Genomic DNA, 72,089 nt, shown 5'->3' on the forward strand with positions numbered 1-72,089 from the left:
ATTTTTTGGCTAAAAAAGTTGGCAAATTCATTGCATTTCTCAGTGGAGAGGAGGTCTGGGTTTGTCTGTTTAGGAGGATTTGTGAGTTTTTCAACCATAGCAAACAGAGTTCGAGACTTGTTGACATTCTTATTAATCATTTCAGATAAATGCAGCTGTCTGGCCTTGCACAGCTCATTGTTATAACTACGCAGGCTTTCTTTGTATAGCTCATAGTGAATCTGAAGCTTTGTTTTCCTCCATTTACGTTCAGCTTTCCTGCATTCTCTTTTCAGGTTTTTGACCGTAGTGGTGTTTCTCCATGGGGTTTTCTGTTTGATCAAGGTGCTCTTGATTCTTATCGGTGCAACAGCTTCCATTACATTAAAAATTTTCAAGTTAAAATGATCCAGCATTCCTTCAACCGACTCTGCGCTCATTGTTGGTAACATAACTATGGCCTCCCTAAACTGAGCACTTGTTTTCTCATTGATGTACCTCTTCTTAACTGAGAAGCTGGTTGTTTGAACATTCTGAGTAATATGTAAATCAAATAAAATACAAAAATGGTCAGACAAGGCCAAATCAGTAACAACAACAGAAGAAATATCAACACCTTTAGAAATGACCAGGTCCAGAATGTGACCTCGAAGGTGGGTTGGTTCTGTTACATGCTGCCACAAACCAAACATGTCCAGCACAGAAGAAAATTCTTTGGCTCATTGATGTGAATGAGAATGAGAATAATGATCTGCAACAGTTTTCACAGTCAGCAGCCCAGTATGGAAGATTTTGGAGCAAAGTTTTTGACACCACCATCATTTCAGACACCAAACGAGGGAATATGTTTCGGAGGAATGGTGTTCCTCCCCTCAGTAAAGTTCAGGATTAATCATTGCAGATGTGCATTAACAGTTGAGGTGACGGATTATGAGCATTAATGCTGTTTTTTCTCTCACTTTTACCCATCTGTATAAGATGTCTAAGTAAAAGTTAAAAAAGGCGTAGTCATTATGTTTGACAAGACTGAAAAAATGGAGGAAAAAAGTTATTTTAACAGGGAAAAAAGTATGTGTGACATTTACACCCATGACAGACTAGAGTAGGAAGCTTTAAATGGCTCGAGAAAAGCTTCACTTTAATGTAAACTCTAATGATTTTCTGTACGTTGTATTGTTTTTGTTGTGCGTACTCAATAAGGACACCGTTGCTTGAAGAGAGAATGTACTTTATCGAACTGGTCTTCATGTATACAGGAACAACAACCAAGTCTGACCCTCGTGGTTCATGTGCTCACAGACCCCGCACACCCCCTGCTGTCTGGTAATATAAGCTAAGCAAATAAGCATTTGCTGTTATGATTACATACATCAGTATAGACACAAAACTGTAAAAAAATCTATCCATCCATCCATTTTCTATACCGCTGAATCCGTCGGTCGGGTCGCAGGGGGGCTGGAGCCTATCCCAGCGGTCAATGGGCGAGAGGCAGGGTACACCCTGGACAGGCCGGCAGTCCATCACAGGGCCACACAGAGACAAACGAGACAAACAACCATACAAGCTCACACTCACTCCTAAGGACAATTTTAGAGACACCAATTAACCTAACATGCATGTTTTTGGACAGTGGGAGGAAGCCGGAGTACCCGGAGAGAAAAAATTATCTAATAGAATTAAAATAAAGCTTATCTGAGTTTAAATTACTTGACTGTTAGGACGGTAAACGACCACATTCAGGTTAACTATTAAATCCTAACAGCTACAGTAGTGATGAAAGCATTCTTCAGTTATATCACCATTACTGTAAACAGATTCAGGCTCTTTAGTGCCGGTACAGCAAAGTCTAAAAAAAGGAGCTATTCACTTTCACTTTGGCAGACTAATATATTACATACAGTACAAACATGGTGGGATGAGATTAACATGATATGTTGTGTAAATGTGATATATCGGTTCGATAACAATAAAAAACATAATCTCATCTGGATATTTTTGGACCACCTCAAATTCGAACACTACAAATCCTGCACTTTACACTAAAACAGAAAGAGAATGTAACATTGTGCGTATTCTACAACATGGTGTTTTGATTGTGTAAGATTTTATTGCTGCTAGATGAGGTTTTGATTATTGCTGACATGCAGGACTTTCCCTTTTATAACACCCGGAGCAGTTACTCAAAAGTTCATCTTTCATTCTGGATAGAAATATAAACTTTGAATAATGTAGAATAAAAACAAACTGCACTGCTCCTTTTGCTTGATTTATTATTCATGCCACGTTTTAAGGATGAAATGAAAATGTTGCCAAGAAATCTTTGACAATGTAACTAAGAATTACACATTTTGTCAAACGTAGCCTGAACTAATTACAGCGTTTTTGAGTGTCTTCTGTGTTTTTCGTTACGATGTAACTTTATTTTTTTTATTTTTTTATTTGATTTGTCATTGTTGTTTTTAGCAACACTTTGTGTTGCTTTTTAGGCTTGAAAAGTGCCATATAACATATAAGTATATAACATATATACTTTTAGGGTAATTTTCATGTAATAGAGCTGTTTAATGTTTAAAGTGACCACAGCTATCGTGGTTTATCTTTGTTGGCTCATCTTACATCGTCATGTTCCACAGGAAAATTAAATCAAATTAATAAATAAAACATTTAAATTTCCCTTCCCAAATTAAATATTTTTTTCTTTCCCATTTTTATTTTCTCTCTGGATGCTCAAAGAAAGGCAGTGGGCATATTTATCAACAGGCTAAGATTTATATAAGAGAGTTATTTTGTCAAAGGTCGCTTTTCTTCGGATGTGAAGAAAACCCGAGCATCTTTATTTATCAAGTCCCACCCTTTTTGCCCAGCATGTACAAAGTCCTTGTGCTTTGATTGGACAATCACGCGTCAATCAAGATTTGCAGCAAGGTTGGTTGCGGGAGCGGCTGTTGATGTAGCTGTCAGAAGTCAGCGCAGAGAGCAGCTAACAGGTAATCTGACTGGGTTTGTAGCACTAATGTGATTAACTCCGGTTGGCAGATACCCGACTGTAATATCTTTTCTTCCAAAAACATATTACAGTCAGAAGGTCATAAATTCAATGTTTGAGAGGTGTTTGAGTCTACGCGCTATAAACTGCTTTTAGCGTCGGTGTCATTCTGGGTGATTTGAAACTCGTGAGTAACATGAATGCTGCTCCTTGTTCATCATTTAGACGGGAACAGGCCTCCTTAATGGTCAGTTTTCATAGCAAGAAGAAGGTCATGGACTAAGAGGGGACGTGGTTGATAGCTAACCTTAGTCCAGCTAATTAAAACACATAACGTTGATAATTATGGTTTGCAAATTGGAGGTCGCAACTCAATTAGCCTTGTATTAAACACTGTGTGCAGCCATAAAATGTAATATCCGAGATATTTCACTTGTTGCTTTTCTAGAGGGATGACATCCTGTCCTGGGATAAAATAAATAATTCATTAATGTTGGCAACAATCCCCTAGGCTGTGGTAATGCAAAGTGAGCTACCAGAAATGGGCAGAGCTTAATGTTACTCCATGTTACTCCATGTACTGCCACGCGAAGTTCAGACTCTGAGTGTAGATTGTTTCAGTTATCTCTCATCTCTGTTTTCTCAGGTGACAATGCAGTTTCTGGGTCGGCTGCTGGACACAGTTTCCTCTGTGTCAACCCTCTTCACAAACCCTTACCGGGTCAGAGATGTGCCGCTGTCCGACTATGGAGGAGGAGGCAAGGAGCTGTTGAAAGAAGATGGACGCATGCTCCTGTACAAGAATACCCAGTGCCAGTCATGGGACTGTCTGCTTATGTGCCCTGAGACACCAACTGTGGTGCTGAGGTCAGTATGGATCCCATCAAGTGATGGTCGTGTTGTACGAACATTGATCTGAGGTTAAAGGTGCAGATCTGATTCTCTGAAGAATTGTTTTAAGATTCTTTCAAAATGTCCGATTGAAATATCTGACGTGTGGCTCTTTAACCACTTTCACCACGTCCATATGTCTATTTTCTTTATGACACTAGATAAAAATGAGTCGTTACTCTTATTTGACCTAAATATGAAATCGACCATTTCAACAAGTATTATCAAATACCCATAGGCCAGGATTCAAATTCTCCTCATATAGTTCATCTGCAGTTTGACTCCAGTTTGTAACAACTGAACCGTCTGCAGGTTGTTCCAGGTGGTGTCAGAGGAGGATGCAATGAACTGGTTCCCTCAGTACGCCCTCAAACTTCGACCCTTCTATGAGATACTTCCTCTAAAGGCTGAGACCGCGCAGACAATCGTGGACTGCATCCGCAGCCACCCGGACTGGAGCTCGGCCCACATCGCCGTGGAAACGGGCCTGAGAGAGTGTCTCAAACACAACTACGTTCAGAGGTAAGATGGGAGGTGTTGATTTTCTTCTTCTGCACTGCTCCAGTGTATTTGAATCTGCAAGTTATTTGTTTTGATTGGTGTATTAGTCAGATACGTTTCAAACAATACCACTTCTCACTTTTCCAAAATGACGTATTCGAATGTGTGATAATATAGGAATAAACGTTGACTTTTAGTGCTATGTCGGATGTTCTGGTAGAGAGCAGGTTGACATCTTGATTATTTCATTATCACACAGCCAAATGAAGAAAAAGTTATGATGCACAAATGTCTTCAACAGAGACACGATTTGTAAACAGTCAGTATGGGAGTGCCAGCTAAATGCATTCAGTGCTGTTAATAATTTAGAGCTGACTTGTATCAGCAGGGCTTCAAAACACTCAACAGTTATTTTGAAGCTTTTAGATCATTAGCTACAATTTAGCTGTTAGCCATTCCTCAGATTCCCTAATTTAATTTCAATGTAATTTTTCACGAATCTGATGGTTTTCAGTGGAATTAGTTTAGCACCATGTGTGATGTAAAATGTCTTGAGCCTTTTATCGCCATAACATCGTCAAGTTGTTTCAGGAGCTCCCTTATTTAGTCAATTAAGAATGTTGTGTCTAAGGGAACTGTTATGTGAGCAGCCATCTTGAAAAGATGAAAGTAATTTAATTGTATCCTCATTTAAAAAGCTTGCAGTTTTCCCGTGAAGTGTCAGGTCGGAATGGCTGGAATGTTCTGATGGGACGCGCCCAAATTAGATTTTAAAGCTTGCTACTTTTTGAAAAGCCAACCCAACAGCAAGAGCTCGATGAAGCCAGCTTTCACAATCTCCTGACAGGATTAGAACTTTAGGACTGCTGAGAAAGTGGAAAAGGACTTCAGGACTAGTTCTATGCTTAAGAAAAAATGTCTAAAGCGTGCAATACCACCTGTACAGTCTGCTGAGATCCTTACAGATTTATTAGTAAGAAAACATCTTTCCGCCTCCAGTCAGATAAATGCTCGCGATGCATCAGGTCAGACGCCACTGCACCTGGCGTGTGAGCGCGGCGACTTGGCATGTGTCAAGGAGCTGTTGGAGGAAAGCCAGGCCCGCACCGACATCAAAAATCATAATGGAGAAACGCCCATGCACTGTGCCTCCAAGCAGGATACCCCTGTCATCGTTCAGGTAAGACTCTGCGGCCTTTACTTGTTCAGCCAGTTTAATGTGTCACTGAACGACGGACAGCAGGTCACTGCCCATCAGAACTTTATGATAACACCATACTCGCTCTCTGCTTTCTGCCGTTGTTCGGCACGCTGCCCGCTCCACATTCAGGTCCTGTGCTCCCGGCTGTGCTCGGGGGTCAATGAGCTGAACAAGAACGGGGAGACGCCGCTCCATGTGGCCTGCCGTTTGGGACGTGTGGAGTCTGTTAAAGCCCTGCTGGGGGGCGGGGCCAAGTGTGATGTCATTGGTAGCACAGGCTACCCTATCCACACCGCCATGAAATATAGTGAGAAAGGGTGAGTTGGTGAAAGACAAAGACTTAGAGAATGGGTTGTTTTCGTTGCTGCCAAACAGAATTGATTCAGCTGAAACTGTATTTCCCCCAATGATAGAAGAGATGGGTTTCCCTGGTTCCCCCTCTGACCTCCTGTTATATCTCCACCTGTAGATGAATGCCTTATATCCTGAGTTTTGCAATGTGTTGGTATATACTGTAAGATTGGAAATGATAAATCATGTGCTTTGGTGAATATGTGGTGAACATAGAATGATTCTTATTGTTTTATGTCTTTGTCTGTCAGCTGTGTGGAGGAGATCCTCAAAGCAGACCCAGGCCAGCTCCAAGCTGAAGACTGTGTGTATGGAGGGACGCCTCTGCACTGGACCAAAACCGCTGAGGTTACAAATACCCTATCATGTGTTTTCAAATAACACATTTCTATTGCGGCTGTACACATCTGGAAAAATGCACGTGTTCAAACATGAATAGATGTTTCTTTGTCAGTTCAAGCAGTGCAGAAAAAGCTCTCATCCTGGATAGATATGTGACACAGTTCCCTGTCAGGTGGTGATTGCCTGTTACTGGTGCAGCTGTGGGTGTTCAGTTCAGTTGAAGGGTCAGATACTAACTTAATGTCTGCTGTTTTGGTCTCTCTCTGTCAGATGTGTCGTATGCTGCTGGAGTGCGGCTGTCAAGTTAACTACCTCAGTAAGACAGGAGAGAGCGCCCTGCACATTCTGACCAAGAAGGGACGCTTTGAGGCTGCCATGGTGTTGCTCACCCACGGAGGGAATGCCAACCTCAAGGGTCAGGATGGAAACACAGCTCTGCACCTAGCCATGAAGGTTTGTGCTAGACAATGAGTTTTTCTGATCTTTTGGGTAAAAACGGAAACGTCTCACTGAAAATCCTGACATTATGAATATGAAATAAGATAGAAATGTGTGAAGAATTCCACTTCCACAACTGATGGGCTGCAATCATCAATTTATTTATTTTGCAAGACAGTATCAGCAAGAAGGGGAAAACCCTAAGAAAATACTGAAGGTTTTAATTCTCAGCGTTAGGAGAGTTAGGAGAAAGGAGGATCTGTGCAGATCTGCCTGTGTGGAATCTGGCAGATTGTCATACTTGACGGTTTTTAAATGTTTTGACGCAAGTTGTTTTTTCCCTGGAAAAAAAACAACAAAATTACTGAACGTTTTGAATAGATTAACGTGACTGAAGGTGTTTGAGAAAATATTTTTGGAGCTGTACTAAATAAAAAGCACAATTTTTGTGACTTCGCTCATTAGATGGACCACTTGGATTTGATCAAAGCTCTGATTGTGTTTGGGGCTGATGTGGAGATCCACAATGACCTGGGAGAAACTCCAGGACTCATCGCTGCACGCACCAGCAAAGGTAAGCAAGAGCCCACAACCCTTAAACTGGTAGGCGATGACAATGTCTAACGCAAGGAAGTATGCAAGGACTGAATTGGCCATAAAATGAATGTTAACCTCTTAAAGTCTGGATTTGAACTGTGATTACTAATAATGAAATAAGAACGCAATGTGCCTGACTTAACAAAAAAAACGTGTGATCTTGTGGAGTAATGTTCAAAAGCATGTGCTGCACAGTAGAGGGCGGAGATCTGCATGGAAGTAGGTGTGTAAAAAGTTCTTTTTGACAAGAATGAAAATAATAAATCACTTTAAGCCATGCTCACGGCAGGTTCTCACTCTATGAAATTTTGTTTTACAGCAACTGAGAGCAACGTTTGAGATGTCTTTTGGAGGCAACATGATTGTAAAGTTTTCATCACGCCCTTTAAAAGGTGTTGGATTGTGTTGGACATGACTGGCCCTCAGAGGCTCTTTCATCCCTCCTCAGCATTCAGCATACAGTAACTGCTTCTCAACTGTAGAGGGCAGTGCTAAAAAACAAATGGGATTCAAAATGTTTTTGAAGCCATGAGTCGGCGTGGTGTTTTCATTACACCATCACTTCAGAAATCAGTGATTAAACCTGAGTTTACATAACGAAACATATATTTATTAAGCAGCTGGAGATTGAATTCACTTGTATTCAAATTTCCCTGCGACTGTGTTATAGATGGTTGTTATTTACAGTTAAGTAAGCTGATAAATATGTGATGAGCCTTAAAGGTCAAGTGTGTAGATTGCAGTGGCATGAGCTGCTCATTGAACTGCAGGTTGAAACCAGCTGAATACCTCCCACCTCATTCTTCCTTTCCAAACATAAAGGAAAAATCCCCATGGCCATGAAACTCGTGAAAGGCCCTCTGTAGAGCGGGTTTCCTTCTCTGGGCTGCCCTAAAACAAGGCAGTCGAATGTGGAGACGGAGGGTCCTTTGTGCATTTGGACGTACAGTAAATCACACGTTCTAAAGGACATAGTTGTGAATATCGTATAACATTGCGGCCTAAGATCACCCTGAGAATTACAGGCTGCAGCCTGTATTATCAAATCAAATCGAATCAAATTTATTTATATAGCACATTTCATGTACAAACAATTCAAAGTGCTTTACATAAAATAAAAGAATTGCAGCAGGGAGTGTAAGAAGCATTAAAAATACATAAAAGAAAATAAAGAGAAACAAATAAAATAATTTAAATGAATTTAAAAACAAGCAACAGTCTAGATAAGTTAAAAGATATTTCATGCATAGACACATGAGAACAGAAATGTATTTAACCTGGATTTAAAAATGTCTACATTTGGTGAAAGTTTAATCTCCACTGGCAGTTTGTTCCACTTGTTTGCAGCATAACAGCTAAATGCTGCTTCTCCGTGTTTAGTCTGGACTCTGGACTGGACCAGCTGACCTGATTCCTTGGATCTAAGAGCTCTGCTGGGTTTTAAATTCTCTGAACATATCACAGATGTATTTTGGGCCTAAACCGTATTCAGCTATTAGCGGGTATCACTTAGATTTCTTATAGAAGATCCAGGCATACTCCTGAATTTGAGTGATTGTTGATTTATAAACGTTTTTGAGTAACACATCAATCGTTTTTCCCTGTCTATAAAAACTCACACTTGGTGCAGAAATGCTGGTAAATTGAGTTTGTTGTTGTTCACTTTTGAATAGCATGATAACTGCTAACAACTTGCTTGTCTTCTTGCTTTCTCTCTGTCCTTCTCTGTCTTCTGTGTATCTCTCCATTTTAATTTGTCTCCTCTCTGTGCTGCTCGTGCCACTTGTGCATGCCTAACATGTTTGCTTGTGTGTGTTTGTGTTAACACAAAAGGTCCTAATAGAAAGATACTGCTGGACATGCTGTGTAGTGTAGGAGTCCAGCGTTGCCTTCCTCCCTCCCCTGGCAGTCCTCCTCCCATCTCCTACAAGACCAAGCCTCAAGGCATAGGTAACGCCATCGTCCCGCAGCTCCGCCTCCCCCTCACTGTCTTCCGCTTTGGTCTTTACTGAGAATTTCTAACTTCACGACATTGTCCTTTTTTTATATGGTTATTATGTATTTACTGAACATCTTAGACTCCAGAACAACGTTTTTTTTTTCACTTTCCACTGATGTAGAATTGTCATAAATCAATTTAAACAATACGTTTTTGTAGTGTTGTGTTGATGTCATTATTTCAAACACGAGTGTTTTTTCAGATAAAATGCAGCATGAAAAAATGTTCCTCTGTTTTAATTATGGGTGCATCTTGTAGTGTAGAGCAGGGGTCTTCAACGTTTTTCAGGCCAGGGACCCCCAAACTGACCTGGGGGTCCCTGAGAGTTGGAGCAGGGACCCCCCTACTATTTATATGGCATACAATTGTGTTTTATATTTAACGGGGCCTAGTGCCGTGTATAAACATAGCTACTCTGTTATTGTACATTCAATACTAAGCTATTCAAATAATACACAGGTTAATATATTCATGTTTTTATTTTAAACATGTGCAAGGTACAGGGTGGCCGTGCCACTGCCATTTATAAACAAACATCTTGCATAAAACACTGAGCTATTCAAATAATCCACAGATTTTAACTTTAAACATGCATGTAGATCTGACAATGAATCCTCAAACCATCTGCGGATGGCACACGTTTGCACACAATTTGTGAGAAAAAACTGTTTAAAAATCGTTAAAAATTGTCTAATCAACCAAAGATTTCGTGACCCCCCCCTGCAGTACCTCCGCGGACCCCCTGTTGAAGACCTCTGGTGTAGAGTGTTATTTTGATTTTGACATCTTAGCACTGGCTAAAACAAAAAGTGAGGCAGAGTTGCTGTGCTCCCAGACATTTCTCATAAACAGATACTGAGACAGACATCATTTTTATGCACATTCCGTTTCCAAACAGTGCAACCAAGCTTGGAGACCTATTGTCAAGCGTCCTCTTCCCCTCTCTATCCTTTATGCATGGATTTTATGCGACGTGTTTGTTTTGGATTCATGGCTTTTGTGTTTGGCTTGCAGGGTTTGAGGACATCATGTACATTGGGGCTGCCATGGGTGCAATTAACAGAGGAATAACTGAAGCCGATGGCCCAAAAATGGAGAAAAGGGAGTGAGTATGGGACCATTATTGGGAGGGATTGAGTTCATAAAAAGAATGTTTTTGCCGATGAGTGGACTGTTTAAATTTGTAGACAAATGTGGTTCAGTGTTCAGAATTCACTTGCAATGTGATTTAAAGTGTTTTATAAAGCATGTCATTTTTCAGATGTTAAGCTCTGGTATGAATTCTCTTCCTCTCCTGTCCTGCAGGATGGACAGACTGTTGTCTCTGGACGGTGGCGGTATTAAAGGCCTGGTGCTGATCCAGATGTTGATTGCTCTGGAGAGAGAAGCAGGCCGACCCACTAGAGAGCTCTTTGACTGGATAGCTGGCACGAGCACGGGGGGCATCCTTGCTCTCGCCATAATCCACGGTCTGTGTTTGTTTGCTTATACACTTCACAGAGTTTATACCGCTTAATGTGCCATTGGAACAATAATGGTGTTTCGTCTTTGTGCAGGTAAGTCCATGGAGTACTTACGCTGCTTATACTTTAGGATGAAGGAGCAAGTTTTCAAAGGCTCAAGACCCTACGAATCAGCGCCACTGGAGGACTTCCTGAAGAAAGAATTTGGAGAAAACACCAAGATGACAGACGTCCGATTCCCCAGGTAACAGTTCATATTAGAATGTGACATACAGTGTGGCAGAAAAGCAATTCAGTGCCTCTAACACTTCAGACACAAAGGCCCTCATTTATCAAACTTGCGTAAGACGAAAAACGTGCGTAGGTCGTGTGTACGTTCTTTTCTGCGCAAAGGTTGGCATTTATCAAATCCATCGTGAGCGCAGGAAAGATGAAATCGCCACGACAGGTCTGAGGGCGTGTACGCACTTTTCCATTTTGACTTGCGGTGACTGCAATAGCATACATAAACAGCAGCGTCACTAGTGCGTGCCTCATGAGTCGCAACAAATCTCTAGGTTAAAATTACAGACTTATCACTTCAAAGAAGGCCCATGTTTTATTTGACTTCAACATAAATATAAACATAAACGCAAATTAAATAAATTAAACAAGTACAACTCCGTAATTGGAAGAGTGATGGCTCATTATTCAACCGCGCACCCTCACACCGAACAGGAGAGGCGCTTTAACACTGCGCACTGTGGAGAGGTTAGGGCACCTAAAGGGCAGGTGGATCTGTCTCTCGGCTGCGGGGGAACCCTTCTATATACGCCCGAAAAGGTATGCAATATTATTATTGCATGCGGGGTTCTCCATACATTGCCCAAAAAAATGGAGTGCCATTTCCAGATGTACATCCAGAGGACCCCGTACCCAGAGATCCCACCAGCCTGCACATTCTGTTATTCAAGGAAAAAAGACGTAGCTCCGATCAGGCCAGCCACCCTCTCCTCCAAGGCACTCAAATCCAAACCTGGATCAGAGCCCCCCCCCCTGTTTGTGACATGCTGCGTCCGAGAGCTGCGACCTTTTTTGTGGCCAATTTCATATCGGACCACTTATTCCTGATCTTATTGGAGAAAAAGTAAAACATCGTTCAATTTTAGATTTCATTTAATCTGGAGTTTATCACATTTTATTGACCATCACAGTAGGGGAAAATACATAACTCGTCCGGTCTGCGATTTACATCGCCAACGCTGTTGACAGCCGTCCCAGCTGTCAACAGCGTTGACAGCGTTTCTTTGCCGTCTTTTGTCTATCCATGTCGCAAATCTAGAGGTGCGGCCCTTTTATAGAAGGCGTGGTTAGGATCATTACGATGGATTTCACCCGCCAGATTTATCAACAGCCGCTCTGTTTTACGATGGGATTGGTGTGGTACGCATGTTTTGTAAATCTCACTTGAGCTTCTGCGTACGACGAGTTCTCCGCTCATATCTACGATGCTTTCTACGACGGCTTGATAAATGAGGGCCAAAGGGTTTAGTTTTCTCTTTGCACTCATTTACTTCTCTCTGCACAGAGTGATGGTGACCAGTGTTCTAGCTGACAGACATCCAGGCGAGCTACATATCTTCAGGAACTACGACCCTCCATCTGCACACAGAGAGCCCCCGTATGCCACCACTGCTACCTTCAAGCCTCTTACTGTCCCACAAGGTGTTTTATTATAAACTATCGAGTCTGTTGGCCATCTTCACTTGTCTTAAAATATAATTTTTTTTGTATCAGAGGGAATGTGGAGAGCATTCATAATGCCACTGGATTGCACTAACGTAAGCAGTTCATCCACACATTTTGAGCTCTACGATGAGGCAACTCCAACATGAAACCAATTTTGTTTTAATTCAGGCAAACAAGCCAGATAAGGAGCGTTCTGATTGAACAGGAAAAAAACAAACTACAACTGAGTTTGTATTTCATCACATTCATGAAGAAGTCTCGTTGTGCTGTGTTGTTTGAGCGCCAGCCATGTTGTTGTTGCAGGATGGGAGGATGAGGATGTGTTGATAGTAGGATACACAGAGGAGCCACCCAGAAAGCGTAGGAAGGTGACAGATGAAGGTGTGTGGACATACGTGCGTGCAGGGGAAAGACTTAAAGTCATTGAAAATGAATGTTCTCCAAAGAAAGAGCGAAGGGCAGTGTTCCCCATCTCTGGTCCTCAGGGGGCCACTGCCCTCCAGGTTTCCACATTTTAGATATTTCTCTGCTTCAGCGCACCTATCTTAAAATGAATGGCTCATTTAACAGGCTTGTGCAGAACTTGAGGCCAAACCTTTGAGGAGAGACATTTAATTTGCTTTGGAGCACGGAAACATAAAAACCTGCAGGGAAGTGGCCGCCAAGGACCAGAGATGAGGAACATGGCCCTGGAGGATGTAAAAATTTCATAAAGATGGGTTTTCTGATGCATGCTACAGGCACAGAGTCAGTTTTGGCAGATGATTGTTAGTTGTTGCTTTTACATCCGCATCTGAACCTAAAAGTGAGATTATTGAAATGGCAGAATATCTTTTTTTTTTTTGTTTTTAAAGAATGATGCGATTTATACTGGTGAAAGAAGAAACATACTTATGGATATTGTTTAGCATTTTTGGCAATAGATTAATCGAAGTGTTGAGCACTTAACTTTAACCAAAGAGTCCTGCAGCACGGAGACTTAGAATCTGCACACAGGCTGATAGTCGCAGATTTTTTGTCTTACTCAGATCTTTTCTTTATACCAGAGCAACTTGTGTGGAGAGCTGCCCGCTCTAGCGGTGCTGCTCCTACCTACTTTCGACCAATGGGCCGCTTTCTGGATGGAGGGCTGCTGGCCAATAACCCAACACTAGACGCCATGTCAGAAATCCATCAGTACAACAAGGCCTTAAAAGCTGAGGTAAACGATTCCACTGCTGCGTCCCCTTTTTTTCTTACAGAAATTGTGCATTCACTTATAACCCATTCGATTTGCAAGACTTTCATTTATCTTTTTTTTTCTGTCTCTTTCAGGGCCAAAACGGGGACATCAAGAAGTTGGGCATAGTTGTCTCTCTTGGTACAGGTAGGTCACTTAATTAAGAGATCAGTTTGCAATACCGAAGGTGTTGTATATCCATCTTCAGCTGGTATATAAATTTTCATTATTTATATGCGCATAAGGTATTTGTTATTTGTATTGATTTGAAGTGTTTTGCAATTTGCCAGACAAGTACAACCATCACTTTGAAATAACATTATGCTCCAGTTAGTGTGACAAGTTTGTTGTCCTTGCAACAGCTGTTTGATACAGTATTCCATGACACTGATGAATTGTAGTTATCGTTTTTCTAAATAATAGCTAAAGCTATGAGTTAGTTTTGATTGGGGAAAGGTGCATCTCATCTGGTTTCCTTGCAAACCAAAAGCTAGAGGTCAGTGTGTTGGAGTATAATCCCACCAGTTGTAAACGTGCTTTCTGCACGTGCTCCTGTGTCTTTCCAGGTAAACCTCCACAGGAGGTGGTGAGCTCTGTGGACGTCTTCAGGCCATCCAACCCTTTAGAGCTGGCCAAGAGTTTTGTTGGAGCAAAGGAGCTGGGCAAAATGCTGGTGGACTGCGTGAGTGTGTCTGTCTGTTGTGTTATTGGATTCTAACCATCAGTTTTGCTACTCGGTCCCTTATATTGCACCCTTTTGAATGTCTTTGATGACTGTTGATATTGTTTTCACGATAACATATAAACAAAACATTATTTTCGATATATTCATATTCAAAGTATTTCTTTGTCTTTCTGACTGTGATCTCTCTCTTCTCTGACTTCACAGTGTACAGACTCTGATGGCTGTGCTGTGGACAGAGCCGGAGCCTGGTGTGAAATGATCGACACCATCTACCGCAGGTCAGCTGATTATGAACATGCCGGGTCTTTGGCTCGTCTTTCCTGTTGTCTCTGCTCTTTGTCTGATACAGCTTCCCCTAACCCTTTCGTTTAGCTCAGGGCCCATTCTGTTTTTCTCTTTAATTCTCATCTTGTTTGAACTCATCAGCTTGTCTAGACAAAACGTTTAGTTGCTCTCGCCCACGTCGATTATAGTGATAAATGACAGAAAACGTGTTTGATTGTTGCCGGTTTGGTGGATTAGGGAGAACTGAACATTAGTAAATTATCCTGCATGTGTGTTCTTCACAGAAGCTGAAGAGCAGAAGTAGCAAAGTTACCCGAGTCATGGAGATCATTTATGTGACTGTCAAGCACAAAAGAAATTTGGCAAAACAAAATTGTTTATAAAATGCCTCCTTTTTTCAAATTTAACCATCGCAGGATTTTTGAAAAAAACCGAGGTCCCATTCATGTCAATGGGAGCTTCCTGGTGCAAATTCGACCCTGACAGAAATCGCACTAAATGGGCGTAGCAACACCAGGCGCAACCTTAATCTGATTGGACAATGACATATACAACCAGTTTGCCTACAGCAGATCAGTCCCACCTTAGCAACTAGATTAAAAAAAAAAAAAAAAAAACTCCGTGTTTGGTAGTGCGTCGCACAAATCGCCCCTATGAAGGAGCCGCCACTGGCAAAGGATATGATGAAAATATGATGATACAGTTTGATATTGTTTGTGGTTTAACAAAATATTTAGAGTGGTTGCATGGGAATTATAAAGTACATATAGAGGTGATGTAAAAGCTTTTTAATCAAACAACCATCTAATCATTCAATCATTAATTATTTCTGCTTTATTTAGTTGTTTTTTAAGGACTCTGAAACTTAAGTATACACTGTGTTACTTGTGTTTTGCACAGACTGAGTCCTCAGCTGTCTCAGGAGGTGATGCTGGATGAGGTGAGCGATGCCGTTCTGGTGGACATGCTGTGGGAAACCCAGATGTACCTGTATGAGAAGAGGGAGATCCTGCAGTCTCTAGCAAAACTATTACTACGCAACTGAAAGCACAAGACATTTAAAAGTGAGGCTGCAGGAAATAAGAGAGGGAGGAGGAGGAGACGCAACTGAGCTACGACGCTGCCTCCAAACTGCGATGTCATTGTTGGTTTGCTGTTTCTTACAGAAGACTACAGTGAGCAGCATATTAAAACGCACAGCAGCATTGGAAACTAACACAGAACATGACTGAATTCTGACTTCCCTTTGGAAAGGCAGGTGATGTAGCATCATGTGACCTCATCACTGCTCTTTTCACTGCTGTGTTTATCAGGTGTACAGTTTGTGTTTGAACCACTGAAGCACAGTTTGTAGACTCTGAGGTCTGTGCACAAAGGAGGGGCTTCAGAGGAAGTAGTAGCAAACAGAACTATGACATTGGCTAACTTTCATCCTCCCCACTCTCCCACTGTGTTGAGTTACAAAGAAAGTTGCCAGTTTATTTGAATGAAACTGTAACCCTTTTCTTCATTCCCTCTTCACATGTCCAAAACAGCCACAAAGCCACTCAAGACGCAGACATTTTCCCTAGGGCTATATGATCAAAGCAACCCTGCATTACCACCAGAAAATGTGTGTTCTACTACTCTGTAGTGCAGCTTGGATGATGACGATGTTGAACCTGTTCTGCCTTATTTATCTGTACCAACTCCTCTCATCTTCCCGCAGCACATTTTCATTCCTTTGTACCTCATTTATACTGACTTTAAACACAATATGTAGCCTAACACCTGACAAATAACGCACACGCTTCTAAACATCTTAGTGCACAGTAACTGTTTCCTGTCTTGAGCCTGTATTTACCATGTGCTGTTGCAGCTGCAGCGAAAACTGACTGAATGACAAAGGGGTATAAGACCTGCTGCTAGCTGCACAACACATTTTCAATTATTTTTTTTTGTATTTGAATTAATAACTGATGTGTATACTAGTATGGTAATAAATTATATTACTATTTACAGCAGATGTTTGACTGTTTCTTTGTAGTTTAATAAATCTGAATTGAATTCCTTCTGTAGATTTAGCAAAGAATGCTGATTGTTAAACTGTGGGCTAATTGAGTCTAATGAAGATTTAGTAGATAAAACTGTAAAGAACAAGCAAATAAACAAATCAACATGATAAAGTAAACAGGCCCGTATAGTTATTGGTAGACTTAGAAAGCAAAAGTATATTCTAATTACTGTAATATCTGTCAGATATCTTAATAAATGTGACGCATAGAGGTCAGACGTCTTCACATGTTGGCACCAAGAGCAGAAAAAGCATCGTATAAAGCGACAGGTGCTATTTAAAGGGACCAATATGAATTAAAGCTGCAAGCAGCCTTGAGCGGACCGAGTCTGTGCGCACGTCGGGGAAGGCGCTGAAGAGTAACCTGGCCAAGTTTGAAGCCGTAAAGATTAAATCTGTAGGAGGAGTTTGATCATATGTGAGGTGTAGAAACGGGCAAAAACACACCTTCCAAAATGCACCTTCCACTCAAAATGGCCGACTTTCTGTGGACCTGGCACCATGGTGTCAGGAGGCTTTTTTGTGCGTCTGGGCATGACGAATGAGTGTAACGAATTTCGTCGTCCCACGCAAAACTTACCCCAATGTGTTGGCCATTTTGAAATATCGTAGGGGGCACTCCTTGCAGTTTCACAGCTCGGTCCCTAATAATAACGGTTTGCTGCTTATAAACAATACTGGACGCATACATGAACATACACACCTGTTCATGTGGTAAAACCACAAAATTGGAGCAAACTTGATATGTTTGCATTGTTGCTGATCTCTTACTGCATTACTGGTAAAATAACTTCATCAACCCAACACTTGTTGTTGCGACCACGCATGGATTTTAGATTATTTTCAAGTGGACAACAATAGCATGGCGAGCTTATTCAGTGACACAACAGAAAATATGCATGCATGCTCTCATGTGGTCCTAGATTTTTGAAATTAAACAAAAATGATGTGTCAGCATGAATTATTCTTCATTTCATACTTCATTTAGAAATCAGAGCATTTACAATAATCACTCAAAGACAGAAGAGGCCAGAGGAGAGTAAAGATCTCTGCACATGGATGTTCTGTTTGCTGTCCGGGTAGAAATTAGTGCTGCCACCTGGATTCCTTTGTTACATGTAAATCACTCAGTCTAAAATATTGGTAATAGCTAGTCGAACACAGCGGCGTGCATAATGAGAGGTGGAAATCCTTTCAGGGAGGCTCGTGCCTCACTGAGGGGTGCTTATCCTCCTTCATACTGCTTGGTGGAGTCAAAGCAGGAGGCTGCCCTGCCCACGCTGACCTCCATTCAGGCCTACTCTTTTTTCTTTCCCATTATTGCAGTTTAAATGTGGGCTTTAGAGGGCGGCGCTGTCCCAGTAGCAGTTAGTGCTTTCAGTATTACAGTTTTAGAGTGTTATGCTGCTGTAGCAATTAATCACTCCTTCTCCAAACTTGCCGATTATGCATCCAGTAGTTTTCCCTGCTGTACCCCGGTTACTGGCTGTGATTTCTTTCATGCAATTGGGCTTCATGACCACAAATCATTTCCTTTTAGCACTGTTTTAAATTAAAATCAAAATCTAAAAGATTCAACAAAAAATATGAGCAACTGCTTGGTACCCACAGCAGCTGCAGCCTGACTGCCTGTGTGTGTGTGTTTGTGTGAAAAACTTATCAAGGTTGCAGCCTTGTCGCGCTCACTGTCCAGCCACAACATTTTTTAAGAAAGAAAGCACCTAACAGCGAGACAAGGCCAAAGCATCTGTGTGAGCGTCAGGTGAAAACCCAAACAGTCATGTATTGACCCATTACACACTTTCTACAGTTTTGACATGACGCAAGTTAAAAAAATACAATCTGTAGGAACACTGATGACAAAGAGTAACTAATTGCCCTCAAGCTGGTCTCCATAAAGAGCAGAGTGGATCTGAGCCTAAGACTAAGAGCTAGACTCTGTGTCACATTTCATTTTGAAAGTTTGCGGTAACAGACAGCTCCTGAGTAACTTGAATGTATCACTTAGTAATCTTTTAAAGACGATCTTTTAAATCTTTTAAACAATAAATAAAAAAAATAAGCTGTTTATATTATATATAGTTCTGTAACTGTTCTTTGGTTTGCAAAGGAACAATAATGTTCATGAACACCTTAATGACAATTAACTATTCCCAATAATGAATTAATACCTTGAAGGTTATTGTTTGGAACTATTAATTATATTATTTTGTGTCACAACGTACCGATAAGTTTGATGAAAACTTTAGAAAATGCGTGGATTCTCACCTCTGTCATGTAGTGGTTTTGATATGGGACAATATTTCTGTTTTCACAATTTATATTTCATAAATCAGTTGATTAATCAGTTAATTTGAGAAATAATAGAAAGTGCAATTTGTTCTTTTTTTTCCTTTTTTTTTACAAAACACAAAACAACACAAGGTTTCCTTGTGGTCACCATTAAGAAGACTATTATCCTCCATCCATCCATCCATCCATCCATTATCTTCCGCTGGTCCGGGGATCGGGTCGCGGGGGCAGCAGCTTGAGCAGAGAGACCCAGACGTCCCTGTCCCCGGCCACTTCCTCCAGCTCTTCTGGGGGGACCCCGAGGCGTTCCCAGGCCAGCCGAGAAACATAGTCTCTCCAACGTGTCCTGGGTCTTCCCCGGGGCCTCCTCCCAGTGGGACGGGCCTGGAACACCTCACCAGGGAGGCGTCCAGGAGGCATCCTAACCAGATGCCCGAGCCACCTCATCTGACTCCTCTCGATGCGGAGGAGCAGCGGTTCTACTCCGAGCCCCTCCCGGATGACCGAGCTTCTCACCCTATCTCTAAGGGAGAGCCCAGACACCCTGCGGAGGAAACTCATTTCGGCCGCTTGAATTCTCGATCTCGTTCTTTCGGTCACTACCCACAGCTCGTGACCATAGGTGAGGGTAGGAACATAGATTGACCGGTAAATCGAGAGCTTCGCCTTCTGGCTCAGCTCCTTCTTCACCACGACGGGCCGGTGCAGAGCCCGCATCACTGCAGACGCCGCACCGATCCGTCTGTCAATCTCCTGTTCCATTCGTCCCTCACTCGTGAACAAGACCCCCAGATACTTGAACTCCTCCACTTGGGGAAGGATCTCATTCCCGACCCGGAGAGAGCATTCCACCCTTTTCCAGCTGAGGACCATGGTCTCAGATTTGGAGGTGCTGATTCTCATCCCAGCCGCTTCACACTCGGCTGCGAACCGCTCCAGTGAGAGCTGAAGGTCACGGCCCGACGACGCCAACAGAACCACATCGTCTCAAAGAGCAGAGACCCAAATCTGAGGTCGCCAAAACGGACCCCCTCAACGCCCTGGCTGCGCCTAGAAATTCTGTCCATAAAAATTATGAACAGAATCGGTGACAAAGGGCAGCCCTGACGGAGTCCAACCCTCACAGGAAACGTGTCCGACTTACTGCCAGCAATGCGGACGGTGGACCACACTCTGACACCGGTCATACAGAGACCGAACAGCCCATATCAAGGAGTCCGGCACTCCATACTCCTGGAGCACCCCCCACAAGAGTCGCCGAGGGACACGGTCGAACGCCTTCTCCAAGTCGACAAAACACATGTAGACCGGTTGGGCGAACTCCCATGCTCCCTCCAGGATCCTGCCGAGGGTATAGAGCTGGTCCACTGTTCCACGGCCAGGACGAAAACCACACTGCACCTCCTGAATCCGAGATTCGACTATCCGGCGGATCCTCCTCTCCAGTACCCCCGAATAGACCTTACCAGGGAGGCTGAGGAGTGTGATCCCCTATAGTTGGAACACACCCTATTATCCTGCAATAATAAATTGTTTTGGCCTCTATGGGGCAGCAGAAACAAGTTGTGTGTAAAACCTGAAACTCATCAGCAAACAGTTGCTTGTTTATTCACTCAATACAGGCCAACATTGTCATTCCATTTTCAGCTTCTAGCCACTTGATGGATCTAAGTCTAATTCTACAGACTTGTGAGGGAAACATCTGCTAAATGTTGCGTCAGTATTAACATCTAGCTCTCAACTTAATCCGTCTTTCATGTGGTGTGGCGCACACTGAAAGGTTGCACTGAGGATTTACAACAGCATCTTATAGTGTTTCAGAATCATTTGAAGTTACAGACAACTTTACATTCCTGGCCTGTAAAATTCAAGGATATATGAAGCGGTTAACAAATAACAGATGTCTGCAACTTAACAGCATAAAACAGCACTTTCTGACAAACAGACCCCATCCACTCTCATTCACTGAGTGTGGGGAGTTGTTGGTACTAATCTGCCACTCAAATTTTTAAGTTTAAAGGTAGTCCATTTTCAAGGAAGTTTGGAAATGAAATGCAGAAGTTATGACCACCACACTGGCTTAGGCTATGGAGTGATAAGATAATGTTAATGCATGATGCTCAGAAACAACAGCAATATTGAATTGGAAATTTTGATATCACTCATTATTACACTATATAGTGATATTATACTGACTTGTCTTTGATTTTTGACTACTTGCTTTACTTGATGGTTTGTGATCCGCCATTTTGAAGCCTCAAGTGTGACATTTGGCTGTCACCATGTTCTTTAAAAAAAGTTTCTCAGGAAATGATAAACTGTGAAAAATATCATTAAGAATAAAAGCAGCTTCTGGTGCATAGGTGATGTACAGTGTAAGACAGATTTCATACAAATATTTGAGCAGGAAATTTGAGCTTTGACTTAAAATTAGTTCTGTTCACCAGCTACTTGCTAACAGTGTCTGCTGTTTAGTAATAGGAAGGAGCTTTTTTGCATTAATCCAGCAGGAAACTGGGTTTTTACAACCGTGATTGATCTACTGAGCAGGAATCAGGTTAGTAAATTATCAGGCTCTGAAAACAATAAACTACAAGAGCCTACAATGCGCAATAAATGGGGAACTACAGATCTAGGTGACAATTCTCTGTCTTTATTGTGAAAGTCTTAAATCTCAGGTGCATTTAATCATAAATGATTAGGCAAAAAAGAAATAGTGGCATATTCTGTCATAATTATTCAAGTGTGTCATCAAGTGTTAATAGTAGACTTTCATTGTAGCCAAACACAACTTGACAGATTAATTAAACAAATCATAAGGGAGTGTCTCCTAACACCTGACTGAAGCCTCAGTAGCTTTTATAGCCTCTGCAGTTTGGCTTCAACCCACTCACGTTGAGCCCCTCAAGCTCAGACCCGTTTAGTGCTTGTGTAGGACTTTTAATGACTTCTCCACAGATATATAGTGGATAATAATGAGATGGGTCTGATGAAAAGAGGAGCAGAGCCAGGCCACTTCATGTCTCAACACAAGTGAGAATCCCCCAACATCACCTGCTGGCAAGTTGGCAAGCAGGTAATAGCAACACTGTATAATTAACTGAGTTAATTATACAGCTTCAGCTGTATAGTTAGCTTCAGTTTTGCTCCCTGTGCCAAAGATGAACTGACATTAGTTTGGGATTTTTTATTTATCTATTTTTTTTACTTGAACTAACAATGAGCTCTGATACTTGTTAAAAAGCCATCAGTGGAATGTTTGGATCATAGATGTTATGATAACTGCATTCACATTGTGTAAAAAAACAGCTGGTTCCAACTCCTGCACGTCGTCTTTATTCTTCTTGCTGACATGAATATGACCCTTTCTCTCAGTGTTTGAATCCTTTAGAAAAGGATGCACTTGCTATCATCAAGGATAACATGTTCTTGGGCCCACTTTGTCGAAATTTTAAAAATACCTTACAGATGACACTGTTTAAGTAAATTCAGCAGCATATTTGGATTTTCACACCTCTGCTTGCCAAAATGTCTAATCTAATTAATTCTGCCTTCTTATTGTGTTTGTAGGTAATAGGTTAGGTTAGGTTATTATGATGTATTTCGATTGAAACACTTGGATCTGCTATGATATGTAATTGTTTGTGCTGTTTAACATTCTGCATTATCCAGAAAGGTGTTTCTGGTGCTTTGTCCACCTGTGTCATTTATTGGCCTTACGGATTCTCCGGCTGCAGTTGGTCAGCAGCAAAGTCACAAAGGTTGGGGACTGAACCTTAAAACAGAGGTAACCTTTAACTTGTACCTCACAGATCGATCTACCAACGGAGCAAGATTTTATTAGATGGTTGCTTCCTGTTTTTTTGCTCATTTGGTGTTCAACTTAAGATCAGTGTGAAGTCTCATGAGACCCTTTCTTTTTGGAAGCACCAGAAACAAAATAAAAACATAATGCATAATAATAAACACAATATAATGTGTTTTTTGTGTTAGATGGTTTAACAAAACTAAATCTTAAATCTTTTTTTTTTTGTTGTTAAGGCTTCTTTTCATCAAGCTCCGATGGACATCTTGACATTTCATCTGCATGAAATTAAGAACGTGTATGAGCCGTCTACTATAGCTAAGAGGAACACATTATGGAAGGTAAACAGCAGTTGCAATATGTTGGCTTTGAAATCACATCTTGAATGTATGAATTATTAAAAGCACTATGTAACTACACCATTTAACCCACCCCGTCTAGCCTTTGTGTGAGGATTTTGTGGCTTGTTACACTTCACCTACTGGGTCAAAAGACCCAACCTATTTGGTTGTTTTGATTGGAGGACTTCATGGCAAGGATACATGAAAATCACTGTAATTCTTTTTCCAAATGAACGTGAAATTACATTTATTGATTGAATATTCTCTGATTAGAATACATGGAGAAAAAGATTTTTGGCTAAAAACAGCTACAGCCAAAATAATACTAATGCAAGCAGCGATAGCAAAACAAAACAGTGAACTGGACCAGTGAGCTGAAAGAGGAAGACTGTCGAGTTGGATGATAGACTAATTTCAGTGACATCATCTGATCCATTGTTAATATGAACATCTTGGCAATAGCACCTATGAATATTGGGAAATTCTCACAGGATCGTTTTCTATACTTCATTAAAACACTTTTCAAATAGTGCAGACACATGTCTGTTTCTGTCCCAAGAAAAAGAAAAAAATCTCGCAAATGTATCACTAATCAAAACATAAAGGCAAAAAAATCTATGCATATGTATCCACTTAATTTAAACTAAAAACACACTGTCTCTGTTCCACTGTATCTTTCCTGCTGCTCATTACAATCGCACAAAGCACCCTGATTTGGAGTTAATTCGATGCTTCCTCCTTCATCTTGAAGCTAGTGTGGCCTTCAAAGTGATGCCATGATGTCACCTCACTGTGAGTATGTGTATCACATGAGAATACAAAACACACACACACACACACACACACACTGGGTAAAACACTACCTCTATTACTTCCCTCCTTCAGACAGCACAGCATTGTTTCCGAGCCAAAATTACCACATCAGCAGCCCTCCAAATACACCCCACATCCTTCGCTCTCAAACTGGTGACAATGAGGGAGAAATCCTTCTTTTGGAACAAGAGACAGGGGAATTTCTCCTCTCTCCAGTTCCCAGCGTGGTAATACCTGCCGTGAAAATTTTGCTAATTGGCGCTCTTAATCTCCTGAATCAGAGAGGGTGAGAGAGATTGAAAATGAGAATGAAATGGAGAGGGAGAGTGGGTCAGACCCTGTGGGATACTGTTGTTGTCTGTGGGTAACGGTAGATGTGCGTGTGTGTGTGGGAGAGTGTCCGAATAAACGAGTGTGACAAATTCTGTGCATGCACTCATAGTTTGTGTATTTATATGGGTTTATATGTAGACTGTGCATGTGCTTCCAGTTTGCTTGCATGAGGGTGTGCATATGTTCAAGTGTGTGCAGTGTGTGTGGTCAGAGAGGGTTCACCAACGCTTCCTGATGATTCAACACTGGAAAATACAATTAACTCCCCCACTGCCTCCCAATTATTTCCGCAGAGGAGATTAAAGTCTCCCAACTGAAACGATGAACAATTGAAGACGGACAAACTTTGGACTCAAATGTTCCACTGGGCAACTGATCCACTGACGCCTGTTAACACACTCTGGTGTCATAGTTCCCTAACAGCTGTCAGTTGGGACGACCTGTCAATCGAAGTGAACTGCCTCTTGTTTTCTTGTTTTTTTTTTTTTAACTCAGCCACAGCTGTGCCGATTGCAGTTATGTTGATCGTCAGCTTATCACATAAATCTATTGGCCTGCACCGGAGGTGACAGAATTGGTGGAAGAGGAAAGAGGAAAAAGGTGTTAACCTTCTGTTGCAGCTGGTTGGAAGAAGGAAACAATCTCACTCAGGAACCAGAGGTGAACAAATTAAATTGGCATTAAATCTACAATAGGCTTAAATCACCACTTTCCCAGGTCTTCATTTGTGAAGCAAGGCCCGAAAAAGGACTTTTTAGATGGCATTTTTGCAGTGTAACTTGATCGGCTTTGTCAACTGTTTAGCAGCTCTAATGCAGTGGTGGGGACAAGCACTGTTTTTTTTTCACTTTCCAACTAAAATGAATCTGGTGTGTTCTTTTGTCTGTGATCAGATCTCAAATGAAATCTCTCGCCGTCAGACTCCTGCTCCTCATTTTAGTCAAACAAACAAAGCTTGAATGTTCTCATATGTCATCACTGTGTAATTAACCAAATGCTTTTGGATAAGCAAACAATTTCATTTCAAGTTGATATTATGGGAAAATACTAACATAACTAACGTTATTACACCACAGCAGCTCTTTAAAAAGACAAAAGTGTTACATGTTTTCTATCATTACTAAAAGACCCCGCTACAAACATTCACTTCTCTTCCTTTTAAACTACCCTGAGATGTATGCGGCATTTCAACAGACTGCAGGCCGGTGTAAATATCAGTTAGAGACAGATACAGTTACAGAAAATGAAAGATCTTGTGGAATCTTGTCTACACAAATCTTTTCCCGTGTTTAATCTCTCCATCGGGAAGGTCACATCTTTGCGGGCGGCAGCATCGCCGTATATGCTTTGATCCTCTCTGTGTCACAGAAGGCTTTTCCAGGTCACAAAGGCTTACACGAGGATCACTAAATGAAAAGGTTTATTTTCAGGGTTATTCAGCCAGTTTTCATTAGGCATAACAGAAAAGATTAAAAAGTAAATTGGAAGGGCACTTGGAGAATACCAAGGCCCATACAGTTGTTCTTTCATCTATGAAATATGAATGGAAAACCAAAGCCATCAAAATAATTAGATATTTTTCCAAATCAGCTGCACCAGAATTTTAGAGCTTCCTCCGTTGCCCATGTTACACCTCATCACCAAGTTTGGAGCAACAATGCACACGCCTACACACATTTTCTGTGGTTGCTCCTTCATAATATGATCGCTGAGGCTTTTCTGAGAAAGTTCGACGAGACTCAAGTATGTCTGGCTTTTACAGTGTGGTTAGCAAACCAGATTTAATTTTCTTGTCTGTTGAAGCAGATATGTGAAAGCAGCTTCTTGCCTTCACCATCTGAAGTGACAGACAGGGATTACAGACGTCGGCACAGGAAGTACTCAGGCAAGTAATGTTTGGTCTCCAGGCTCTGATAAGAAAGAAAGCACATGTGTGTCCTTTAGTAGAAACATCCTGTAGTTAAGTTTACACACGGCATTCATTTTGTATAGACATCAGGTATCTGTTTTGTGGTATTTAGTCTTTATAATCCTTACTAAGGTGGTTATGTTATGTATTTAAGGCCATATTAGCAATAATGGATGGATGAAATGGTAGCCAATTGTTGGATGCAGAGTTTGTTTCTTTTTCTTTTACTTTGAAGAGTATCAGTATTAGAATTTGTAAGTATTTTGTAATGAATTATTTTGAAATATCTTGCTCTTGGAAACTAGGATTTTTGGTTGTTTATAGTTTAATAATCCAGATCCAACTGCAATTTTAAGCATGTATAAACAGTAGTCTTTTAGTCAAGTAACAAAATGTGAAATTGTGGCATTGTGCAATATCTGAGAGCTTTCTGGTTTGGGTAGTAAATCTGAGTCAGATTTACTACCCAAACCAGCATTAATTGTATGTGCCCCCCCCCCCCCCCTCATTTAAAATGGCTCTGTGTCTTCATGACTCTGAGTTCACACAGCAAAAGATCCCCCAAACAGACTTAAATAAAGCATTTTCTCTTGTGGCCACTGATGAACAGAAGGTCGGGGTGTGTTGGGTGACTTTTTACATATAGGTACATGCCAGCATGTTTCAGATGATAATCCAGGATAAGTCTCCAGTTGGCTGATGACCAAACATTCATTCTCAGCACAGTTGGGTTTGGCTGTTGTCCAACAGGGGACTTACTCTGGGTTTAACAGTGAAAGGCATTCAGATTTTTATTTTCAAAGGATTTTATTAATTTGTTAGAATGCCCGAGCGGCCATGGAGGCAATCAGGAGAATTCCAGAGGATCCAGACACGTTTATTTTTCTTAACATAATCTCCATACACCAACATCTACATCAACCGAGACATTTACAGACTGACTACTTATATACTTTCTGGCCCAGATAATGAGCTCGACTATACTATTTAACCCGGGTAAAATCTACAGCAATATTTACATAACTCATCACTAGAAAATATATATAATCTTAACAACCCTCAACACACCCAGCGTAAACCTAATAAACACACACATATGTTTTACACCAGTTAAATACATATTTATACAACATGAAACTCCCCTCTACCTATTTCCCACTTGTCCTACTCCCTCCCGGATCTAATAAGGTGCGCGAGTTCTGCGAGTTGCGAGTTTCCGCAAATCCACAATCAATACAACTAATAGGCCTACGCGTTGCGTTAGTCTTTATTCCCTTCTGCTGCTATCGCTTTAAAAATCCACATTGTCTCATTCACAGGTGAACTACGAGGTGTGACATGATTATTCCTGGACTGTAATGTACCGCACTCAATCAATAAATACATTTGCACCCATACCCGTGTGTGTTCCGGGTCTGTGCCATCTTCAAACGTATGAATTGTTCAAGTCTTTTAAGTAACATTCATCATGGTGAGCAAGTGATGGCGGCGCGTCGTCACATAATTAAGCTGTCTGGACATAGCTGGAAGAAATGAATGTTTATAATAGGACTTTTTCCACCATTGTAAATTAACCTCCACTTGGTTGAAATTATTTTTTTATTCATCACCTTGTGAATTTACTTTGATTCCCTCTGAGTTTCTTTTGTTAGCTTTGATTTGATTTGATAGTTGGTATCCAGGAAAAAGAACAAAGAGGGAAATTAAACGAAAAGCTTTGATGCGACAAGCTTTTCCAGTGATTTGTCGTAAATCAGCTCAATATCCACTCTCCTTTAAAAATGATTTGGGAGAAGATGAAGATGAGAGAGGAGAAGATTGAAACAAATTACCATTTTGGATTAGATATTTTTCTGAGAACACAAATAACAGTTAAATAGATTCCTTGAATTCCAAACTGGTGTTGACAAAGAAAGGCAAAAATTAGCATCTTTGCCACTGCACTGTAGTTAGAATTTCAAACTTTTATCAGCACTGTTTCTCACACACACATTTTGTCCTAAATAAGAAAACGAAAGAGCTGCTTTGGAATTAAAATATGGAAAACACAACCCTGAAAGGTTAGCAACACATTATTTCAGTCAGGCTGAGGTCTGAGACTGGACCATAGAAACACCTAGATTCTTGTCTTTTTCAGACATTATGCTGTTGATTTTGTTTGGGATCATGGCTCTGTTTTTATGACCCAAATTCAGCCAAACTTTAGCTTCACATTTGAGGGGTATTTTGATATGTAGAGGAGTTCATGGTCGACTTAGTAGCCTCAATCAAATATGATTTTTAAAGGCAGCAATGTCAGGCTGATCCTCCTGGGAACAGCGCTGTATTAACAACAAACTTTTTTTGTCCAATCAGGCACCATAGATGTGTGAAAGATGCTAATAACTGCGAGGTGTCCTGATCACACGGCTGCAAAGCGAGCCCAAACCATCACTCCTCCACCACCGTGCTTAACAGCTGGTTTGTTTGAGCTGATATGCTAAAATGGTGCTGTGCATTATGCCCAAACATCTCCACTTTGCTCTTATCTGTCCAAAGGACATTATTCCAGAAATCATGTGGTTTATTCTACGAAAATTCTACAAACATGGGATGTGCTGCCATCTAAGGAGAGGCTTACATTTTCCATAGATTTTCAGTGTTTTTCTACAGTCATGTAAGAAAAAAACAGGCTTACTCTTTCATCTATTTGGAAAAAAACTAACAAAAAGGTATTCTAGTGCAGGGGCTGCTCTCAGTTGATCAATCAGAGAACATGTAAATCCACACAAACTCCTGAAGCCACACCGACTGTGGAAACAGTGCTTTTGCTGACCTAGAGAGTCGTGTCGTTAAACTGGAGGAAGTCATCTGAGCTTATCAGTTGTATGCACCATCCAGTTTTTTCTCTTCTCTGTTGGAGTATAGACTACCTCACCAAAAATAAACACTTTGAGGACAACTGGTTCACTCTGATAGCTTTTCCCTCCTTCAGCCTTTTATTTTATTAGATTAACTGATTAACAATAAAAGCAAAATAGTGAAGCAGCATAAAGGGCAAAGTATAGAAAACATTGTGCCTTACACTTGATAAATGCAGTACATGCAAATGAATTTGGCTTTATCTCTCTGCTGTGCACTGGGTGCACAGAGCTTTAGGACAAAACAAAGGTTTTACCAGAAAATGTTAACAGAGCGCTTCCCTGATGTTTCTTCTCTTTGTCCGTGACGCTCACTTTAGCCCTTATGGCAGGGAGCCCTGCTGGCCCAAAGACAGACAACAACATCGGAAGAGGATAAAAAGAAGAAAGAAGAAGACACAACAGAGTAACTTGGATGCACCAGAGAGTTCAAAGAAGAAGCTGCTGCCAGATGGAAGTGAAGGCGTCGCGGCACCAGTGATGCTTTTCAAGTTCTGACCCATTTCCCCTCCATCATTCCGGTTCTTTGTCTCTCTGAGTGTGCGTGTTACAGGGTGTGTGTGTTTCTGTTGGTTCCACTGCACCCAACCAAGGGGATATGGAAGGTTAGAGTCAGGGGTGGAAGTTGTTGTGATGGTATTAACCTCTGTCAGACTAAATGGGTTTTAATTGGGGGAAAGTTTGGTCCAACACAAGCATGCCACTCACGCACATGCACACACACTGTTCATCTTCTTTCATCCAAATGAGCTTCATCTAGGTGCCAACAAGCTTGTCTTCTCTTTGCCATTCTTACCCTCACTCTTTAAGAGCGTGTCATCTTTTTTCTCCTCATACCCCTCTTACTGTCTTCCTCTTTTCTTTCTATCTTTATTTTTTTTGCTCTTTTGTCTTCACAAGAACCACAAAGTCTGAATCTTCGTTACTGACTGTGTTTGTGAGCGTGTTGTAAGATAAAGGATAGTGTGAGAGTGCGTGAATGAGAACAAAAAGCAGACAAAAGAAACATGAATGTGTACATGCACGTCTGAATGCTTGGGGCTGGATTTCCAGATTCCAGTGCTGCATTAGGAAGCTTTAGATCAGAAAAAAAAGCCCTTTTACATTCCCTCAAAAACTTATGTCACTGACCCAAATAAATCAATGAAACAAACTGTTTTTCATTTTATCTGCTATTCAGTTTGATGCACACTAGTATTCCATAGTATGTGCTTCACACATGACAGCCAACTTGATGTTATTTCCAATTATAATCTAGATCCACCTCATGGGCTTGGGGGGCTGGAGCCTATTTCAGCTGGCAAGAGGCGGGAAACACAGCAAGTCCATCACAGGACAACACAGAAACAAACAAACATACCGATCACTCCTATGGTCAATTTAGAATCACCAATGCATGTTTTAGGCAGTGGGAGGAAGCTGGAGAACCCTGTATGTACTGGGAGAACATGCAAACTAGACACAGAAAGACCACTTGGGATTTGATGTGAGGTGACAGCACGAACCAACACTCCAACATGCAGCCACATTACTTTCAACTATTAGAAATGCACCACTTTTGATTTTCAGCACTTTTCAAGATGAACTTATTTCGCAGTAGAAAAGTATTTATTTCAGTCAAACAAAGTCATGACTGTTACCAAATAGTGAAGCAGATCATTCCATTAGTCAGACTTCTCTTTCAGTAAGTTTTAAAAAGCCTTCCTAAAGCGATGCCCCTTAGATTCCATGAGTATGTGCAAGCTAAAAATATTTTTTAAAAATACAGTTTTTCTGAAGGTGTGACTACAGTTCTTCATATTGTAACATTATTTGAAAAGTTCTTTATGTTGTACTCAAAGCAGCTTCAGAACTGGATGTGTGAGGGTGGAAGTAGACCAAAGGAAAGTCTTTCTTCCTCCCTCTCAATCAGTTTTATCACAGACATGCATTAATGAGGCTTATTACACAGCAGGCATCGCCACTAATCTGTCTCACTCACACCATTTTTTGTTGTTGTGAGTGCTTGTGTTTGTGTGTGTGACATACAATGGAAAAAAGTAAAGGGACAAGTGTCTCTGTTAAAAGTGAAAGTAACTTATCAAACTCTGAATTTAACTCCTGACAGACTAAAGTCCAGATTTCACAGTTTATTTCATTGATGGATGAAGTTCCCCTGCATAAACATTTGAGGATCGTAATAAATGAGAGCAACTGTAAAGTAGGTCTTTGCACTATCAGTTATCTATTAGCCAAATACTTTTCTGCTTCTCTTCTTTGAATATTGTGGGAAAAGTGACGTGAGCTTGTGATCAATTGTCGATTATCCGATGTGGTTTAATGCCTAAGTGAGTTCTGCTACTGCGTTCAACAGACCTATTATGCAAAGCGCGCTCGCAGTTGAGTGCAACGAGGACGCGCACAACTATATTCTCTGACTGAAAGCATCCCGACTTCATTCACCCTAGAGATCACAGGACCGCTGGGAGCCGACGTCACGCTCCTCCGTACAGCAGAGAGGAGATTTTTGCTTGTAGTTTGCTCGTACAGGCTCGTTGTTTCCTCCTCTTGCAAGAAAAGTGCTCAACTTGGGGTGATTCACTTTAAATAGTCCAACAGATGTCAGTGGTTAGCCCACACTAAATACCAAGACGCTCACTGGATCATACTGAGGACAAATTAGTGGATATCACTGGATGTGTGGATGTAAAAAGACGTCGCTGTACTTTCATCAGCACCTGTTCTCTCAGGAAAAACTGAACGACTAGACAATGCTGTACGTGTGTCATGCTTTAAACTACTAGTGGACAAATGGCCCCGAAACCCTGAGGTTTGTATTTTCATCCACCTCTGATTGAAGGGGTTAATGGTCACTCATAATTTAGGAAAATCCGCCCTTTGTCACCCGCAGTGATTTACACTGGATGCGACGAGACGATCACGTTTGCCTATCTACTTTACGTTAATTCAGGATTTAAAATATCATCTGACGTTTTATAAGTGCATTCACTGAAGTTGTGGAGGTGACCTGTCCTCCCGAGGGATGGTTCAAGGCTCTCGAGAACAGGGAGCGACAGCCCGGCTCCTCCTGTGGACCTTCACCCCCTTCTGGAGCCTATGCAGCGGATCTGAGAGGAGATGAAAGCCGCGGTCTACCACCTCCTTGCCGGCTACCTCTGCCTATTACGCACCGCTGCTGAGGTGAGTTTCATGAAAATATTCTGTGATTGATCCTTTCTCCTGCCCACTGTTACATTTAGATTTATGTCACCACCAATTATCTTAGAACAGAGCCTTAACTTGAAGGCTTTGTTGTAACAAATTCACTCTGCGTAATTACGCGCCAAGCTTTTACAATGCGCACAGTATTCGTGTGATAATTGCCAAGCGTAAAAGCTTTTTTTAGGGTAAATAGTCTTTGCAAGATATTTTTTTTTTTACATCTTGTGCGCATCAGTGAACGTAGCTTTGTAGTTCTACTTCCAGTAAAACCGACCAACTTTCCTCTCACAGGAGTCTCCTCTCCCTCGGGAGCTGCTGGAGCGGCTTTCCCGCAGCGAGATCCGCAGCATCAGCGACCTCCAGCGGCTACTAGAGATAGACTCCGTAGGTAAAGCACTATATTATACATCTTCCATTCCTGCAAACCAGATTAATGGCCCCAAAGAGGAAGAAAAAAACGTATTCACGGTATAAAATGAATCTGTTTAAATAACTTTTTTATACGACCACATTAACGTGCAGCTGTAACTTTGAATGTACTCCAACGGTCAACTCAAAGTTATTTTTTACAAGAAAAACAACAAAAAAGAACATGTACAAAAAGAAATGAATAAACTCCCATAAGATAAAAACTGCACGGAATCTCTAAAGGTTAGTTTTGAGAAATTCATGAAACATGAAGCTGAGAATGAACCCCTGATGTCCTCAGGCAAGTTATTCCAAAATCTAGGAGCACTAAATGTGAAGCCTCCCTCACCATGTGTCTAAGTCTAAAACTTGGAACAATAAGAGGAGCACCACCCGAGGGTCTCAGGGAGCAGAAAGGGACACAAGGTCAGAGATACAACTTAGGGCAAGACCTCTGTGGACTAAAGAAGTAAGCATTAGAATTTGTTTAGGAATTTTAAGAGTGAGAAGTAGACAGTCTTGCTGAGCCAGGACGAGTGAAACATGATTATTTCCTTTTCTTTTTAAATCCTAACACTTTGAATGAACTGTTTGGAGGAGTGAGATATGTTTTACATGTGGTCATGCAAATAAACCAATTCATTTAGTTGGAAATCAGTAAATGTTAATCAGACAAATGATCTGAAATGCTTAAGGGGGACATGACTTAAACACTGATTTCTAGCTTCTGTAATGTGGAGTAACTGAAAGGAGCAACTTATTTGAACATTTCATTGACAGAAATTCGAAAGGAAAATTTAAAGAGCTACTAGTTGGCAAACATCAGCCAGTGGAGGCATGGCTGTTCAAGGCTCTGTGTCATCCATGTTTTCTCCTTGAAAGACTCTGACTTGAGGCATTAGTTGCATCTGGTTCAGTGCGGGGCAAAAGGATACTGTGTCATCTCGTTAATTGGATGCCTCTCCAGATGTTGCTGGGAGAGCAACATTTTTTTTCTCTTAAAAAACTGTGACATCTCTGTTTCCCTTTGTGTTGGCCATAAAGTTTGAGCTGTAACTGGAAGCACAATAAGCACAGGGCTTCTGTGTGCACTGTTAAATTATATGGGAAATTGTCTGCAACTCTAATAGACTCTTGTAATCACCATCAATAAACACTGGTGCCAGTCCTCATGATCCGGGTAATAAATCTGAGTTGATTGAAATTGCGAAGTGAGACAGGAGGAATAATCGTGGCATAAAACAGGCATGTACACTTCTGTCTGACTCCAAATTCCAGCCATACAAACGTGTTGCTGCTCTGATCCTCTCGTTGCCTGTGAGATGCAGCCGATTCATTTTTTTTCACGTCTGCAGAGCAGAGCAAAGCGGTGCCACCATTAATCCTGGCATCATTGAGATGCAAATGTCGAGTGCGACGACTCCCCGGCTCGGTGGGGGTCAAGTAGCTCACTTCATTATACTGTTGTCATGCTGCCCATTATTGGTTTGAGAGGAGTGCTCGCTGGAAGGCTGCTGTGTTGCTATGTATAATTCATGCTCAAATTCCTACATGTCAGGGCGCGAGAGACAGACGCACAGATGGAGAGGGAGATGTCGGAGGTGAACTTTGTTGTGTTTCACCACCACATTGTGTATTCAAGCAGGCATGTGAGCGAGTGCTTGTACACACACATACATGCACAGTCATGAAAAGACAAGTGGGGGTTTGTAATTGGAATCAAAGGGAAATTGTGTTGACATAATTCACACTTATTGCAAGGAACCTTTGTGTGTTCTTCAGACACTGACACCCGAAAATGCTTCCTCTCAACACACTCAGAATGTATTGGCTTTGAGCATATCTCTGGATTTCTTGCGGCTTGAATCAACTGAAACACGCTCACATGCACCACACACAACTCAAAAACAGAGCTCTGTTTAAAAACATGATCGACACAGTGCGGTTGCCAGTCAAATGCTGACATGCACAGTGGTAAATCATCACTTAAAGATTAAAGATAAACATCAATCAAGATTGTTTTTCTGTTTTTATATGTTTGATTTACTGATAACTAAATGATCGTGGAAATCTGGCACAGATCGAGTATTGTCAAAGACGTTGGTTTGACTCAACTGGTCCAACATCCCGATCTCATCACATAACGTGAAACAGCTATGTTGGTCCACAGCACAAAGTGTTACCGTTTTCCAATAAACAAATAACAAAATTCACACAATTACCATGTTTTTCCTACACTGTTCCCTACACAGATACACCTACAGTTGTGATATGTCAGCACCTTGATGAACTATTTTTCCATACCTGTTCAGCCATGATGATCCATGATGAATAGTCCTGAAGGCTTATAAGGAGGTTGGAAGGGATGGCAGGGGGTGCTCAACATTTTAATTTTGAACATTTTCGTGCAAGAAAATGCTTGTTTGAGATTCCTGCGCAATATTTTCATCAGTCACTATATTTTTCTACTTTCCTCTCCCTCACAATTAGTGACTTTTCTACTGCGCTCTCACCTGCGAATGGTTTGGGTGAGGCATTAAAAATGCATGGTTACATTTAGAATCATGTACATGGTTTGGTCTACATGAATATGAATTGTTAGTAAGGGATAAAAATCTAAATGGTTATAGCTTACACATGTTGATATTCATGTGTCACAATTCCCATCATTTTGAATAAGTGGATAAATTGTTGACAAAATGAAAGTTTAAATTGAAAATACATGAGAATCTTTGCAGAAGCCCATGAAAGTGTTTCCAGGTTTCTTTTTTTTTCTTCGTAAAGCACTTTTTTACTTTCAGGGCCAACTCCTGTGAAGGTTTGAAAACAATCTGAATACTGTTGCTTGTACCAGCCCATTTTATTTTAGGTAGATCTCACCAGAATATATGATTGTGCAAATATATAAATCAGTGAAACATTCCAATAATTGCTGCTTCAATATTTGCATTTTTTTCAGGACGAGGAAGCTTCATTCTTTCTCTGTCAGCCTGCTTTCACACAGACATGAGTTTCTCTGAGTGAGTCTTACTGAAGGCTCACATCCTAAACTCATTAAACAGTCTGGTCTGATGACCAGCTAGATTCAGAGATAAACTGACCTCAGATTCACATTTCTCTGGTTTAAATAGTCGATATAGAATCAATATTCAGTGGCCGAGTCAAGTTATTAAGGCCGACAACATCCAGCTACCTACATAAGCAAAAACTCACATCAAAACTACATGATATCAAAAAATGATTCGACATTCCAGCTCGCTGGCAGATGTTCACTGAGTGTATTGCTTTAATGACTTAATGTTTAAAACACTGACTCCACACAACAGCCTTTTCTCAGCTGACAACCCATGAGTGACCTCAGAGTAAGCTCTTGATGTCGTGTGTGTGTTTGTGCATTTATGTGAATTTGATTTATCAAGCTTATACACTCACTGACTGTGTTTCTCTCAGCGAGCATTCATGCGCAGAGAACTCAGTAACCTGTTGACACATATAAACATCATAACTAAGTTAGAATAACCATGTTAAACTTAGTCTCTGATCAGAAGACACTTGATTAAGATGTTTGTAATACATAGCTTGCTGCTGGATGTGAGCATCCAAGTTTTTTTTTAACATTTTTATCAAACATTTTCATTCATTGTCCATCAATCAGACTATAGTTTATCATGACAGCTAACTCATGGTGCAGAGAGGAGAAGTAAGGATGATTTTCTTCTTTAGGCTGGAACAACAATTTTGCCAATAACATTTTTGCATGTAATGGTCAGATATCAATGAAATGTGGGAAAATCTGAATTTTCTTGGTTCACAAAAGATGAATTCTAATCTACCTCTTTTAGGACATGATGTTAAATTTGTTGAAAAAAATGATATAACCCCAATTCCAAAACGTTCAGACGCTGTGTGAATTGTCAAATGTAAAGAAACAAAAGAGGAGAGGGACCATCAAGCTTGTTATCAGCACTCAGTTCAAAAGCCTGAATCTCTTATGGTGTGAAGGTGCGTTCATCCATCAGGTTTTAGAGCAACATATGCTTCCACTTAGATGACGACTTTTTACAGGTGTGGCCCTGCATATTTCAGCATGGCAATACTAAAGGGCATGCTCCATCTATTACAACAGCATGGCTTCGTAGTAGAACAGGCCCGCTGATGGACTGGCCTGCCTGCAGACCAAACATAATGAAACATAAAATACAACAAAGATTACCCAGGACTGTTGATCAGCTGGAATCCTGACACAAATAGGACAACAGTCCTCTCCAAAAAGTCCAGCAATTGGATCCCTCAGTTGTCAGACATTTATGGACTGTTCTTAAAAGAAGAAGAAATGCTAAACAGTGGTAAACATGACCATGTCCACACCTTTCTTAGATGTACTGCTGCAATCAAATTCAAGATGAGCTAATATCTTCCATTAGATATCAAAATATTTTTTTCCCTCTGTTCTATTGTATCAAATCAAATCAAAAATCAAATTTATTTATATAGCACATTTCATGTACAAACAATTCAAAGTGCTTTAAATAAAATAAAAGCATTGCAGCAGGGAGTGGAAGAAGCATTAAAAATACATAAAAGAACATAAAGAGAAACAAATAAAATGATTTAAATGAATTTAAAAACAAGCAACAGTCTAGATAGGTTTAAAGATATCGTGCAGATTTCATGCATAGACACATGAGAAAAGAAATGCTTTTAACCTGGATTTAAAAATGTCTACATTTGGTGAAAGTTTAATCTCCACTGGCAGTTTGTTCCACTTGTTTGCAGCATAACAGCTAAATGCTGCTTCTCCATGTTTAGTCTGGACTCTGGACTGGACCAGCTGACCTGAGTCCTTGGATCTAAGAGCTCTGTATTTTGGGCCTAAACCGTTCTGGGATTTGTAAACCATCAGCAGGCTTTTAAAATCTATTCTGTGACTGACTGAAAGCCAGAGTAAAGATTTTAAAACTGGTGTGATGTGTTCAGATCTCTTAGTCTCTTAAAACTCGGGTTAAACTCTTGTAGATAAAATATTGGTTAATTTACTTTATTACAAAGTATTTCAAACTCTTTGGAATTGGAGTTGAAGAGCATTCATGTATCCCAGAAAATAAACATAGTGGAAGTTTGTTATCAGTAATGAGATAGGTCTCCAAGTGAGTGTGTTTTACACAAGCCTTTGTGTTAACAGTTAAAGCGTGTGTTGTTTTGTCTCCATCCAGAGAACGAGGTGATCACGGAGAACAAACGGAGCTACCACAAGGACTTCTCTCACAGCTACTCCGATCAAAAGAAAGCCCACCCACACGCAAGACAAAGGAGGAGCATTGGTGAGACACATATACGGACAGCTGAATGTACTAAATATATAAATATTGCCATTGCTTCTACCATAAAATATGCTAAATCTTGTATTTTGGGCAAAACGTTCTTTTTTTACTGCAAGTTTGATGAAAAGCTTTTGACCTCTTTGTTCACCTGCAGTAGTGGAAGAGGCCTTTCCAGCAGTGTGCAAAGTGCGCACAACAATTTATGAAATCCCCAGGAGCCAGGTGGATCCCACTTCGGCCAACTTCATCATCTGGCCTCCCTGCGTCGAGGTGAAACGTTGCACTGGCTGCTGCAACACGAGCAACATGAGGTGCCAGGCAGCCCGCAAACACCACCGCACTGTCAAGGTAGAAGGTCGTCTTGTATCTGAAAGAGTGACCTGTACTTCTGCATCGGGTTTTATCTCAATGAGTTTTCCAAAGTGTTGGATACAATGTGCTCCTCTTTGTGTTTGAATTGGGGGCTTTCATTTGTGTAAAATGACAGAAAACTGCTGTCAGGAGGGGCTGCGCGGTGGTGTGGTGGTTAGCGCTGTCGTCTCACAGCAAGAGGGTTCCCCATTTCGAATCCCAGCTGGGGCCTTTCTGTGGAGTTTTGTATCTCTGGGTACTCTGGCTCCCTCCCACTGCCCAAAAAAAGATGCATGTTAGGTTAATTGATGACTCTAAATTGACCCTAGGAGTGTCAGTGGGCACGGTGGTTTGTCTCTGTGCGGCCCTGATGGACTGGTGACCTGTCCAGAGTGTACCCTGGCCTCTCGCCCAATGACAGCTGGGATAGGCTCCAGCCCCCCGCGTCCCTGAGTTGGATTATGCGGGTATAGAAGATGGATGGATCTTTCTTTTGAGTGGTTTCAGTGTCTTGAAGTTTCAATAAATCAAGTTAAAAAACTGAAAGGAAAGTCAGAGAGCGCATTAAGACCAAGATAATATCTTGCCACACTTAAAGAGTGATTCAGATCTTGTGTCGCAAAATTCAACAGACAAACAAATGGTTCTGATCACATACGTCCACCAATGTGAGTACTAATTCAAAAGTTCATGACAGAAAAAAACACAATATCAGGGTAACCATCATATTTAGATTTAGAACAGTATCCAAGAAAATCTAAATAAGTGTTGTAAACTGGAATTGTTAGTTCAGCCATTAATTCAAATCTGATAAATCTAAGCCAAGGCAATTTAGTATAAACATAACAAGGTTGTTGTTGTTGCCCAGCAACAATGTAGTGTTAAACTGATGAATAAAGTAATTGACCCTATTAAATATTTTTCATTCCAGACTGTAAATTAATCAGCAAATTATTGCTGGTGATTTATGATCTCTGTGGCACATTTATCTTGTCAGCTATTAATGACACACTAAACCTTGATTGCTTTGACAGATTATAGCTGTTTTAATGACGCCTCCTCCTGCAAGCAGATGTTTTCCCTCCATTTAAGAGATATACTGCTACCTCACCACTTCTGATCACTTCTGGCCAGTTCATACGCTGAAAAAGGAGCAGACAGAGTCATCAACATAAATATAAACACCTGCAATATCTCTTTTTCTTTTCTGACCAGATACGCGTCTGGTTTTGATTTTCTTTTTATGACACCTTTTGTCTTATTCTCATTTGGAATAAACTTCCCAATAAAGGACAGTGCCAGTCAAAAAACAAGTTTGGACTCATCTAATGATTTTTGTAGCTGTGCCCAAACTTTTGACCATTACTGTATACTGTTACTGTGTAGGCTTTTGTCAGTTGTTTTTGATTGTTTTTAACTAAATCATAGACCATTTCAAGCTGAATCTACATGTTAGAGGCATAAACAGTAGCTTTGTGTTACACTCCCAGTATTAAAAGTGTGTGATCAAAACACAAACAAACACAATGTTGGCACAAATCCATCATATAAACACAGGTTATTGTTCTAACAAACATTATGAAAAAAATCTTCTGCTATTTGTTGTTAAGTGACACAAACTCCAGACACACCCATAAAACCACAGAGGGCACACAGCTGCTTACTGAAGGAATACACCTGAAATCTGCCAAAAACAATTATTCCCCCCCAGCTTAACTACTGTGTGAGTGTGTGTGTTGGAGTGTGGGATTCTGGCATAACATAACATAATAGCTTCCTTTTGATCATCCAGAGCTGAAAATAAGACTCAGTAAACCCCAACTGGCTCACAGCCACAGACTGCCAACTGGGAGATGACCCAAGTGTGTGTGTGTGTGTGTGTGTGTGTGTGTGTGTGTGTTCTGCAAACAGCAAGAGGATCTGACATGCATATTTGAACATTGTAAAAGATGACATGAGTGTGACTGATTTTTACTCACAGACTGGCTGAAGCTAGCATGTGATAGACAAATGGATCACGTGCCAAGTAGTTTAAAAGTGCCCTTTCTTTCCAAACAATTTCCAGTGATGACTTCCAAGTTGGTTTATTACACAGTACCATCTATTGTCATGCTAGCTGTGACCATTACATATTTACAACAGAAGTTGATATGTGGAGTGAAATACTTAAAAATGAAATAAGTATTAAGAGTGTTGCCAGAGGTCAAGAGGGAGAAAGTGAAAAAAAAAGGAAGAGGAAAGGGAGAGTTTGATTTTATGTGCTTTGCCCTGCTGAAACCCAATCTTAGATGAAAGGACTCTGCTTACAGAGGAAATCAAAAATAAAGTCACTCACATGTGCTGAGATTCAGCGTAAGAGGGTAAACGGTCACGACGGCAACTGCACTCACATGCAGCCAGAGGGAAAATGGCAAGAGTGAGGTTTAGGTGCTGTGGCCGCATGTGAGAAAAGGAGAGAAAGAAAAAAAAGATAACGTTAGCAGTGGATACCAGTGCTAATGTTATCTTTTTTTCACCGTTATAAATGATATCTGGTTTATGTCACAGGTGAGATCTGAGTCTATAACTCTAACTTCAAGACTGTTGTACTTCGGAGGAGAATGATACATTGTCTCTCAGTTTGGAGCAAGTAAATGCCTCAGGGGTTAAAGTTCAAGAGTCTCAGGGTCGTGCAGATGCTTAAATATCAAAGCAAAAGTATGCAGTCTTTGCTGGGCAGTACAACAGTAACTCCAGGATTCTGGTTCTGCTTCGAGCTCTGACGGGTGCTGAAACTAACTCATCAACTGTTCGTGCAACAAACAGAAAAATCATTATATCACCATAGAGACCGGCAATTTCAATGTCCACAGCAATTCCTACTATTTCCTACCACAGAATTCCACCTCAGCGCATCTTACACAGCACAGAAGCCAGCAGCAGAAATGTTCGAGCTAAAAGGAACCTCGCCTTGGTGATATGAATTTTCTTATGATAAAAACTAAATTAAACGAACAGACGGTGAGCATGTAGAGCCAAATGTAAGTACAAAACAAGGACAAAGTTGGCATTTACGCTGACATTCTTCTGTCTCTGAACAGTCAATCGAGTTTTTGTGTGAAGGGAGCACTTCCTCTGATTTCCCAACAAGAAGTCTCATTTAACTCAGTATAGATCAGGTCAAATAGAAATGTGATCAATGCTAGTTTATAAAGAGACAATTTCTGTCTGAAGAAAACACAACAGTCTCGCATCTTCTTTTTGTGTGCTCCAGTTCAGCTGGAGTGGGTGGGAGCTGTTGTCCAGCAAACACAAGTTAGCCAGAAAAAGAAAAGGAATAGCTCATCTGGAGAAGCTACTGTAGCTTTCGTCATAGTCAGTGTGGCTTTTCTGCCTCCATGCACAACGCTTCCTTCTGACTTTGTACAGCTGGTCCAGAGATTTATGCTTTGACAATGCTACTTCTGGGAAAAGTAACAAGGGTGTTTTTCCCAATTTGCATAAAATCAGTCTGATTGTGGTTAGGTGGAGCCCAATCTTTTCTAAGATGGTTTTGGGACCTTTTCCCGCCTGATAAGCATTTTACTTATTATCTCTGACATGTTCAGAAATCTCATTGGTTCATACCGTGACATGTTTCTTTTGAATAAAACAGAGCACCCACTCAGGTCTGACTGTCACAGCCTTGACTGAAAACTCTCATTTCACCTTCAGATAACAGTTTATTAATGAGGTTCACATACTTTTGCCACTCAGATATTTTACATTAGATCACTTTACACATTAGATAAAGAACAAAACCATTTCTCATTTGCTACTTTGGATTTCCATGTTCTACTTTTCTGAACTGTGTGAAAATCTGGTGATTTTTGTAGGTCATATTCATACAATAATAGAGGAACTTTCAAGCATCCTGTAGATCAGGCACCTTTGAGCTTTAAGGACTGGACTCCTTAAAGCTCAAAGGTGCCTCAACTGTGTTAGTGACACCGAAGCTACATATATCTTGGAAGTCTAGCCATTTAACTTGATGTAGCTGTAATATTTTAAAAAGCTTAAAGGTAGGGTAGGAGATCCTGGATTTTGAGTCCAGCGAAGCTGCATTTTGAAAATACACAGGTAAAAAGTCCCAACCCTTTTCTTCACTTTCCCCCCGAAGGCACGCCTCTAGAGTACATGAACGCGCACGAGCACGAAGGTGCACGAGCGCTGTTCTGACAGCAAGCATCGATCGTTGCCGTATAGTATTTAGTATTTAGTTTATGCTAACTATACGTTTAATAATGCTAGGTGCTAGCACAGATTCTGTGGTGCTAGCCAAGCTGGCTCTAGTTTAGCTTCCTGCCAAGCTTCGTTCACGGAGCAGGGTACGCGCACAGGGGGAAGGAGGGGGGAGGAGGGGGAGGGAGGAGCAGATTGCAGTTTGATAGACGGCATCAGAATCCAATCATTGTGAACGGTCCGTTCAGTATGATTGGATACTGTTTTTCCTAGATTGTACGTTCTAGAGGCCACTAAAACTTTTCATATTTGTGTCAAAACTTTTAATTAATTGGTTGCAATGGGGGTGTGAAGAGTATTTCAAGCAATATGTAAAAAAATGTTCCAGAAAAAGATCCCCTACCCTGCCTTTAACTCTTTAAAAAACAGCCACAGTTTTTGTAAGGTAGGATTCACACTTATGAATGTGAGTCATCAACAGTCTCTCTTCTCATTGGCTTTAAATGGGGTGACTTTTTGTGGTGCTGAACTGAATTCTGGGTCTGGCGCTTTACTTTTTTTGCATAGCTGGTGGTGGAGAGTAGAGTACAGTTCAGCGTTTATAACTGGCAGCAAAGGTACCAGCCAATGAAATCACCTGAATGATCTAGGTTATCTTTTGGGACTGATTGTGGCTACAATTCCAAATTTCAGGGCTCCCACCACCAAGCGCTAACACATTGGGTAAATGTGAATTTGTTTAACTGTTTAAGCGTTAAAGGGGTGAACTGCAAGGTGTGATGCCCAGGCTCCATTTTAAGTCCTGTGTGTGTACATGTATTTCACTAATTTGCAACTTACAGTCAGGAAAACGCATCGTTGTGTCTGCTCCCCTTTAATGGACACTATGCTGTTAGTTTTCATACCTCTGAATAACAACACACACACAGTACATGTCACTACTGATAGATCTATCATAGGCTCCAGCTGTCTGGTCGTTCAGGGTATGTTAAGACAAGTACTTTTGCGATGTGTGAGATGCGACAGGGGCGACCCTCTCTACCTTCAAGAGTCTTTTGAAGACACTTCTACTGAGAACACTTTCTTTCCCAACACCTCTAAGATTAACACACATTTACTTTCACTTATGCACTTCTTTGCATGGCTTTATCTGCTGTACTTGTCATTTGAATGGACTAACATTATTTAGCACTCGATGTAAAGACTTGGATGGCTTACTGCACCTCTACATTTAAATGCGGCCATGTAGGGGCAGCTTCATACTTGTTTACATGGTGTACTTAAACAGTCCACTGCAGGTAATCACGGCTCAGCGTATGCCATCATGTCATGAAAGCCAAATCCTCAGGTGATGAATGCTTTAGCAGTAGAACTTCTTACCTTAGCTGAACCTCTTCCCTCATGCCTTTTTTTCCCTTCTTTCTTTCTTTCCCATCTCTGCCTGGCTGTTTCTGAGTTTGTTCAGACTTGGAACAAATGCTTGTGCAATCACACCTGGAGCTCAACTAAATTGGCTCCGATTGTGAGTGTGAAGCAAGAGGTGTGCTTGCACGTTTTATCTCACTGGTTTGGTGTATGCTCAGTTTGTGCACGTGGGAACGTGCTTCAGAGCAAGGACTGTTTTAGCAGCTATACTCAGACATTCAACGACAAGTGTGGCGTGTGCTGACACAAGACAAAAAATGCATCATTGGATGGAAGCAAAATCAAGTCTTTTGTCAGGGTGAATACAGTTCATTCATCCAAACTTGTGGACAAGCTCAGGAGAAGCGCTGTCTGCAGCAGATGCTCTGCCACTGCCTCATTTTACTTGAAATGTTGTTACACATTATGTACACAGACAGATAGGATTCAAAGAGACAATTAAGCCTGAAGTAGTATTAGATCCATATCTTTATGAAATGTGCTTTATTCTGAAAGCACACACACATGCAAATTATGGAGTCACTTACTTGCTTGTACAGCATCTCAGTATCTTGAACTGTTGTAGTCTAATATCTGTTGCTGCATCTCTCGAGCTTTCTGTTTGCTGGTGCACAAATGCCCTCTACATTGATGATGGAGTTGGTCATGACTCTTAAAATTCTCTGTCTTTTTGCAACCATGACAAATGTAAGCAAAGTACTTTTCTACTTGTCCAGGCAGCAATGAAAAAGTTGTGCTGTCCTTCTGGCCATTTATCAATGTAGTAACTCAATGACAAAAGGGGATGATGCTGAACATATTTCGTATTTGAGGCCAGATCTTGAGAAACTAATCATGCATGCTCACAACGACTGCTTAGATCTTATGAAGGTGTGTGTTAAGTTTTAGAATTTGAAGCCTCTTTGCAGCAACATCTATTTTTCAGGCATTGTCCATACTCTGATAAGATTGATGAAATAAAACTGTCGTGAGTTTTGAAGTTTCAGTGGCTTGGCCTCCATATTTATTTGCATTTTCAAAGAGTATGTTTTCACCTTTGACATTACGAAAATAAAGACTGAGGACTAACTATTATGCTTGGCACAGTATATCAGTTGGAATACTGCTGGTTTGTGTTGCTTAGATGTTCACACCCCTGTAGCCAATAAACAGCAGGTGCAAGCAGCAGAGAAAATTCTGTACATACTCATCATCAGGACAGAGGCTCAGATCCTCATTGATGGGAACACAACAACCAGGAACACACATTCATTTCCACTGAAGGTGCTGCATTTGAGGCAATATAAATGGGCATTCAAAATACTATTTAAACTGCAACTTTTGGTGTGAAAAATCTCTCTCAGGCCATTTGACTGGAATCTCAGAGCAGGTAAAGACACCTTTCATCCTGTCCTGGTATTTTTTTTGGTTCTGAAAAAGATTTCCTCACCCGAATCTTTCATGTCTGTCTCTGTCAGGTGGCAAAAGTGGAGTACGTGCGGAGACGGCCCAAACTGAGGGAGGTGCAGGTGAGGCTGGAGGATCACTTAGAGTGCATGTGCACCAACAAACGTCAAGTCAGCCCAAACTCAGACACAGACAATGGTGAGCATACAGCTCTGTGTGTGTGTGTGTGTGTGTGTGTACATTTATGCAGTGGTTGAGTTCACATCTGAAGGTCTCTCCTGTTTGAATTTGTCTTCTCACACCAACACAACAGATAACAGATCTGAGATATTTACAGTATTTTTCCACTCTGCCTTTTCCCCCACGGGCCAATATTTCCACTCAACACACATACATGTGGCCCACACATAAAAACACACTCCTAAACTTCCCCTTTTTTTCAACACCCACATTACATAATATGCTAACCATTTGTTCCTAAACCACACAAGGTTTTTTTTTCTGCAGCAGCAGCGTGACTACCTCTGAACTAACTTGCCTTCTACTTCTGCAAGCCACACTTACATCAGCTGAGTTGAATAACCAAGCCTCTCTCAGATTTAATCTTCATTGCACAGAAGCAAATGTTTTACATAAAGTTCACAGTAACCCTCTTATAATAAACCTAAACTTACACATTATAATGCATGGCATTTCTGTGACCACAACTGAACTATTTCTCTGAAAAAAATATCTTTTTCTCACTCACTAGACTACCAAAGGAAAAATGAATTGTGATTTGTTCAAAAAGGTTTTACAAAGTTTTCTTTTTTCTGCTGAGTCCACATATTCACTCGAGCTTTTCTTTGAACAGGCATCAGGTGAAAAGGGACAAACAGATGAAAGAGTGGAGGAAAGAAAGAAGACAACGACCTGAAACAAAAAAGGAACTGCCCATAACTTCTTCACTAGCTGCTATTAAGGGACAGGTTTTATGGAGCACCTGTTGCCAGAGGATTTGCGGGAGGCTTGACGGATAATAATGGACTCATGCGGATCTCTAGTGTACATTGAAGTGTTTGCTGAAAAAGCAAAGCATCAAACTTACAGACTCAGATGTGGATCCCAAACAGGCAGACAACTCTTTGATGGAGGGAAGAAGGATTTAGAGGATAAAAATACACCATATTGGTAGATATGACATGGGTTCTGTGATATCAAGGAACTTATTATCTCCACCCTGCTCCTTCACCCACATATAAACCGCTCAGAGACTCGGATTATGTACTGGTTGGAATCCGTTTTCGAAACATTGACTGGGATTATTGTTTTGTACTCCAAGATTTGCTCTTCCTCACACACACTCACACACATGCATGTATATCTTCTTATTTTTATAACCTTGCATTTTCTATCGCTGTCTGTTTCTACTTCTGGTATGTTATCTGCGTAAAGAATAGAGGGGAAAAAATCCTTCTGGCATGGTACACACACTAATAAAATATTTATATCAAACAAAGTTGTGGTGATCAGAAAACAGTCCTTAACTAACAGATTTGTCACAAAAATGCCTTAAGAGGGACTTGGGTACTTTGAAATGAATATGAATGGGAACTGAAAGGTATTCTGTGTCTGATATTAGATAATACTGAAACTGGAACGCTCCTTGATTTTTAACACAGACACAACACCTTGCTAAAGGAGAGGGCAGAGAAATTTATGGGTTGAAAGGCTGGATAACCAATAGCTCGCAAGTGACTTTTTTGTTCTGTTGTTTAGTTTCTGCTGTTATTTCAAATTCAAGTTGAGGAAATTATAATTGTAAAGATAAATGTTTTCAGTGGTGACTTCATCCCCTGACTCACCAGCATTGAACAAAGTGGAAGAGAAGGTTACTCCAAATGAAAACATTGCGATTTCCTGCGTGTTTCATTGACATAATTCCTCTGGAACCGGGTGTAGACACACGCAGTAGGTATGTTCAAAGTGAAATCTTTTGTCATCGGAGGATGTCACTGGTTTTGGGTGATTAAAAAACACGTGAAGCTTGTGGTACCAGAGTCATCAAAGTAAACTGCTGCTGTGGGTAAACTTATGACAACCAGACACAAACTATTTCAAACCTCTTTTAAAGGTGGGGCGCCCCATTCTAGAAAAAGGCTTTTGATTTTTTTTGACTCAATGAAGAGTAGCTTCTGTGATGCTTCAGAAAATTCTTCAGAAACCCAGTGATTTATGGTGTGGATTTTTGTGTTTTCTGACCAAAAGAGAGGCAAAACAAAGATCATCATGGCAACAGCTAGAATGAATACAACAGCATCAACTTTACTAAACTGGAGTGACCAACGACAGGACTGTTACAAATATACCCTTTCTAACCTTTCTGCATCAGTCTAAATAATGCAGTGAATCAACTACCAAAGAGTTTCTGCAAAAGGTCTGATGCATGCAAACTTCGCAGCGATTTCTGAGATTTTGTATTTGAGGGATCAATAACAATCATCTTAAAATTTACTGGCGCTTTTCCCCTGCAAAGACTAAGATGACAGTGAAATAAGGTTTCAGTGACCTTCTTGTATATCTGTGCTGCTGCTTGCTTTTCTCTTAAGCCATGAAGGCCAAATGGGATTGATTGTTTTTCATTCATTCATTCATTCATAGATTTGGGAAGCCACGCTGACTTTATGTGACAAAGATGAAAGCATGTTCAAGCAAGTTTGAAAACTCCTTTTCAAACTTGAAGCTCCTTTAGATGCCAAACTCAAATGTAACATTGTACTAGTTTGACTGATACATTTATTTTTCTGAATCAAATGTGGTATCAAGGTTGGTGAAATTCCAGTGGAATTAGTGCCAGCAACTAAACGTATTATATTGAGGCATCCCTTAATCATTTACACTCGTGAATTTGCACAATTGTGATTCATTAACCACCAGCCTTGCTGTATTTTATGCAAGGATTATTAGCACTATTATACTATGCTTGCGTGTTTTAATGAGGATCTGTCACTCAAACATCTCTCCATGATCCATGACTTTCCTTAGTATATGAAACGTTTAGTCCGTGCCCACTTTGTGGTAGCCTCAACTCACTATTCATGTGCTATTTTCTTTCATTCAACCCTATCCTATGGCCTTATTAAGCGAATGAAACAGGCATCATCATAATTTGAATTCGAGAAAATGATCTAACTTAAACTTTGGTGAAAGCTTGGTAACATCCGAACCATAAAGGCTTTTTGTCAGTCTGCAGTTGCATAAGTGTTATGGCACAACTAAACTGGTTTTGGAAAAGCACCTAACGGCAAAAATAAAGAGAAGATTGTAGAGTTTGTGCTGAAGGCTGTGAAAATCTCGCTTCCTTGGTCCAAGCCTGAGGCACAGAGTCGGACCTAGTGTGAGGTCGTTCCAGTGCCTGCTGGCATCCTGCAAACATGCTGTTTGGACTATTATTTGTGGTTCCACGCAGCTCACTACAACCTCAAACAGCTCTTTATGTTTCAGACATTAAACAGTTGTTATGACATGCTTCAATGGCTGACTACACCTACTTTAAACAGAGGACAAAACAAATGCTTGATGGTTGCGGTGGCAGAAAAGCAGACAGTCAAGTGACTTCATGCAAGTTTGAGGCATAACTTACTTTGCTGGCATATTACTCTTGGAAGAGCTGGTGTAAACCATGTGTAGACATTGGCCAACAGTGTAGCCAGAGTGGATAGCTGGCATATATACATACATTTCATAATTTAGTGGCTCTATGTAAGCTGCACAAAGAGATTAGTGTTTAAAGGGGGGAAAAAAAGCTTTGGATTTTGGATTCCATTCTGTCTTTTCATCTGTTGCGTTTCCAGGATCCAGCTAAATAACCAACAAATAAATGCATGAAACAGACAGTATCATGTGCATATAAAGCACTAAAAAACAGTCGTTTGTGAGGGCGGCAACACAGAGAGAGGAGACAGATGGGGATAAGACTGTGTAACGAGGTCTGAAAGGTGAGAGGGGGGAATGAAAACAGACAGGATGGAATACAGCGAGTGTGCTTGTGTGCATATGAGTGAGTAGAAAACATGAGTGTGTCTTTGTGTGTGACACAGGATAAAGAACGGGTTTGAGTGTGTGTGCGCTGTGTGAAACAGAGAGAGAAACTCCATCTCTCTAAAGCTCAGTTAAGCAGATTAACAACAGGCAAGCTAAAATGCTGAACACACTGCAGTTCAAGTACAACCTGATATAAGCTGATGGAAGTCCAACTCGCCCCTTCGAAGACAGATTTCAGATCAGATTACTAAACCCCTGTATTTCTACACTCAGCCATTAAGAAGTAAAAGTATATCTGATTCAGGGTCAGGAGGTTTTTCTGGACAAACACCTCCAGATCTTGTTGCTGCTGTTCTCTGGTCACAGCGGATAGACTTCCGTTAATCAGTCTGAAGGAGTAGTCTGACATTTTAAAGAATGCATGTTAACATATGCATGTTATCTTTATATAGGGACTTGCATGGAACAGGACAACCCATGCTCCCAGCAAAATGTGAAACAGTCATAAAAACTGTTCGTTGATTCATGTCCATAGCAATTATTTTTGCAGTGTTTCTTTGTGCTACCCGACGCGAAAATATCTACATAGTGGAGCACAGAATCGTCACATGTCATGAAACAACTGTTACGTCACATTTAAGAGGCCAGAAAGTCTGCAGGACGAAGGCTGGAGGATGGAGAAACACACACAACAGTCAAGAGAAACATTCAAGTTTGAGTCTCGTCCCAACAGCTGGTGCTTTGAAATAACTTTACTCAAGAAACCATCGTGGCTTGTTTTCAATCTGATTTGTATACTGTACACATGGAAATATTATTTTCTTGAATTTTTGGCTGATCAGTCCCGTAAAAGGTGTTGCACACATGAGCAAGACATCTGACTAAAATACTAAAACTCTGATGGGTGGCAAGACAATACTGCAGATTTCATGTTCAGAGTCCTCTGGTTTGTGATCCATCCTTTTCTATAAGACTAGATCAAATAGAAAGTTTGGTGTATGTCTGGTGCAATCTGTGCTGTGAGTGAGCTTAAGAGGTACTGGTACAGGTTGAACGTATCTCTTTGAAAGAAACTATTCTTAATTGTATGTTTTAATGTGCCTGTGATCTATTTGTTTTCATATACCTTTGTGTTTTTTTTTTATACACTTACACCGTTTATCCACTAATTCATTCATTTATTTTTCCATTTATCTTTTTACCTCTTGCTTTCATTGTGGATTTTAATTCCTGTCATGAATGATCCTGAGTTTTCTTAGATTTTCTTTTTACCTTGTAAACCACTTGGGGTGACACTTGTGTTTAAAGGTGCTATATAAATAAAGTTAAAGTTGAAGATGAAGTTGGAATGCCAGCATAATTTTTTTTTTTTTCAATTTAATTAAATTTTGTTTTTTTGGACAGAGCTGAGCAAACTGTTGGCCCCTTCTTTCCAGTCTTTATGTTAAGCCAAGTTAACTTTGCTAGCTTTATGTTAATATAAGGGTAATATAAAAGTAAGCTTTGTGGTTAAAATGTCAAATTATTGCTATTGGTCAATGAATGACCTTCTGTCTCAGTGAAGTCAAACTGAATCCAAAAATGATCTCCTTTTTCTTTTTTTTTTCTTTTTTTTTTAAATCTCTGATCTCCCGCTTTCCCTTCCATGTGTCACACAGAGCTGCTTTTCCAGATAAACAGGTCTACCTCCCTGCATCAGACTCGTTCCCACCACTGGATACTGCAGGGATGGAGAATTGGAGAACTGAAGCTGAGGTTTGGCATCATACAGTAGGATTAAGTTTTACTGCTGTGTGGTCAAGACTGATGTTTTAAGTGCTGGATTCTGTGGGAAGGTTTTATTTCCAATGAACAGTGATGTGAGCAGGCAGGAAAAACAGCTCTCGGGTTACTGTTTGCTTTTACCTGCTACCCGATTATGTACGGACATTTTCAAATATCCATCTTTACTCCACATGTTTATAATGAAGGCTTATAGTCACCTCAGTAACCGTTGTTATGGCCACCCCTCAAGTTTAAGCGTTCTGTTTCTGATGTAGGCAACAGGGGTTGACAGTTAGTTTGTCTTTCTCGTGTTTTAATGCAGTGTAACAAATCCAGTTCCACATGTTGGTTAAATCCATTTCCCCTCTGTATGTATCAGATTTTTTTTTCTGTTTTCCTCCTCGAAGGCTTTCATGTTAAAAATAAACCATAATAATACAGATACAGATTCACAACCTCACATTGAACAAACTAACAAGATAGAATGAGTAAAAGCTACTTTGTTTCGAAGCGCAAAATGTCGCAGTTTCACAATAAAAGCTCTGAAATTTTACAATGATTACATTTTCTTCACTCAGTGGGGTTACATGACACTGAAAGGATCAGATAATTGGCTAAATTACAATAATAGTGAGTTGAGCAAGGGTAATTATCCTTGGATATATGACGGTGAATGAATCAGATCAGATTCACAAAGCATGTCATACTCCGATATGATAGGTGGCGCTGTACCCATTTCAACTATTGCTAATAGAGCCACTTCCTGTTGACCCCTTCAACAACAAACTCAGGCATTCGAGAAAACGGCGAACAAAGAGCAAGATGAAGCTACGTCCCTCTACATTTCGTTCGTGATGAGCTGCTTGTTGCACAAACGCGATGCACAACGGAGCATTCTCCATCGTGTTGTTTGTTTCTTTCCGGCGACAACAACAGTAATATCGTCTCTTCCGACTTCCGGTTCCCGACCCCGGGAAAAAATCTCGAGCATCCCCAGAACGTAAAGTCTAATTCACCACGTGCTTCACCGTCTACAAGCACATTTATTTTGACTTTCAACCGAGTTATCTCGGGGTCTCAATCCTTTCTCGAGTAACTCGATTCGACCCAATTTCTTGGCAGAATCAGGTTTCTACATGCACTTAATAACTCAGTCTTATTGTAATTTAGCCAATTATCTGATCCTTTCAGTGCCATGTAACCCCACTGAGTTACAGTGATGAAGCTTATGTCTCCTTCCATGCAAGACGCCGTGTGTTAAAGCACATTCTGCACAATCTTTCACACAGTCCTTTCACTTTTTACTTCGGTCTGACTTGCGAATGCTAATTGTTCGGTGTTAAACATTCACGGTTAAGATTAGAAATAAGATACATGGTTACTTTTAGATTTTGCAAATGGTGAGATTACAAAACTATACGTTTTTGGAGCTTAGCACTTTTAAGGATTCATAGATCCCGATTCTTGTCATGTCACTTGGACACTGCCCAACACAAAGCAACTGTCCAGGGTTACGGTCATGGGAACAAGAAAGTACACCCTCTTTCTGTTTTAAGGTTTTAATGAATCAGGGTAGGTCTTCACATTAGGTCAATTTCATTTCAGATGAACAAAAACACATATGTAATATGTAATATACACATTACACTATGTCAAAATTAATTTAACAAACACTGAGTCAAAATGCAGAGACAGTGTGTGAAAAAGTAAGTACACGCCACCATTCAGTTGCTTCTAGAACCACCGTTAGCAGCAATAACTTGAAGAAATACTTTTATATATAACGTTAAAAGTGTCTCACATTGATGTGGAAGAATTTTGGCCCACTCTTCTCTGCAACATTGCTTTGGTAATTGAGGTTATGAGGATTTGTGTTTGTGTATGCATAGCTCTCTTAAGATGCTGCAACATTTCAACCAGTTTCTGGACTTTCACTGTTTCACTGCAGCACTTTGATTCTTTTCTTTTTCAGACATTCTGTTTTAGATATGCTTGAGGTACTTGGGATTATTGTTCTGTTGAATGACCCAAATTCAGCCAAGTTTTGGCTGTCAGACAGTAGGCCTCACATGTGACACAAGGCCAAACTAAATGTTGTCCAGGTTCTTCTGCGACTGCAAAAACGAGCCCAAACCATCAACCCTCCACCACAGCTCACTGCTGGTATGAGGTGTTTGTGCTGATATGCTGTGTTCAGTTGTCATCAAACGTGCTGCTGTGCATTATGACCAAACATCTCCACTTTGTTCTTGTCAGTCCAAAGGACATAGTTCTAGAAGTCTTGTGGTTTGTTCAGATGCCGTATTGCAAGCTTAAACTGTGCTGCCATGTTCTTTTTAGAGAGAAGAGGCTTCTTCTTGAAACTTCCAAACAAGCCATTCTTGTTCAGTCTTTTTTTTAATTGTGCTGTCATTAACTTTTACATGTAACGTTAAATATCTAAGGTCTGTGGAGCCTGGGATGTAGCTATAGCTTTTTTTTTATTTCATCGTAAGGTCTGACCTTTTGGTGAACTTTATAAAATATCCTCTCCTGGAAAAATTGTCAAGTGTCTTGAACGTTTTTCACTAGTAAAAAAAATCATTCTTACTGTCAAATGATTCACTTCAAATTATTTGTAAATGGTCTTATAACCCTCCCAGACTACTGGGCAGCAACTTCTGCTTCTCTACAATCATTGGTGATGTCTTTACTCCTTGGTACTTTGTTAACATATCTGAATGTTCCAGACCAGCAAACTGACATCACCTCTGGTTTCATACAGGTTGATTATTGATTAACTCCATTTGATCAACAGCACTTGGCTGCTATTCATCCTCCTAATCTTACAGAAGCAGTACAATGTACTTACTTTTTCTGCAAACTGCTTCTGCATTTTGGCTTTATTTTTTAAGACCCTGCATTCTCATGTGTCGTGTTGTTTTTTTATTCGACGTTGGATTTAATTCATTTGAACACCTAACACACCAGTTAGTTGTGATACTGGTTTGAAGTGATATTCATCACTATTTGATTTACACTGCAAATATCTGTTTCCTGAATAATTAACCTTACCTTAAGCAAACTCCTGCAGTGATTCAATTTTTACGTATGCAGTCAGTCTATATGTATGAAAAGAATGTGCACTGATAACACCTTTGGTATGACAACAAGGAGATTGGTTTCAGGTACAGGGTGTCAGTGTGTTTAATGATAATCTGCTCTGTAACTATGGGAAAGCTAACCCTGACTTTGGCTGTGGTGAGAGATGCAAGTGGCACAACAACACGACACAGATGACAAAGATAGAGTGAAGTAAATTGATTGGTCACATATTATTACTTGAAATTTCTGGTGTTATTCAACAATATGTGTGCCTCTTTAACACTGTAAATAATCTTATAATCTTATCTCTTAATAATCTTAATCTTAATCAAACATTTGCTAATGCTTTAGAAATTAAACTATTTTGACCTTGGGTTTGTCCCCACATGAATCATGAAGCAAGCACTGGCGGCTGCAGGTCTTTGTTACGCTGCAGCCTCCAGGAAAACAGCTGCCTGATCACTATCAAGAAATTCTCCCGATTCACCTCTTAACCACACGCCTCCTTTTTTCTGCAGCTCACAGTTTGACTTCAGTGCAGCTTTTTAAGGACATAAGCCTCTTTCACACACATACAAACACTACAAAAAAGCTGTCCTGCTGCCAACCACTCCAAATCACTCGGCAAAATAAGCCCCCCTCTCGTCTCCCCTCATCGTCGTCTCCATCCCCTGCAGCTCTGGCATTGTCTTTGGTCAGGCCGAGCAAAAGGCTTGCTGCTGCAACTGAGTGACACAAAGAGGAAAGCTGCCATGTGGCTGAACAGGGAAATAAAAACTGAGGGAGAGGGGGAGTGAGTTTGGGAGAGGTTACGTGTTTCTTGATGGATTTACTGGAAAAAAAAAGGAGTTGATCTGTTAAGTTATGAAGGTGTTGATGTGTGCATGCTCATTACCCATATGTCAAACGCAGCTGATTTCATGTAAGCCAGTACTGTTGCACAACACTGACTCCCACAGCATTAAATATCTCCACTTCCACTGTCCCAACAAGTCTTCCAGCGCTCGGACTCTGCTCTAACCCATTTTGCAGGAGTGCGGTTGTATGGAGATTAAGCCTGATGTCAAGCCTGTAATCAAAGTCGGTCTGTTGTAGTTATTTTTATGTCGAGCATGTTCTCTCTCTTTAATCCCTCTGTGATTGTGTTCTCATTTACCACAAAGCCATTAAGAGCCATTCTGATATCAGAGGCGAGCAAGGGCATCAGGATGAAAGATAATATTTAGATCCTTTGCAGTATTTGTATTTTGTTGATGAAATATCCTGTAAATACATGACCCCTTTATTCTCTACCCCCCGCCCGCCGTGTGGTATATTGCAGATTTATGCATATAGTTTGCATGCTTTGCTGTTTTGTTGTTCAGTGAATACTCCATGAAATGTTTTTGTACTTCTGCATAACACAGAAAAGGGACCTCTTACACACCAATGACTAAATTAATAAAGATTCTTTGAGAATGCAACATTTTCTGCTATTCTAATTTGAGAATACAACACAAAACGCCCAATTTTAACAATGAGGTTATGCCAGAAAGGTGGCACATCTTAAAAAAAGAAAAGAAAAATGTGCCATCTTCTCTTGATTGATTGAATTTAAAGTAGATTCTCTTTCATGCAACAAATAGAGAGACTTTGGAAACCCGTTTGCTGCTGTAACAAGAGGATTAGCTGGAGTTTTAGTGCCGGAATGAAGTCACTGAGCCTAAAAAGATGATAATCTTGAAAATTATAGGGAGTTGGAGACACAGAGTTGGCAGTTGATTTAAAAAATGTCCAAAATGGTAGTAGTTTACCCATGCTGCTCTCAAGAAATATTAGTTATGGTTTCTTGAGGAAAATGACTTTAAATGTAATTTCTTTGATGCACTGCCACTACTTAAGAGTTTTCTGTTGCTGTGAGTGATGCTAGTGGTATGTGTGGTGTTGGATGGCAATACTTACTGATCAACTCTTCAGTTTGAGCTGAAATATTGTAATAACTGTTGGAGGAATTTCAGTCAGCTTTAATATTTTTCCGGATTGACTTTCGTCATAGCTTTGGAGGATAACTTATCCCTCTGATAATCCCTTAATTTCATACTTTGCACCATCTTCATATTCAAATCTTCATGCATTTTGTGTCATCCATATTATCCTTATTAATGAAGCATCATACCGAAAAAAAATCTCAAGTTTAAGACCACATTGCTGACTTTGTTTTTACATTTCTTTTTTTTGTTTTTCTATTTACTCTTTTCCTTCGGTTCTGGTTGCTGTTTGATTAGGTTTAGGGCATTGCAACTTGGTCACAGTTGGGAAACCAACAAGTCTTCCAATCAAAATGATCAAATAGGTTATCCTTTCATAACCTTAAATCCAACTCATATCAGCGTTCTTTAAGGCACCGCCCCTATAGGTGTGCTTCATATGAGTGTTTCCACATCAGAGCATAAATAACTCTCAAGTGTTGCTTTATCAAGATGCAAAATCCTCTTAAGGAGGCAAGGGGGGCAATTTCAATTATTATGTTTAAGACCAATATATAACAACTTTGTTTTCACTTTTGTCTCATACTGTCTTACATACATGCTGCTCAGTCATTCTCTGCCATCATTCAGTGTTACTTGCTTATCGTGAGCATGTTAAAGTCTGAAGTACATTCAGAGATTTGCATGGAAACAAATCTATGAATTTAGCTTGCTAGCTCATCTTTCTGCCATCACAAAGTAAATTTTCCCTGAGTGCTATAATTAGCAGCATTTGGTCTGTCCATTTAAATCATTTAAATTGTAGAGGAATAATGGGAACAAGAATAACTAAATACATTTTCTGAAGAGTGAAGCTTAAATGTGGCACCAATACAGATATGTCAACATACAATCTCAGAGTAAGCCAAGGCAAGGCATCTTTATTTATATAGCGCATTTCATACCACAGGCAACTCAATGTGCTTTACATAAAGACGAGGCATTTCAAAGAACAGCATAAAGCAGCATAAAAACAAGCAATTTAAAGAGAAAAAAAATAGAATAAAAATTAAAACACAGTTAAAAGCAATCAAAGAAGAGGGGAAAAAGAAAAATATAAACTCAACCATAAGCACACTGAAAGAGAAATGTTTTTAACCTGGATTTAAAAGTGCTTACAGTTGTGGCTGATTTCAGTTCTGCTGGTAGTTTGTTCCAGTTGTGTGCAGCATAACAGCTAAAAGCTGCTTCACCGTGTCTAGTTTGAACTCTGGGCTCCACTATCTGACCTGAGTCAGCAGATCTCAGAGCTCTGCTGGGTTCATACTCTACTAGCATGTCATTCATGTATTCTGTACCTAAACCATTCCGTGATTTGTAGACGAGTAGCAGAACTTTAAAATCTATTCTGTATCTGACCGGGAGCCAATGTAAAGACTTGAGAACTGGGGTGATGTGATCTGATCTCTTTGTTCTGGTTAAAACTCGGGCTGCAGCGTTCTGAATGAGCTGCAGCTGTTTGAGACTCTTTTGGGGGAGTCCAGTCAGAAGACCGTTACAGTAGTCAAGTCTGTTGGAGATGAAAGCATGAATCAGTTTCTCCTGATCTGTTTGGGACATGAAACCCTTCATTCTGGATATGTTCTTAAGTTGATAAAAGGCTGATTTGGTGACTGATTTGATATGATAGTTGATGGTCAGGTCTGAGTCTTTCAGCACGCCGAGGTTCCGGACTTGGTCTTTAATTTCTAGAGACAGTGACTCAAGGTGTTTACTGACAGCAAATCTCTTCTCTTTCTTGCCAAACACAATGACCTCAGTTTTTTCTTGATTTAACTGAAGGAAATTTTGGTTCATCCACTTTTTTACTTCCTCTAAGCAGTCGCACAATGACTCTATAGGACTGCAGTCATCTGGAGACAGTGCGAGATATATCTGTGTTTCATCTGCATAGCTGTGGTAGTTGACTTTAGAGTTCTTCAGAATTTGACCCAGAGGCAGCATTTATAGGGTGAACAGAAGGGGTCCAAGAACTGACCCCTGAGGAACTCCACATGTCATAGCCACTCAATCAGATTGATTACTTCCAATAGTCACAAAATAACTCCGCTCCTCCAAGTAGGACCTGAACCATTCTAGGACTGTGCCGCTGAGTCCTGCCCAGGTTTCCAAACTGTTCAGCAGTATACTGTGATCCACAGTGTCAAATGCAGCACTGAGATCCAACAGGACCAGAACTGACACCTTGCCTTAGTCAGTGTTCAACCTTATGTCATTTAACACTCTAATAAGAGCTGTTTCTGTACTGTGGTGAGGTCGGAAGCCTGATTGAAATTCGTCAAGGAGTCCACTGGAGTTCAAGAAGTTACTGAGTTGATTAAAAACCACTTTTTCAACAATCTTGGCTATAAAAGGAAGATTTGAGATGGGTCTGTAGTTGGTTAAAATGGAAGCATCCAATGTTCTCTTTTTTAGGAGTGGCTTGATGGCAGCTACTTTTAAGGGTTTAGGAAACGTGCCTGATTGAAGTGAGCAGTTTATTATTTGCTGCAAATCTGTTTGGACAGAGCTTACAATAGTTTTAAAGAAGTCAGATGGCATTGTGTCAAGACAGGATGTCGATGGTTTAAGATGCTGGACTGTTTCTACTATGGTTTTTTGGTCAACTGTATTGAATTCTGACATCATAGTTGATTGATTCCTATGTGGTTTTAAGGATTGCGTCATTTCATTATTTTGCTGATTCATGTTGATATTTAGCCTCATATATTTGATTTTTTCATTGAAAAAACAAGCAAATTCATTGCATTTTTCTGTGGAACAGAGTTCTGAAACTATCTGTTTTGGGGGGGTTGTAAGGTAATCTGTGCTCAGCAGAAAGGCTTCAAGACTCTGTGCAGAGCTATGGTTGAGAATCACTATAAACATCTAGCTCAGTTTTCACCTGGTAGCTTTATAAACTTGTAGCAGAGGAAGTGGGGATTAACTGATAACATCACTGTAAATGCTGGACTGAGTCCCTCGCTCCCCTTGCTGGTGTACTTGTAGGCTACCGCCTCGACATCTGGGCTAAAACCTCGGCAGGATTTAACAAGTTTGAGAAAGTAAGCTGCTCAATTTAACAGTATTGGACACTTCTTTAAAAGCTGGAAGGTGACCAAAATGTTTCATATCTGCAGTTTGTGATTTCACATCTAAGCAGCTTGCTGTGGTTAACATGGGCTGCTTGATCCGTTAGTGTGTGTTTAATTTGAGCCGATCTGAGATCTGTCAGTCGACGTGTTGTGCAGACGCAGAGCACTGCTCATTTCCCTGTAATTCTGAGGCTTGATTTTATTTACTTGATGATAGATTGTTTTACTCATTCATGTTTTGCCGAGTGATGAATGACACGTTTTTCTGTGATGTGACAAACTGAAAATTGATGATTTATATCTGCTTTGCTTGGACTTTAACACTCTCCTTATAAACAAGTTTGAGATGCATTTGACTGTGTCGTCACCCATGAGTTTGTGAACTTTGGCATTTGGCCGCCGCCATCTGTGTCTTTGTGGAGCCAGAAGTGACCGTATTTGGATAAGAGTGTGATACTTGAAACCTAGTATGGACAAAATGACAATTGTGTAATTATTTTCAGAGGGACCACCAAGGAAGTAATTCTAGCTGATGAGGCCACAATCATTTGTTGGAAGAAATGATTTACTTGGTATTTGATGAGAGAAGTTGATGCCTTTTGGAGTCCACTGGAGCCAGATATGTTTTTGAGCTGGGCACCTTGTGACCGCCAGTCGTGTTGTCCATATGCACTTCTTTGTTTAATTTCATCTGAAGCAAGGGGGATGGGTCCACCTTTTAAATACAGCCAGTGGTTTGTACATGATTACCCCTCACAGGTTCTACAATACATCCAAAGTTTTAAACATAGGGCTGAGTGTAGACAAGACAAGTATTTGCCTTCCTGTTGTTCTGGCAGCCAGTCCAACCTTTAGGGGGCAGTCTGGAGCATTCTGATATGCTTACATACGTTCCTCCATCACAACAAAACGTTCTCCAGCCTGAGACAAACAGAGTCTCATCCTATGTTGTATGTAACTACAGTACCACCCTATGCATTTTTCTGATTATTATCTGTCTAACTCAAAGGCAAAAATTTTGAATAATTAGGGCTGGGCAACGATTAAAATTTTTAATCTAATTACTCACATGATTTCCCTGATTAATCACGATTAATCGCATTTGTATGCAAAATCCAAAAATGAATTCAAAAGTAGTGTATAGCTTTTAGCATTTAGTCTTATTTTAAATGTGCTGCCATATGAATGAAAGTGCCATAACATTTGTTGTGCAAACACACTTTTAACATCAGCATTTTTATGTAGTTTTTATGTAGAAGCCTCGCTCCACTGTCTGTTTCCTTGAATGACTTGCTGGTATCAGTTGTGTGTTTTGCCTTTAAGTGATATTTTAGACTGGAACTACTACGGTGAGAAGACAATTCAACTTGGCAGTGTTTACAGATGACTTTGGTTCTGTCAACTCCGCCGTCTGGAAGAACTTTAAAATCAAAATGGCCGAGTAAAAGTTCCGTACCCTTCTCCATGTTTGGTGGATCCGCCGATTACTTTCTTTTCTGGTTTTGCAGCAGACAGCAACAGACTTTTACAATAATAAAATAAATAATAAAACCTGCGCTAATGTATAAATAAAATATTTGTCGGCGTTGAATAATCAATGAGTTAACGCTATAATAACGAGTTAACTCGCCCAGCCCTAGTAATAATTTATCGAAAGTCTATTTAGTAAATTGCTCTTGTTTACATAGTTTTGGCCTCACATTTCCTGAATCTCTTTTTGCAGGTGTTTGCAACAATACCACTCCACACAGAAAGGGCACAAAACATGGAGGTGTCACATTTAACAAAATATATATCGAAACACCAACACATCTGGAGTTTTAAAAGTGCTCTAAATCCTGTGCTGAGGCATCCTTATTGTAAAGCCATCATCTAAGTCTTCTTTTTTTCTGCTCTGAATTGAGAACTCCCTTGAATTGTGGAGTTCTCTGTGTAGACACTAAAACTCCAGTCAGTGGTGAGAAAAGAGAAAAAGACTTCAATAGTTTGAAAGAGGAAAAGAAATGTCTTATAGATGGATGTAGAGACAGGGGCAGAGTGGGCCACTGGGCTGGTAATAAATCTGCTTTTTATTATTCAATTAACATAGAGAGAACAGATGCTGCAGTGAATTACCAGCAGATTTTTCCCTATCAAGTGGTTAAAACTATTCTGCAAACTGACACCAAGTTGACGTTTTTTTGTGCAAGATTAAACTTAGCTCTGTTAACTTTCGGTTAGCTCTACTTTGATTAAGAAAGACATAATTTATTAGTATTTCAACCCTATGAAGCACAAAAGAGCAGACGCCATGTCCTGATGCTAGAGCCACTGGTGCTTTTGTTTAATCTGGAAGACGCAAACATAAGTGAATTAAATTACCCTTCGCATAATCAAAGAAAGTAAATGTGCTTTATTTAAGTCTCCATAAAGGGGGGTCTGACTTCAGAGAGACAGCCACACAGTTACCCGAGGAGGACTACAATGACTCTCTTCTTTATTACCCATAAACCATCCTTTACAAATGCTCTGAATGTGGAGCACGGAGGTGCTTATATGCTAATATATTCGCATGTTACTTTCCATGTATTTGGAGAGTCTAAGTGAAATTTTGATCAACAGAACCTAGAACTTCAACGACACAGGGTTTTGTTTTTGTTTTTTTTTGCAGGAGCTAAAAGATTATTTTATGTTCATTGTAAATCAGGCAAATTAAGTCTGCTCTACCTCGTCAGTGCTCATCACAGTGTCATCACTACCGTGCTGGGCCTAAAGTCGAAACTGTTAACTCAAAATATGTCTACGCTACATTTTATCATGGGGTTTGTTGTTCTTTTATTTGTGCCTTAGAGTGTACTCTGTGAAATAACCAGAAACTCACGTTTTACTGCTCCGATTCAAATGCTTTCCTCTTTTATCATTCAGGAGCTCCCAAAATGAACGTCTGAGTTGTGTTTACAAATAACAACTTCTGAATGACAACTTCCTATGATGCAACTTAGAGTTAACACATTTCATTCTATTGTGGACATTAAATCTGAGATGAGAGAAAAGTGACAGTAAAACACTCGGAATACATTTGGAAACGTCAAGCTCTGCCAGCGCCTCCCTAAAGGCCCAGGGTGATTTCAAAAGTTGCACTTCCCTACCAACGCTTTTTTGGGAGCTGAAATTTCCCCCACAGGGCTCTTTTTAATCCATGGTTCCTGCGGTTGAATCAAAGGTGGCAAAGTAACGAACCCCCATAAAGTGTCATTAACTGCGAGATGCGAGTCTAGAGACTTTAAACTGAAGATTTATTTTGAGACAAAAATTGGAAATAAAAACTAGAGAAATAATAACTAAAATCAGAGGCCCAGAGAAACATTATGACATATTTCTATCTGACTGTTCTTTTTTCTTTACATAACCTTTTTGTTTTCTTTGGTATGGTAATCTACCTGCTTTTCTAAACAAGGGTGCTATAGATTCACTGTGCTGACATTGTGGTATATGTTCTGAACACAGTTGGGGGTGAGACTCATTGGAAAGGAAACATGATCACTTAATACTTTTATTTATGATCAATGAACAACAAGAGTGATTAATGCTAATCATGAAATATTGGCATGCTGGGGTGTTAAACTAAGATGTTAATGTGGTCGGCATGTTAGCCTTTTGTGAGAAGTTTGTCCTACAGATGCTAACATTTCCCTCAAAGCAGCTCTGAGCCGCAGTTTGGCCTCATAGCATAACACGACGAGGTGGAGTGAAACAGCTCCTCTCCTACTTCCAAGGAGCTACACACTAATAAAAAGGAGACAAAATGGTCTAAGGTGGTTCATCAGTTTTCTTTCTGCTTTCTCATCAGGTCTCTGCTCCTGACCCTTGACACCCAACCTCTTGACCTCGGCTTTGTTGAATAGTCAGGTGCCAGCTTGCCGTCCACAAAGATCAGGATTCCTTCAAGATGCTCACATTTAAGGGGGTATAGAACTGTCCTCCCTTGACAAAGAAAGAAAAATCACCAGTCAGACACCCTTGAACAATACTGTGTGCACATGCCACACACAGTTTTTTGTAACACTCATACCTATCATTATGTCCTTTCGTTTCTCCAATCAAATCATTTCTCCCCTGGTATGATAAGTGAGGCAATTTCAAGAGAATTTCTGACATGCATCAGACAAAGACATCAAAACATTTTTCTACCGAATTATAAAATCCTTCTGACTCCCTGTTCCCCTCCTCTTTGATTTGTAACATATTTTGGGTGTCTTTCAACTCCTGATAGCAGACATAAAAGTGCTTCCTCTCTCATGCAAAGATATCATTCTTAAGAATATTTTTGCAGGTTTCATCACAAATCATACTTGCCCACTGGGTTTGATATGACTGTCCTCCTCAACAGGAATTCATATCAAACATCCCTCCTTCTGTTCTTCACCCCCCCCTCAGCACAATACATAATAACAGCATCAAAACTTCAATCTAGGGATTGAGGCGAATCATCCCTGACTTCAAAACCAAAAGATATCCATCTTGGCACTGGTGAATCTATGTTTTGTTTTCATTCTGGCAAAGTCAGCATGCACTTTCTCTCTCATCTGCTTTGTTCTTTGTCCCTTCTGCCCTGCATTTATTTCTTTTCTTCACCATTCTCACTCACCGGGTCCTGCCCCTTTCTTCCATGCCGACCAGAAGAGCACAATATGTGGGGATCAAGCAGGATCAAACGGTAGGGAAGCAAGGAGCAAAGTGTCTCGCTCTGTCCTCTAGGCTAGGGGAGGATTAAGGCCAGGAGACTTCTGAGGTCCAGTCATAACGTGTGTTGCAGGGTGCAGAGGGAGTGATGGAGGAGGAAGGGACTGTGAGGACATTGGTAAAGTGAAAGAAAAGGAATGTAGCTGATGATGCAAGAGAGCCAGAGAAGGACCACCTCAACATTTAGAGTTCATTACGTTTTAATGAGGGTGTTCAGAGTCTGATTATTTTGTAGCATTGTTCAGACTCTGCTGCTCAACACAAACTGCTCAAAGATATGAACAGTTGCGTATCACTTCTTCTGTCACATCACATGACATGTTTACTTTGTGTGGGGGCTTGAAAATGCAAGACTGGCTGTCATCGACTATCGTGCATCATTCAAAACCATCTGGGAAGTTGTCCATTGGAAGTTCTGCTGGAAAAGAACAGGTACTTAAAAAAATGCCTGGGAGGTGATGGCGTGTTATCTTTACTCATTATGTCCTGTTTGAAAATACAGAAGTAGAATGGGGGGGTGAAAACAGTCTGCGTGTAGGCCCTTTTTAAACAGCGTTCACGCCGTTGCTGTTCCTCTGTTACTCTAAGCAGACCAAACAGAGGCAGATCACAGCCATATGCGCATGTGTGTTGCTGACAAAAACGCTATGTACCGTGATGCCTGCTCTCTCTTAAACACACAGACCATTCAGCCCTGTGATTGCCTCCCTTGTTAGAACAGAGACATATCAGCTGCAGATCAACTTCAGTCCCCCATTCCACTGTACTTTCACATCAGTCCCACCTTGAAGCAGATGCTAATGTCAGGCAGAGCTAATACTGCAGGAATCTCCACTCTTACCATCACTCATCTGAATCTACAGCTTGCTGTTTGCAAGCACACGTTGATGCATTGCTGATCTCTCTCTGTTTGGCCTGAGTGAATTACCAAATAGGAACACCGACGCCTTTATAAGAGCATCTTTTTAGTCACTCTAAGGTGCCACCACTGTGTGAAAAAAGCCACAGTAACACCACCCTTTGTTATTGTCCTCTTGTTTTGAGGCCTCGAGCTCAGCTATTTACTCATCATCATTTTAGTCCTTTGAAACTGAAAGTTATGAGCAAGTAGCAGATCTGACAGCAACCATGCACACTGGACACTCCTATTCTCAGTTTTACATTAAATGGGAAAATAAATCATAAAATGGACATCTAATATTGAAACTAATGACAGGGACCATAAATTCAACAAATGGCGATGGCCGTTTTATTCCTACATTGAAACACCAAGAGAGAAATAGTCTTTTTTTTTTTACAAAAATCTAGATAAAAACAGTCATTAAAACAACTATAGTACTAACTTAATTTTTGAGAGAAAAGGCCTTGTCTATCTGTCTGATACATTTTTTCATACTGTTTGGGGTCTGAATCCCTACTGTTGTTTGGAAAAATGAAGGAATGAGGACCAATATAAGTGTACATCGTGTTCGGCATCAGAGGTAACATAAAGATCGTGTCCTCATTTGTTTTTTTTTGGCTACTGTACACAATGGTACACAAAGGGGTGAGTTCACAACTTCACCTCTCCAACCACTAACCTGCCATAAAGTTAATTTACTTGACAACCAAGCCCTTATGTACTCTTTAAAAAGATGCCTAAAATAGTGTTGCTGTAATGAACAGCATATTTGTTCTTTAGGCTGGTGATGCAACTGACGGAAAGCACTCAGGAAACCTCATTCAGATTTCTGTAAGAAAATATACACTGAAAAGTAGATATACATGCGATGTAAGTTAAGCAAAGCTGATGGCAAAATACACCACAGATACATGAACAAGGAGGGGGATTCACAAAAAACAAAGAGAGCACAAGATGTTCTCTGAAGATGACAGATCATTTCATGGAGGGCTTTGCTGGGATTTCCTGCATACTCTTAGAGTGAAAGATGGTGATGCAGGGTTACGACTTGTCATGCATGCAGATGCTACCGTGCCTGGCACAATAAGTCCTGCGCAGATGTGAACCTAGGATCAGATCCATATGGGAATTTACTCTCCTTGCTCCTCTTCTCAATCTTCCTCTCCTGCACATGAAGGTGGCAGGTTGGCGTAGGCTACAGGTGTGGATGGAAAACAATGAGAAGAGAGTCACAGACAGGAAATTTTGTTTTCCATGTAAGCTGGAGGCCAGCATGCATTAAGTCGGTCATGATTGCCAAAGTGTCTAACTGCAAGGGGCCTGGTGATATGCATTATCTGAACCATTCTGAACAGAGGCACGTGTGCTGGATGAAGGCATAGGCTTATATTATGTTAGTACTTTGATAAGAACTAACACATTTTCACATGTTACTTTAGCTCAGGAAATTGTTTTTCAATTTTTTTCTGCCAATTAAATACTTTTCCTTATAGTGTTCAGTCAATTTAGCAAAATTGAAACACGTCTTCCACAGTTCAAACAGAAAACAATATTCAATAAAACAACGACGGTGTTCACCCTTCCGGCATAATGTTTTACCCCCCCCCCCCCCCCCGCCTTGACTTTCAGTTGTCAACCTCAGCTCATCATCACATCTTACTTCCAAATCACTCCTAAGCTTTTTATCTTCACCGTAATGCATTCCTCTTCTCCATTTCACCTCTTTACATTCCAACATCTGTTGCCATTCTCTTTGTACAGCACTTAAGCAATATTTTATACCCCATTTATCTTGTAAGCAGATCTAGGCCTGGGGGTCAGTGTTTCAGCCACTGTCAAAAAGAGTCTTCGATGTTTGTTCATGCAGCAGTCAAAAGAGCTACCTGATCCCCACCTAATTTATAACTTAAAATGCTTTTAAATTGAAAAATCTCAAGATTATTACTGCATTGCAGAGATTAGTACCGAAAAATGATAGTCATAATGTAGCATTTTAGAAAAGTAATAATTGATATTTGTGTATTGGTCAGTTAAGAGAGCGTCTTTAAGTAAATGAAAGGCGGGAGCAATGAAAACCTTTTCACCCTCATTAAACAACAGTGATTCTCATTTACTTACCACCCATCTGTAACTACACTACCAGTCTCTTCTGTGTGTCCAAAGTTTTCCGTAGTACTGTGCACTCAAAAGGAATTTAAAAAAAACCCTAAAAAATAAATAAATAAATCCATAGTACATGTTTTAATGACTAAATGAGAATTTGCTTGCCTGACAAAAAATGCAATAATTGTAGGCTTGTTGAATGATTCATTCTTGTTGAAAATTACCTACATTCATTTGTTTGAGTTGGAGCAATACCGATCAATGTGGGGTTCACTTTCTTGTCCAAAGACACTTTGGCACGTGGATATATTTGGGATCAAACCGCCAACTTTCCAGTTGGAAGACAACCAGGAAATAAAGAAACACAAGGAGGGCATTTTCAAAATAAAACTGAAAGACTTGAACCATAAAAAGCAGACAGCAATTCATGTGTGTGTCGCGTTTTTTAATATTTTTACAAAAGGAAAGACACTGTGCTTCATAAAGGATGACATGTTTGCTCACATGAAACTACAGAAGATCAGCAGTTACTTTATAGTCAAATAAACATGCATGATCTAAAGAAAAAACATAATGGTGCCTCTTTGAGTCTACTTATCTGTTCTTTTAACATACTGTGAAAACGCCATTTACAGCATCTGTGTGGCTGTTTACAGTGAGAACCTAAAAGTTTACTGCTTTTACTGAGTTAATTCAACTTTAGCTAGGGTTATGTTTAGTTTTAATTAGAATGACTTTATTGACTCTGCTACATCTGCTTCTTATTGTCTGTTTTCTTATTTTCTTGCTAAATGAAGATAATTTCACTGGTCATTCTAATTGTATCTATTTTCCCTTTGGCCCTTTCTTAAAAGCACTGGAGTCATTCTCTCTTGTCCTATTTGCACACTTGGTCAAACATTAGGAATTGTAGATGTGACTGTTTGAAAAAAACACTTTAAATCGACAGGGGAAAATGCTGTCACAACAGCACACAACTGACTGGCTTGACAACCTCCTTTTCTCCTTTTCTTTAAATCTCCATCCTTCACAGAGGCATGGGAGTGGTGAGAAGCCTTCAACAAGAACAATACAAGTAAAGTGTGCAATTACATCTTCTCATGTTGACAAAACAGCTCAGAGAAAGTAACATCCTGCCAAGTTATGTGTTTTCAACCATGATTGCCCTCCCACCTTCCCCCCTTCTGCAAATATCTTTCAACGCTCTCCTGTTCCTGCATTAATGGAACCCTTCTCAACTTGGTAAGAGCCTAAAGTGAATTTGTCAAAGTTTTTTCAAAGATAAAATAAGCTCTTGAGGTCCTTGCTGGTAGCTGGAAGAGGGGTGAAGACAAGAGAGAAGAGGAGGCAGATATAAGAATAATACCCAAAAGCACTTGCGTACCTCAACCCTGCACCTTGTTGTAATTGTCCTTTATGTTTCTAACGTTTCTGACAGTTTTTGGTTCTGTTCTTTCCACCGAGTATCACAAATCTGACAGGAATTGCGTGGTGTGTTCCGGTCAGCAACACGGTGGTCACCATCTGATAGCCAGAGGCTGACACTGGTGGGTTGCTGCCCTAAATCCTCCAGTCACCTGAGACGAGGAGAGGGCAGAAATGATGGCTGGAGCACGTTGGGTTGTCAGAAACTGGTGTGAACGACCAGAGGGCCTCGATAGGAACTTCCTGGGAAATTGGTAGTTCGAAGTAGGAGAGTGAAATCGTTGTGCAATTAGGGACACACATACACAGTTTTACAAACTAGAGCATGTGGTAGTTATTGACACTTGCATAACAATAATGGTATGGCAGTGACTCAGAAGGAAGTGGGTCAATTCAACACTGAGGCTTTATGCAGAAAAGCTTTAACAACAATAATGCTTCTGTGTCTGCACCTCATCCAATAATAATGCCATTGTTTGCATTAGGAACTGTAATGACCTGAGAGCAGAAGACATTTGTTGTCAGATAATCACTCAACCAACAGACAGAAAATATGCAAATACGGACAGAAGACTACCCAGGAAATACTCAACAAATTAAAACATCAGATAATGAAGCCTTGGAGTTTTCTAAAGGGGCACTCACTTTACAACATAGTTAGTAAATTGTATAAAACACAAATAAATCAGAATTCAGATTTTTTCAAATACATTAATTAAACCTAAAATAGTTCAGACAACATATCAAATGTTGAAGCTGAAAAAATGTGTAGCCTATACATATTATTGGGTTGGGAGTGGGATAACAAAAGATTTAAAAAGACAGAGTCATACTATAAAAAAAGATTGGGTATAGAAACAGTAAACCAAAGGAGGTAAGTGTTTTAGAAGTAAAGATGGGAAAGAAACATTATCTGTATGAGCAAATCCTGTTTTTAATGCAACATTGTAAGGGTTTGGGGTATTTTATGATCTACATGACAGACATTTTAAAGAAACTTTGGGGGAATCTCTGTAAGCAAAGGGACAAGGCGGAAAACCAGTATTTGATTGCTGTGACGTGTGGGTCGTCAGGCTCTTTGCTTTGATGGATTGGATGAAATTGGAAAATTCATCTTGGAAATCATGGATGCTGTGTCCTCCATGTTAAAGAAGGCAAAACCACTTCAACTTTTATCAGTGTACAGTTTTAGGTTTGGCAGCAACAAATGCTACTGTTCTTACAGAAGGAACGTCTTTTTTGTTTCAGCAAGACAAAGTTAAACTTCGTTCTGCTCAAATCTCAAAAATATGGTTCTGTAGTCCGTGCACCAAAATGGCTGAGCTACTGTCCACATCTGTAACCCATCAAAAACATTTATCTTTTTTTTTTCTAGCGTTATTAAACTAATAATATGACACACTGGGCTTAAAACTTTTTAGTTTTTTGAGTAAAATACTCTGCAAAGCTTGAATTGGTACTTCACTTGTAATGAAAATAATGAAAATGATCTATGTTTAATACTTACAGAGCAGAAAACATGGCCCTGTTTCAACCTTTTAAAAAAATGATCCTTCAAATTCAAAATATGCAAGACCGTAAAAAACAATTCAGTTTGAAATTCTTGAATATTGATTTTGAAAAAGCATGTAAATTGTTTGCACACCACTTCATCACTTCGATATCTACATTCACTGCACTCTCAAATATTTTGGAAACTGTGTTGTGAGTGAGCTGCATGGTGGTTAGCAACATCGCTTCACTGCAAGAGGGTTCCTGGTTCAAATTCCGGCTGGGGCCTTTCTGTATAGAGTTGGCATGTTCTCCTTACGCATGCATGTGTTCTCTCCAGGTACTCCAGCTTCCTCCCACCATATAAAAGCATGCATGTTAGGTTAACTGCTGACTTTAAATGGGCCCTTGGCACAAAAGTGAACGTTTGTTTTGCTCGTTTGTCTCTGTGTGGCCCTGTGTTGGACTTGCCATCCGTCCTGGGTGTACCCTGCCTCTCGCCCAGTGACAGTTGCGATAGGCTCTGGGTCCCACCGTGACCATGAATTGTATTAAGCAGGTATAGAAAATAGATTGATGGATGTTGTTGGGTAAGTGTTGTTTCTCAGGATGCTCTGGTTTCTTTCTCCACTCCCAACAAATGCATTGTTGGGTCAAATAGAGACATTAGATTGCCTGTAGGCATGGAGGTGTGTGTGCTTGCCTGCCCCTCTGGGTTACACCCGTGAGGGGACCGATTCGCTGTACCTCTGTGATATTTGGGATAGTTTCCAGCCCTCTGCTGTACTGATAAGGAAAGAGGGGAAAGTAGGTGATAGATGTTGTCAAAAGTTTACAAGTTACAAGAATATTTGTTGATTGTATTGTCTTTTATGTGCCTTCTGTGTTATTTCTGTATTTGTGTCTTCAAATGCTTTTGTGTATTGTCTGTTAAGTACTTTGGTCAGTTGTCACTGTAAATATATAAATATTAAAAGTAAGTTTACTCAACCCCTACCAGTCACCTACAAACTGAAGCTTGCAAATGCATAATTTATTCATTTCTGAGGAAGTGCACAACCAAGGCACCAAACAAACGCAGGCTGCATGCGGCTGCCATGATAAACACACATACGCGTAATTAACAGCAACTGTTTTTTAACACTAAAAGAGATGTAGTCTTTGCATTGACCAATCGTAACTCTTCTTCAAAAGATGTCATGTTAATAACAGCTTGTGTTAAAGTATGACACAACATATAGATTATGCTTTCATTTATCCATTTTCTGTCATGTTGTTTGGTTCTTATTTTTTCACAAGGTGAGAGATTTTAATCCCTGTATGCATTGCATCTCAAATCAATATAAAAGGTATAAATGATGATCCAGTTTCAATATTTAAGTAGTTTTTTGTTAATCATGTTCAGTGTGTTCATATGTTATGTTGTGCATATCAATCTTAATTTGATTGCACGATTGGTAATTAAGATATTTACGGCTCTTCATTAACATGATATATTACTTTGAATCACCTCTCTGAAGCAGTCACATTGTTGCCAAGAGCATTAATTTCATGATATACTGTATCTGTCACTGATGTTGCGCTTTGTTTTATCATATTTAACTGCTTACATGGAGACTTTATTGTGTTCTTATGAGGAAATGTATTATGTGAAGTTATTGTCTACAGTCAGTAAAGGCAAAAACTGCAATCCCAGCAGAGCTCAGAGGAGTAATTATGTTGCCATTGCATGTCGAAAAATGCATGAATACTAAGCAGCATGTTACTGAAAACAAACTAAGCTGGTCGGATTTTTTTTCCCATAAGTATTTCATGAAATCCATGACCTTGTTTTCATAAGTACCTATGAAAACAGCTTGAGAAAACAGTTTATATTTATTAGTGCAGGTACAGCATGTTCCTAGGATCAGGATGGAACCCTCCACACCGCCCAAAATTTGACCAATGGCTTGATATGCCATTCAACTCTTTAACACATGCACAACATTTGCATGCATCACACACATATAGACAATATACAGATAAGCATTACACAAAAAGTGTGTTCAACTCCTATGAACTTCTATCAGTCAATATATAAATGTTTTCCATGT

General features: G+C 40.3%; 2 protein-coding genes across 5 annotated transcripts; both read left to right on the top strand.

The window, feature by feature from the left end:
- The first annotated feature begins 2,903 nt into the window (after positions 1-2,903).
- Positions 2,904-16,665, top strand: pla2g6 (phospholipase A2, group VI (cytosolic, calcium-independent)). 4 transcript variants are annotated; one of them, XM_075464009.1, is made up of 20 exons: positions 2,904-2,966; positions 3,612-3,832; positions 4,169-4,378; positions 5,357-5,537; positions 5,688-5,875; positions 6,161-6,257; positions 6,522-6,704; positions 7,155-7,263; positions 9,120-9,236; positions 10,300-10,390; positions 10,591-10,754; positions 10,842-10,992; positions 12,316-12,452; positions 12,780-12,857; positions 13,523-13,677; positions 13,791-13,842; positions 14,262-14,377; positions 14,585-14,658; positions 15,566-15,729; positions 15,832-16,665. In XM_075464009.1, the coding sequence occupies exons 2-19, from the start codon at positions 3,618-3,620 to the stop codon at positions 15,708-15,710; spliced, it is 2,463 nt and encodes an 820-aa protein (XP_075320124.1). In that variant the 5' UTR covers positions 2,904-2,966; positions 3,612-3,617; the 3' UTR covers positions 15,711-15,729; positions 15,832-16,665. The 4 variants fall into 4 exon arrangements, with proteins under 4 accessions (XP_075320124.1, XP_075320123.1, XP_075320125.1 ...); XM_075464008.1 differs by having other exon boundaries at positions 15,566-16,665; XM_075464010.1 differs by lacking the exon at positions 12,780-12,857 and having other exon boundaries at positions 15,566-16,665.
- Positions 16,666-31,553: 14,888 nt separating this feature from the next.
- Positions 31,554-47,461, top strand: LOC142379427 (platelet-derived growth factor subunit A-like). The gene is made up of 6 exons (XM_075464586.1): positions 31,554-32,291; positions 32,604-32,700; positions 37,934-38,041; positions 38,196-38,389; positions 45,475-45,601; positions 46,257-47,461. The coding sequence occupies exons 1-6, from the start codon at positions 32,229-32,231 to the stop codon at positions 46,265-46,267; spliced, it is 600 nt and encodes a 199-aa protein (XP_075320701.1). The 5' UTR covers positions 31,554-32,228; the 3' UTR covers positions 46,268-47,461.
- Positions 47,462-72,089: the final 24,628 nt, after the last annotated feature.

Source organism: Odontesthes bonariensis, chromosome 4 (genome assembly GCF_027942865.1).
Source record: "Odontesthes bonariensis isolate fOdoBon6 chromosome 4, fOdoBon6.hap1, whole genome shotgun sequence".
Classification (NCBI taxonomy): Eukaryota; Metazoa; Chordata; class Actinopteri; order Atheriniformes; family Atherinopsidae; genus Odontesthes; species Odontesthes bonariensis.

Coding starts and splice junctions, on each gene's coding strand:
- pla2g6 (XM_075464008.1), top strand. CDS start 3,618: ATGCAGTTTCTGGGTCGGCTGCTGGACACAGTTTCCTCTGTGTCAACC. Junction 10,755..10,841: donor TGCTCTCGCCATAATCCACG/GTCTGTGTTTGT, acceptor GTCTTTGTGCAG/GTAAGTCCATGGAGTACTTA. Junction 14,378..14,584: donor GCAAAATGCTGGTGGACTGC/GTGAGTGTGTCT, acceptor CTGACTTCACAG/TGTACAGACTCTGATGGCTG.
- LOC142379427 (XM_075464586.1), top strand. CDS start 32,229: ATGAAAGCCGCGGTCTACCACCTCCTTGCCGGCTACCTCTGCCTATTA. Junction 32,292..32,603: donor TATTACGCACCGCTGCTGAG/GTGAGTTTCATG, acceptor TTCCTCTCACAG/GAGTCTCCTCTCCCTCGGGA. Junction 32,701..37,933: donor ACTAGAGATAGACTCCGTAG/GTAAAGCACTAT, acceptor GTCTCCATCCAG/AGAACGAGGTGATCACGGAG.